This window comes from Scomber scombrus, chromosome 23 (genome assembly GCF_963691925.1).
Source record: "Scomber scombrus chromosome 23, fScoSco1.1, whole genome shotgun sequence".
In the NCBI taxonomy this organism is placed as follows: domain Eukaryota; kingdom Metazoa; phylum Chordata; class Actinopteri; order Scombriformes; family Scombridae; genus Scomber; species Scomber scombrus.
The window spans coordinates 2,187,004-2,258,288 of record NC_084992.1 but is presented as its reverse complement, the minus strand read 5'-3'; the positions used below and the strand labels follow the sequence as shown (position 1 = coordinate 2,258,288).

The window sequence follows — 71,285 nt, the reverse complement described above, 5'->3', positions numbered from 1 at the left end:
ATTACATAAAAATACATATTAATGTTTTACTAGATTTTGCTGGTCGCTTAAAGACTGTGTAAAGTGAATTCAGACATTTTCTTCTAAACACATTAAATATAAATGTATTTCTAAAAAAAGGTGTAAAAAGCATTTCAACCATTTAGATTTGAATTGTGGAGCTAGGCTTCACAAACTGTGTTTCAAGATTTCTGTGTCTGGATTTAAAATCACCAGCATAAACCAGCCCCTGCTGCTGTAGAGGTATAAATACATTCAGCGCACACTACTACTACTACAATCTACAGTTAGCCAGTTAGCTGAGTTAGCCGCCAAGTTAGCCACCGAGCAAGCAGTCGAGTTAGCCGCCGAGCTAGCAGCAGAAAGCTCTCAGACCTAGCGTCCATGTTTCTGGTAGAGGTGGTGACACTTGGTAGGGGGCGGGGCTTCAGCGGACTCAGCGGGCACTCCCAGAGCATTTGGGAGCTGAGAAAAAGGCTGATTTTTACACAACCGTGAAGCCTAATTTCATATTTTGACGATTTTTTTAATCATTCAAATTTGGCAGGGTGGTTAACAACACACTTTTCTGTGGTATGTCAAACTCAGAACACATATTTATTCTTACTTTACACGGACTTTAACTGGCTCTGCCCATAGACTCAACAAGTAATCATATTTTTCCCCAGCACTTTTCAGTCTGAAAAACTGCTACAAACTGCATCACTATGACATCATCACAGAAGACATTACACAGCAGTGTCTATAGACTGAATAATGATGATCAAAAAAATATATCTTTGTGTTTTACTAGATTTTGCTGGTTGCTAAAGTGGCTCTGCCCATAGATTCAACAAGTAAACATATTTTCCCCCGGCACTCTTCAGTGTGAACAACTGCTATAAACTGCTGTAGCCTCTACACTACGAACACACTGTACAGGAAGAGGAAAAACTAAACCTCAACCCACATTATATGTTGCTTCTATTTAGTCGGATGCTCAGACAGTCAGCAGCAAGACACCATGGAGGTCACAGTGCTCTGCATCAGTCTGTGTGAGTACTATACTTTTTATTAACACTTATGGAGTGCACTTTAAAATGAAAGAAATCAAATCAATGTCATCAATCAAGTCGGTATAGTGTGTATATTTATATATATATACACATTCAGGGCCAGCTCCTCAGCCTCTGTCAGAGGTGGTGGTGGTGGGCCTCCACCCGTTTTGCGGTCTTCTGCCTTCTTGTTAATCTTATTTTTAGGAAGTATTTTATTGAGTATTCATGTACACATCGTCACATTTTAGATAAAACATCAAAAATAAGTAAAATTGTGTTAAATAAAAGTGTTAAAATAGTGTAAAATGTTAATCTACTAAGCAGGATATTAGACGAGAGGACATATGTCCAGCTTTCTGTTGGAGGTTTAAATGTTGAAAAAGCCACTGAATGAATATTTACTTTGTTTAATAGCCTGCGTCAACTATGAATAAAATCAAAGTGAGGTACAATCATAGCCCATAGCAAAATGTGCCTTACCTTTCTGGATTATGTTTTTTTACTTCATTTTTAGCCGCTTCCAAATATGTTACACCACTTTTTCACCTGTATGTCACAATTTTAAGTGAGGAATGTTAAGTCAATGGAGTAGTGCATTCAAACTTAAGCATTGACCTGTGCAGCAATTTTCTCCCATGTCGCTTCTCTCTCTGCAGCATCTGCAGCGATGTTACTTTTTGCAAAATATATGGTCATGTTCGCCACAGGCCTGAGGACTTCCAGTTTCAGTGACGTAACTCGATCTTTTTTTCTCAGGAGTTGCCATGGTGAATCAAGGTATCGGGGCTCCATTGATGATGGCTTTTTATAGTGGTTGTGCATGTGCTAAACTCAAGGTGAACATATTCAGATTTGAATGAACTAATTCAGATCAGCTGCTCTGGAACTGGATACTCAGAGTTTTCCATCTCAGAGTAAATCAACTCAGAGTTCATGGTTAGACTTAGACTCGGAATACCCATATCCATACAAAGCACTGGCTCTGTAATGTAAACACAGTGGCTCAGACTGAGCTATGCAACACTATTCCAGCCAATCAGCAGCAGGGGGCACTCATGTTCATGCAGAGGACAGAGGGAAGTCATCAGAGCAGCTGTCTGTGTTAGAACATGACAGTATCCCTCCAACTATGGTAGTTGGACCTCAGTCCAACTCTCTAGGGGGGAATTATCCTCTAGAGCAGTGGTCTCTAACCCTGCTCCTGGAGAGCTACTGCCCTGCATGTTTTAGGTATCTCCTCACTCTAACTCGTTATCAAGCAGCTGAGGCTCGTCAAAGGGCTTGATAACGAGTTGATTATTAGAATCAGGTGTGTTAGAGTGAGGAGATACCTAAAACATGCAGGGCAGTAGCTCTCCAGGATCAGGGTTGGAGACCACTGCTCTAGAGGGTTATGGGCGAAGTGGAACCAATCTCAGCTGACATTGTGTGAGAGGTGGCGTACACCCTGGAAAGATCACCAGTCAAACACAGTGCTAACATGTATAGAGACAGACTATCACACTCACATTTACATCTACAGTAGGGTTGCCAACCGTCCCTTGAAAAATGGAATTGTCCCATATTTAGAAACAAAATTACGCGTCCTGTATTGAGCTGAAAAGTGACTCACTTTGTCCCATATTTCCGTGAGAATCAATATAGTCTGTAAAATGTCAATGGAATCAATGAATGACAGGGCGTTTTATATGAAAATTTACGGTAATCTTATTGCCCGCCCCCTCCTGCTCTGTGACCAATGAGCTGACAGCACACTCACACACGGGAATGACAATGTAGAATCCGGCTCTTCTCATTGGTCGAGGTACTGATGCTTGCAAGAAAATACCGGAAGACAAGATTTTGAGGCAGAAAGTGTTAATGTTTACAACTTATCCACAGACTTTCTGTTTGCACTTTTCTTATTGCACTAAATGTGCACTATTACAGGAATTTTCTGCGTTCTATTGTTTTTTGTTATTTTATACTGTTTTCAGTTAAGCAGGACAGCTCTGTTAGAAAAAGATTTATTTTATTCTGTTAAGTTAAGCAAGACAGATTTCTGTTAAAAAGATTTGTTATTTTGCACAAAAAAATAAATTGTTGAATAATAGTTTGTTTTCCATGTATTTGCATCGAATTAAATTGAGGTTTGAGTCAAATATTTTAAAAAACGTTTCACACACATAAAAAAAGGCAAAATATTTCACCAAGCCTGGAAGGGTGAACGCAATCGGGTCGGCCGGCCCTGCCAACTAGGTGTCCTAATCTACAGGCAACTTAGAGTCACCATGTTTTTGGTCTGTGGGAGGAAACTGGAGGAACTGGAGAGAACCTACATATGATTGGGATAACACACAGAAAGGTCCCAGCTAGGTGGTGGATTCAAACCTAGAAACATCTTGCTGTAAGGCAACAGTGCTAACCATTGCACCACTCTGTGGCGTTAAAAAAATACCTGTCAAAATCGAAGCAGCAGAGTCCCATATATTCAGATTCATGTCTTGATAACACTGGATCCTACATTTCCCATAAGGCAACTCAATAATATCCTTTGTGGAATCTACCCTGCTTATATGCTCACACCTGAAACTCTGTGTTTGTAACACAACGTTTTCTACTAAACATTTATAGCCTAAAAGCCGACACCAAGACAACGATGACCTGATGACATCATCAGGGTTATTTTCTGACAAGATGTTTTTATAGGCTGAATAATAATTGTTGTGTTTTGTAAATTTAACTATATACATAAAATCTGTGGAGATGCTTTAAAATATACAATTAAGTTAAATAAAATAGATAATGTTTTACTACATTTCCTGTACCTCAGGTTTGCTACTTGCTAAAACACACTTGCACTGCCCACAGACACAACATGTAAAAGTATTTTTATCCTCCAGTAGCTACGCCTCTATCTGAAAACCGGCTATAATGCTATAAACTGCTGCAGCCTCTACGCTAGAAACAAACTGCACCCGAAAGAGGAAGAACTGCGCATTGACCTACATTATATGTTGCTTCTATTCAGTCGGATGCTCAGACAGTCAGCAGCAAGACACCATGGAGGTCACAGCTCTCTGCATTAGTCTGTGTGAGTACTACACTTTTTATTGACACTTATAAAGTACACTTTTAAAAGAAAAGAAATCAAATAAATGCCATGGATCACATCAAAGGGTATTATTAGTTAGTGTTTGTCAAATGCACTCCACACTCAATTTATATCTGACACACAGCTCTTTGTCTCTCCAGTGGTGAATGTACCGTTGCTGCTCACTGCTCAAATTCAGAACAGTTCTCTGGAAGCTGGTAAGCTGAGTTTTGTTATTAACTTCATAGATATAAACAGATCATTTCCATATATATTTTTTCTTTGTACATTATGAATATTTCCACAAAGTGTCAGTGACAAAGGCACTGCTTATTCAGGCAAAGTGGATATTGGTATTGATTTAGTTAAATTTATCCCATTCAATCTTTATTTGTATTGCCATTTACTGTTTTATTACAATTTATTAACATATAACATTCTCTTTAAAGGGGCGTGGAAATTAATATGAATCAAAAATATAGCAGTAAAGTTTGTTGCAAAGATGTAAACTGTCAGTCATAAAGTACAAACAGGGATTTTAATTAGGGTTAGCACATGATTAGCAGATATATTAATTTAATGATAAACTTTAGTGGTATGGTATGGTACAATTTGTACATAAAGATATTTATGTCTGATAGATCCGATTGATACCTTTGCCTCTCCAATGGTGACTGTACCACTGATGCTAACTACGCTGGATCAGAACAGTTATCAGAAAGCCGGTAAGTTGAGTTTTGTAACTAAATGCGTAGATAATCATTTCTATATTGTAAATCCAAGTACATTGAGTTAATATTTCAAATGCAAGACATGCTGAATTTAATGGTTTGACTTGTACACAGAGACTGACGAGGAAAACCAGAGTTACAAAGGTACTGCTCCATGTTTGAGTATGCAAAACGTTTTCTCAAAGTGGATACTGAATTTTGGAAAAGATCTCTTATGTATTTATTTATTTTTGTCTGTCACAGATGCTGTTTTTCTTCGTGTTGATCCAAACCGACTGCAGTTCTTTGAATATGAATCCATCTCCTTAAGTTGTGCAGACTTTCATGGCCCAACTGAATGGAGAGTGATGAAAAACATTCCTTCAATTGCTTCTCAGTGGGAGACAGCAGCAGTGCTCTTAAACATTAAACCTGCCTTTAAATCACACAGTGGACAGTACTGGTGTGAAAATGAAGGAGGAGAGAGAAGCAGAGCTCTCAACATCACTGTAACTGGTAAGTTTATCTACTAGTTCAAGCAATATGTGTGATATTCTTCAAAATGACAAAATGAAAATTCCAGAAAAATCTGGCAAGTGGGCCTTGAATGAAGACATTTTTTGTTGAACTTTCTTGACCAGTGCAAATAAGATGGAGCTTCGTTATTCATCATGAACTATATGTGAAGTCATAAATGCCTCTCATCTTGTTTTGGTGCCTTTGTTTCTCAGTCTTTGGGAAACAGTTTGAAGGCATTAGTTCCTTTTTTGCCCAACAAAGATACAGAAGTTCCCCGTAAACAATCATGGTATTCGTGATTATTAACCTATTTTCAATCAAATATGACAACAGGATTTGAAATCATTATACATATGTTTTTTATCCTTTATTCAGGTGGTAAGGTGATCCTGGATAGTCCTGCTCTCCCTGTGATTGAACAACAAGCTGTCGCTCTGCATTGTAGAAAAAAGGATGGTTCCTCCCCAGCTGATTTCTATAAAGATGGCCGCTTCATTAAGACAGATTACAAAGGCAAGATGAACATTCTCAACATTTCCATATCTGACAAAGGTCTTTACAAATGTGAAATCTCTGGACCTTCAAAATCACCAGAGAGCTGGCTGGCTGTCAGAGGTGAGACCCAACAGTTTTTCCTATTTTTGAAGAGGAGATTTTAGACATGAATTACATACGTCCAACATTTTCATATTGTTACATTATCCTTTCTCGTAGCACATGATACCTCTGCACATCAAGATTCAACAACACAAGTATATCAAAAGACTCATCGTTCCCACCGTGGCTCCGTTCAGCTTTCCGTCCTTTTTTCAGTTGTCTTCTCCGTTTTGTGTGTGTCTGTACTGCTGCTGGTAGTGGGACTACTTCACTGTCGGAAACACAAAGGTCAGTGAGTCTTAATCTATAATAATATCAACATCATCTAACAGACATGTTTTACACCATTGGTGCTGGTTTGAAATCAGATATACATCTGATGTGCGGTGCAAACATTTGGAGCTCCACAAAACATCAAACAATTAAAAATCGGTTGATTATGACTTTTGTTCTGGAAGTTGAGACCCCAGGATGGTATGGGCATTTCACTTAGTCACTATAATAGTGCAAGCCCAGTATCACTTGAATTATGGTAATGTTTATTATGTTTATATCCAGTGGCATCATTCAGTGTCAATGCAGAAAGTATTGTTGTTTATATAGTTCCGGTCCTCTGAAATGAGGCCAACGCAGAAGTAACTTAAAACTGCATTCTATCAAAAGGCCACCAGGGGGCGACAGTTTTGCTGTCAAAAGGACTTCCGTCTCTATACAAGTCAATGGAGAATTCACCAACTTCTCACTTGATTTCTAACCTCAGTAAACGTTTTCAAAATGTGTTTATGGTCTCAATCGCTAGTTTAAAGCCTTCTTCAATGCAGTATGATTTTCATTTGTGAAATTTTGTCCTTCCTGATTTTAAATGTTTACGATAAAGCAGGGTATGCATTAGGGCGTGGCTACGTCGTGATTGACAGGTTGATTGGCTGACAGGTTCAGGAGGGCGCCTCATGCCCCTCCTGATGCCCATTTAAGTAGAAACCTGAAATTTTCAAGATGACGCTGCTCAGATCCGATACTAATGGCCTCCGAGCAGCAGTCCACAAACCAATGGGTGACGTCACGGATGTTACGTCCATTTCTTATATACAGTCTATGGTACTAACGCAAAAAATAATGTTGAGGAACATATCCAGCTTCCATGAACATTTGGCCATATGTGCATCATGTCTTAGTAGTTCTCCTATTCTGTATTGTTTTCATTTTTCCATTGACAGCATCATTTTCCTGTCTGTTGTACTTTAGTTGCATGTTTTTCCTCTGGCATGCCAACACCAGGATCAGACCCAGGTGAGTCTCATATAGTTAAGAAACAAAGCTAAGAACCTGCCATTATAGAAATCAACTTAACTTAAGACTCCCAACTAAGGCTGTTTTATAAACTAATATTAAGATAGTATAGTTGTATTTGAACTGGCTTTACATGGAAATATTACTATTTTGAAGTCAATCTATATATGTATGGCTCAGTACTTCTTAATAGTATTTTTTCTTGTTGTTTTTATTTGTTTCAGTCTTTGAACAAGTCACTGTAGCTGATCCACATATGGCTCCACTTGCTGTCACAAAACACAAGAAGAAGAGAGGTACCCCTTTGAAATTATCTTATTCAAATCTCATAATATTTGGTAAGTGCCTTCTTGGGTTTCAAGTTCTCACTGCATTGTCAAATGTGCAGTTGTGTTTGTACACACCAAAGTACAGATAACATATATGATACTGCTTTTCATACATACCTATTATGTGGTTAGGAGGTCTTACCCATGTTTAGGCAATTGATTCTCAAATTGTCAAGTCTTTATATGATGGCAAGGTATACTGTAACTGAAGAAAGATTTTAAATTAGCCAGACGAGGGAAACTATTGACAACTTATTTGCAGTAACAGACTGTATAAAATTGGAATTACCAGAAATATATAGATCGTTTTCATCAGCAAAGTAAGCATTGAAACAACAACTAATGTTTCATTATATATGATGTTATAACATTATATATGTGTTTTATAAATGTGCCTTTGTCTATACCCCACTATTGCATTATTACTACTGCATATTGTATTGTATTGCTTAGTTTTTCAGTTGAAATAAAGGCTGTATTTTCTATGTTTCAGGTTGTCAAGAGGCAAAGGCAGCTGAGCCAGATGATGTGACGTATGCCGTTGTTGTAACAAAGAAGAGGGAGAAAGGTACTTTTTTAATATTGTGCTATTTTTACTTAACATTGCCTACTGTATAGCTTACAGGCAGTGGGGTGTAAACCACATCAAATCTGTGATGTCACAAGTTATGTAAAACATGATATGTAAGAATGCATTCCTTCAATTTCACACTTCAGTGAAAGATCTATAAATTTATCTTAAAGAGCTTTTCAATCTATACACAGGATCCATGATAAGACAATATCAGTAAAGTTTTTTTTTAAAATGTACATAGATTTACAGTTCTCTATGAAGACCTAACAGCTTTTCTACTCACATGCTACTTACGTATTATAATTTGTTTATTCTATTGAAATACATATTTACAATAAATGTTTGTTTTGATTTTATATCTCAGGTTCTGGAGGGACACATATACCTGATCCAGACAGAACAGTTAATGGTGTTGTCGCAAATCAGAGGAAGTAAAGAGGTACTGCTCTTAAAATTTTGATGAAGTTGTTGTTGTTGTTGTTGTTGTTGTTTTTTAAATTATGTTTATCAACAGTGAATCTTAAACCTTAGATCATATAGAAGCGTCAGATACATAAAGCTACAAAATTACATTCAAGTAATGTTTTCCTCTCTTGTTGTTGTTATTATCATTATAGAAAAAAATATAATTTGATGTGTCTTCCAGGTCACTGAGAGCAGAAAACAACTGAGGATGGAGGAGAGTCTGTTAGTGTGACATAGTGTGACTGCAGAGTTATATGGGAAAAGAGAAAGCTACTGTACAAGTAGAAAGCTTAACTTCACAGTGGATATTTTGGTGCTCATTTTGTATTTTTGTCAGGGCTTACTGAGGAATATAGATTGTCTTTGATCTCATTGGTTAACTAACTAAAATGCATGTACATTTAAATGAAGAGCCAAATAAGTTAGTAGTTTTAAAATCTACTGCTTATAAGATCATTAAAATAAAGAATGGTGTAGTTTTGCATTTTGAAATAAAAATGTATGAAGTTGTTGTTGTTTTTTAAGTTAGTAGATTAACCGTCACAAGCCATACTTGAGCACCTCAGCTGTGTCTACTTTTAAAAGCAAGTCGTTTATTTGCGTGTAGCAGTTAAACCACATTGTTCTATCGGCTCTGTCTGCTCACACGTCAGAAGACGCTGCTTACAAGAACAGAGCAGCTACTCATTTAAAATCGTCTCATTGTGGTCAACCACGAACATGAGCGTACATCAGTTTGATATGACGCAGACACACTGTGTGCCAGATCTATAAATGTTTACTGACTGTGAGATATAATTACTAGGTGCAGTTTGTGTATTCGCTATTATATATGTATAAAGTGGGCCATCAGTGTGGTTAACGCAGAAAAACAACATGAGGGTCAACAGCAGAATTTAGCCCCATGAGGAGCTTTACCAAAACTAATGTGTAACATCAGTGACTAGGTTACTCACACATCCTTTACAAACTACATCTTTTTTGAATTAATAAATTCAAACTCAATAAAGTCAAGTCTTTCTTGACTTAACTCTTCTGGTTATAAGAGAGAGGGATGTGATATAGGCCTGAAACTCAAATATTGAGAATGGCATGTATGCAAACAATCTTGATAGTGCTAAAGTGTCTATGTGGCACCACAGAGTATTAACTTATTGCTATGTTGTCATTTTAACACTATATTGGAGTAATTAATGCCTGTTTGTGTAGTTTGCTTTTCTCAACACTAGAGCTCAGTGCTAAGGCCTTCACCCATATGTGATGTATTTGATATGTGATTCATTTGCACATTGATAATATTTTCAGATCTGTATTTAGTCATTGCAAGCTTTCACATCAACGCACCATGATCCAATTTTCCAAGGTTTCACTTCCAACATGTACACGTCTGACCAAACAAAATCCTCTGTTTTGTAAGAACTACAGAAACAATGATGTGGACAACATGTGGAGAAAAGTAACAAATGCTCCAGTACTCCATTATGGTGCGTGTATATTAAGAGCAATGTGTTTTTGGTTAGAGATAGAACAAATCAGTAAACAACCTAAAGGCAACCAGTAAAAGGAGAACCAGGTTATTATCATTTTAAATTGATTCCATTTTGCAATTTTATGCCATTTATGTGCGCTGCTGTTGGTGTGTAAAGGCCTTTAGACACTAACTCCCTGTTAACAGCTGTTGACTCCATATTAAAACTGTGAGATGGAACCAAGACTGAGACAACCTTTAAGGGGCGGACCCAAACACACTGTTTGACATGAACCTAGTGACACTAACAAATAGTCTATAGCTCTGTTGCTGTGTGACTAAACTCCACCCCAGGAAGAGGAAGTTCTTGTCTATATCTAAGTGGAACTGCACAGACAGTCAGCAGCAAGACATCATGGAGGTTGCGGCTCCCTGCATACGACTGTGTAAGTATTGAGTCTGTATTTACTTGACATTTTATCTCAATGGGGTAAAGAGCTTAGATATTCACTTTTCATTTAAGTTGTTTTGGCTGCTCAGAATTTTTTTTCAACTTAAAAAAAAGCCAATCCTACACAGGTCATATCCCAAAACTCCTTTAATCGGTTTTATATTGTGATAATACTAATAAAGCCTATTTATATAGGACTTATCAAACCAGAGATTATAAGGACATAATGAAAGAAATACATATGTACACATAATAACTCAAATTGAATAAGAGAATGAGGTAAAAACATTTTCAGAAGCAAAAAAAATATTTCAAAAGAGGATATTTAAAAGTTTTAGGACAAAAAGGTGAGATGAAGAAATATTATTTAATTCATTACTGCTGTTGTATACTGTATATTGGATATTTGTACCTAGTGGACACAAACTACAACTCAATTGATCAGCTCCTTCTTGTCTCCCCAGTGTTGAATGTCTTGATGCTGGTTGCATATTTCCACCATAGTCATGCTCTGGAAGATGGTAACTATGTTGTACAGTACCTTAATCTATTTCGAGATGAAAACTAAAATGTTTTAATTAATGAATTCCTTCAATGTCCATAATTATGTTTCATATTCTGTCTTAGTGATTTTATTTCTGTTTGGCTTCATTATCATTTTATTTTATGTGTCCTTGTGTCAGATGCAGTTTTTGCTCAGATCATTCCAACCAGACTGCAGGTCTTTGATTATGGCTCCATCTCTTTTAACTGTGAGGGTAACAGCACAACTGAATGGCGTGTGTTGAGAAAGGTAAAGGGAAAAGTCAATCGATGTGTCAGTAACTTGGTGACACCTGGATACATCTGTACCATCGAACCAGCTTATCCAACAGACAGCGGAGAGTACTGGTGTGAGGCTGGAGAAGAGAGAAGCAACACTGTCAACATCACTATCACTGGTATGTTTGCAGTCAATTAACAATTCTATATTAAATGAATGAATGAATGTATAAATTAAGCATTGTATTATTGTGTCTTGCATATGACTATGGAGGATGCACAAGATTATAAAACACCACACATTCATACAAGCCCAGACGAGATTTGCTGGTTATACGCTTCAAACAACAGAAAAAGTACAAAATTAGAGAAGCAACTCAAACAACTTTCACAATCAAACCTTCAAATCTTTATTGCTGACAACCAAATTGATACATTACAAACAAAAACATATACTAGTAGTGGAGAAATCAGAGTAAACATAATTTAATAATTTCTCTTGGCTTATTTTCAAGGCTTTTAAGACAAAAGCTGGAAGTTGTTTGTTTTTTTTAAAGTTTCTATATTACAAAATAGTATTAGAGTACCACAGCTTGGTTATGCTTTCCATTGTCCTGTGTTCTAGATGCTTGTATTGTATTGTATTTTTCTCAAGACAAATGTCACATAAAAAATAATGATAAAAATGACTTTTTGAGATGCATTTTAGACGAAGATACTGTAGACTCCTTCTCAATCTGTCCACTGTTTGGTAAGAAGAGAGAAATAGTCATAAGGAGCCTGGCCACAAATATCTCTGAAAGTAATCATTTAAAGCATATTCTGTCCTAAAACAAATGCATAACCAGTTGTCTTGACCAGTGATGATGATAAATATCTGTTAAACATCAAGTCAGACAGGATCAGAGAGGTTATTGGGTTCAACAGTGAGATATAAGTATTTTCTCCCTAATAATGAAATGCAACATCATGCCTACTTTTTGCTTTGTACTGCTTGTTATTCTGCTGTTATATATTTTAATATTGATCTACCGAAGGGACTGCAGATTAAAATTCTGGTTCGGTACATCAAATGGCTATATTTATGTTTAACATCGAATTATTACTAGAATATGGAAAGAAAATAAGATTAGTGGTCTTAAAATTAAAACCTGAGGCACTCCAAATGATATCTCAAACATACTCTACAGTTAGTTTAAAGCAATAAAATTAAAATAGTCATGAATCTACTGTTCATGAGCTAACAGTGTTTCATCTTGTTTTGCTGATGTCTACAGTATATTGATGCCCCCACCAACTTGATTTTCCCTCGAAAATGATTGATTAGTTTATAAAACCTTCAAATTTAACTAATATTTGACATAATTCTTTATATACAGATGGATCTGTCATCCTGGAGAGTCCTGTTCTTGCTGTGATGGAGGGAGACGGTGCCACACTCCGCTGCAGAAGTGAAAAGACCTCTGCCGCTCACATAGCTGATTTCTATAAAGATGGCGTCTTTTATGGCACCAGCTCCTTTGGGGAGATGACCATCAAAAGTGTTTCCAAATCTAAGGAAGGACTCTACAAGTGCAGCATCTCTGACTTTGGAGAATCACCAGAGAGCTGGCTGGCTGTCAGAGGTGAGAAATTAATCTTGCGTTTGGCAGGACATGTGTCTTTGTTAGTTTCCTCCGACGCAGTTGTCATTTTCTCGCCTTGCCCCCATTGTCTAAATAGCAAATGCACTTGCACCGCTTTTTGCACTAAAAGACGTGTTGGTCTCAAATCGCACATTGGTGGTGCGTTGCTATTTTGAGGCAGAGGAAAGCGATTGCGCTACTGACAAAAAAAAAAACACGTCCGAAGTCACTGGCGCATATTTCACTGTTATTTTAAGGGAGCATTATCAAGATTTTAAAAGGCATGTACACCTTGCCTGTTACACACACAAGGACAGGCAGCAGCACACAAACATACAAACAAATAAAATAAAAGTAGCCTATTACATTAACATATTAAGAAATAATAATTCACGCCGTGCACTATAGATCGTTAAAATGAGGCCTTAGGACTTTAATGCAGAGCAGAAAGTCAGTTCCTTCTGTGTTAGACCTCTTTAGTCAACTTCATTCCAACTTATTACCACAAGTTTTGGAAATTATGGAGAATAGACCTCATTTAAAGAAACTATACCAACTTTTTGAGTTAACGGCTGTTGTCCTCCCGGGTCAACCACCTGACAGTAGAGTTTATGCTGATGAATTTATTTCTTATTTCAAAATCTGATCATTTGTTTGAAAAAGGGGCATCATCATATTTGGTTGCTCTTTTTATTAATGACTTTTCTGCAGTATTTATTTAACCTTTATTTAACCAGGAAGTCACATTGACATTAAAACCTCTTTTGCAAGCGAGACCTGGCCAAGACAGGGTCAGTTAGCAGCAGCAACAACAACAAAATAACAAAATGTCACCCTGAGACATCATGTATGTTGTCTCCTGTAACATGTTTATTAATCACTTTGATGTATTAAAAATACATCTTGTCCATCAGGTTACCAGTGTTTCATAATGCACATAATTTCTGTCTTCACAGCACAAGAAACTCAGACCTCTTCCTCGGACAACTCGGATCACTCCTGTCATACGTACCTCATCCTAAGAACTGTGTTCACCATTGTGATGGTGGCTCTGTTGCTGCTGCTGGTGGGAATACTTCACTTTGGGAAACTCAAAATTACATAAAAATAACAGATACCCACTCACATGTAAAGGTGGCTTTCAAAGTCCATTAATGTTTTTTATCAGAGAAGATTTGATTGCAGATTTGATCACAAAGACAATGAAGCAGAAAACATGATATAGTGGTTTGTAGTTCTCCAGCAGAGTTAACATAATGGCTTTTAAAATGCATTGCCTCTTCTCTTCCTGATTAGCCATTACACTTTATGATGGTGTTCATTTTAGTTGTTCATTTCTTATATTTTTCCTTTACTTTCTTGTAACCCTAACCCATCCAGTTATTATCATGTTTATTTTCCTGCAGTATTGCCTAATTTTGGAGCAATACAACAGCTTGTGTACCAGAATGTTTTATGAGCACTGACGATAATGTCTTTGTAGCACCAACAAAACAGTTTTAAAAAATGAAATAAAAAAATGTAATAAGATTTGTGTTTGTATTATTGTATAAAAAGTGAAAAAATTGTATTGCATGTATATTGTCATATTGACATGTAAGGTTTTAGAGTGGAAAAATAAATATATGCACATATATATTTGTTCTATAAACTTTCATTCTTTTTCTCATTAACTGAGAATTGTGTTGGTATTACTGCCATGGTTCGCACACCGCAGCAGAGTCACTGGCACACTGGCAAAAGCACTACCCTCTCAGCAGCGTTTAAAATGACCTGTTAATCATGGCACCTGCTTTACGCATGGCCTGTCTTCTTTAGTTTGATTGACAGCGTGCCCTCCTGCCCACATTTCCCACAGCGCTGTGTGGGTGCTGTCCTGCACACATCTCCCACTGAGGGCCAAGGTTCAGATGGCTGATGGAAACGCCGCCAGCTAAGGGCCTCATGGACAGAAGAGTTTGGTTTTGTTATTCAAAAGGACCATGCTATGTGCATTTTGTTTTGAGAATGTTGTGCTGAATGTCAAGTGTTAGCTAAGGGCAGTCCACACTGAGAACAATAACTATAACAATGACCATAACGATGTGAGCATCTACACTTGAAATATAGCGTCCTGTAAATTGCAGTGTCAAACACGAGCTGCACGCTCCAGCTGTGTCTGCAAGTAATTATTGATGAGCTGTTTCTGCTGTAAGATATACGGAGAAATAAAAAGAAAAGCAGAAAGGTTCATAGGTGTGTGGTGATTCAGTGTGTTGATTTGTATTTCAGACACAAGTTGCTGTAATGTTTTAGTATTTGCAGATCAAACTGACCTGCAGCAGATGTTGAAGCGCGATGTGTAAATATATCTTTGTAATAATAAAGAACTATCTAAATATCTGATATAATATACATTTTGTATACTGTATATAAGAAATGGACGTAACTTCCATGACGTCACCCATTGGTTTGTGGACTGCTGCTCGGGGGGCCAATAGTATTGGATCTGAGCAGCGCCTACTTGAAAATTTCAGGTGCATACTGGGAAAAATAAAAACACAGATTCTACTTATATGGGCATCAGGAGGGGCATGAGGCGCCCTCCTGAACCTGTGAACCAATCAACCTGTCAATCACGACGTAGCCACGCCCTAATGCATACCCTGCTTTATCATCACATATAAAATCAGGGAGGCCAAAATGTCCCAAATGAACATCATACTGCATTGAACCTCTACAGCAGCAGGGGCGGGTTTATGCTGGTGATTTTCAGACCCGCCCATTAAATCCAGACACAGAAATCTTGAAACACAGTTTGTGAAGCCTAGCTCCACAATTAAAATCTAAATGATTGAAATACTTTTACACCTTTTTTAGAAATACATGTATGACCTATTTAATGTGTTTATAAGAAAATGTCTGAATTCACTTTACACGGTCTTTAAGTAAACATAAAAAAACCTCTAACTTGTTTGTCAATGGTTAACTCATCAGTGGAATAAGTGCTCAGAAGCCCAGGATGCTTTACATTGTCACTATTTTCTTTTCACCATCGTTACTTCTACTATGTAGAATAGACACAGGAAGAGGCGGACCTACATTATATCTTACTTTCAGTCTGGTGTTAACACAGTCAGCAGCAAGACATCATGGAGGGAACATTTCTCTGCATCAGACTGTGTGAGTACTGAGTGTGTTTGTTTCTCTAAAGTTTACAAAAATATACTAAGTGAATCATTTTGAAATAAGAAGTGTGTCTGTAAAGTTTGTCAAAGTTATATTATGCATTGATGAGCAGTTACACATGGTAATAATATGGGACCTGGGAGAATGATGGCAATGCACAGTTATTATAATGTGTAGTAATGTAACATTTATCATTGTTAAACTCACAATACAGCCCGACATTTACATTCCAATACAACTGATAATCAACTTTCCTTTGTCTTCAGTGATGAATGTGTTGTTGCTGCTGGTTGCACAGCTGCACCTCAGTTATTCTGGTGAGTAATGTCACAGTTAGATGTTCACTTGCTTAGAAATGAAGTTATTATTTTAGTATTATTTGTATAATATTGTTGATGTAGTTTTAGAAATCGAAAGGCTTATGAAGCCCAAGTTCATGTCTTTTTGAAGTCTCTGCAAAATAGTCCAAAAGATATTTGACACCTTTGCGTAAAGTAACAAGATTTATTTGTAAGACTTTTATTAATTTCAGAGGGGAATTAATCTGGTTACATATATATATATATTTCATTTTTTATTCCCTGCGTTAGATTTAGGTTTTCCTCAGGTTGTTCCAAACAGACAACAGCACTTTAAACACGAGCGTATCATTGTCAGCTGTGAAGGGTTGGCGGGATTTAATGGATGGCGAGTAATGAGAAAGATCAAAGAAAAGCCAATAATATGTGCTTCGACCTGGGAGAAATCAACAGGGCCCTGTGAAATTTCAACTGCATACCCAGCACTTGACAGCGGAGAATACTGGTGTGAAATAGGTGGAAAGAAAAGCAATACCGTCAACATCACTGTCACTGGTATGTATATAGTAAAAGCCCCAAAAATGTAACATGTTTTGGAACTTCTGAGCTTTACCTAATCTACCATATCAGCCAACTTTGTTCAAGATGTAGCATGACTGATAACGTGTTTTCTATTGTACATGAAAGAAAGATTTATATGTAAAAATCATTTAAATATAAAACAATTCAATTATTTTTCATTACACTCGTTGTTCAGCTGATTCTGTGATCCTGGAGAGTCCGGTTCTTCCTGTGGTGGAGGGAAAAAATGTGACTCTGCGCTGTAGAATCAAGGAAACCTTCAATCTCACTGCTAACTTCTATAAAGATGACGACTTCATGGGGAGCAGCTCTACGGGAGAGATGAGCTTCCCCAGTCTGTCCAAGTCTGATGAAGGACTCTACAAATGTAGCATCTCTGAATTTGGAGAATCATCAGCGAGCTGGCTGACTGTCACAGGTAAGACACTGCAGGGTTTGATGCAGAAACAAAAACTTATTTAATAGCTATGATTAAATAGATAAAATAATATTTCAATTATATATATATCATGTCTGTTATTGCTATCCAAGACTTGAGAATCAGAATGATTTCAAGTATCTATACGACCAAGTGCAGTTGCCTTTGATTCAACCATCTGATATATAATTATAACACAATAAGTTACCACAGTGTTTCATGATGTTACGGCACATACTTTTTTAAGTCATTTTGAAAACAAACTTTGCTGTATTTGTTATTTTAATAGATCTCTATCTTTTTTCCAACTTCTTGACTAGACTGATACATTTCCTCATGGCAATCAATAGTCTCATCTTCTTTCTTTTTGCATCAGATCACAAAGAAACTCAGAACTCTTTGTCAGACCTCACCTCAAATAACTCCTGCCATACTTACCTCATCTTAAGGACTGTAGTCATCATCGTGATGTTGGCTGTGCTGCTGTTGCTGCTGCTGCTGCTGCTGCTGGGACTATTTCGCAGTGGGAAACTTACCTCTGCACAAAAATAACTGATGTAAAGTTAACTGCCAAAGTAAGGACAATGCTGGAAATCATAATTTATCTTGTTAGATAGTTTGGTCACAATGATTATGATGCAGAAAACATGATATAGTGATTTGGGTTTGATGTTTAATTTCTTATAAGTACACTTTTTATCATGTTAACAGTTTTTTAGTATTGTCTACCTTTCGGTGAGGGACACACCATATAGCAACTTGAGTACCAGATGCTTTTATAAGCACTTACATTTTTTTTTTTCAAGCTGCAAACACTGTGGCAGCTTTCACCAGACAAATGGCTGTTAAATAGCGGTTAGAGTCACTTCCCATGCATGTACATTTGCACATTGACTGTTGAGGTTATGGTAAAAGGCAGAAAACCACAGAGGTATTGAGTAGACGTGTTGACTACTTTCAAAACGCACATTCAACCTTCATCTGTGTTTTATTTTTGATGCTGCAGATACAGGTGATAATTTGAGACACATCATAAAATAACATTAAAAAAAACAGAACATCTCTGCAGCAGCCGCTTTGAACCTTTAGAGAAACTTCTGAAGATTCATGTTGTCTTTAATTGCAGCCTGTCTGCATTGCCATTTATATGAAAAGGAGAAATAAAATAACTGCATCTGGAACAGCACAGGCTAAGAAGTTTAAATACATTTATAATAATAATTAAAGTATACTGACTGTACAGGTCTATACAGTATGTGCGTAAAAGAGTATACTGTGCAAGCATGCCATGTTAAAAGTCTTATGTTTATAGCAGCATAATAGAGAAATGTAACACGGAATACAGAATACAGTTACATAGACATATAAATACTTGGTATACATTAGGTTAAATACTAAAAAGTCGGATATATTACTTATTTATATTACTAAATATTACTTGTCTGATTGCCTGTAGGAAGTGCTGTTGGGTTGTACTGACTGCTCCAGATAATCTTTTCTTGTATAATGAGAGCAGTTTTTGTAATCTTGTACAAAAAGTGTTATGACATCAAGTGACAAACATTATCATTGTGAAGCATTAAACAGAGATGTCCTTTTCTCCCTTGCCTTTTTCTCATATTATGGATATTAAAAATACATGGTTAGAATAATAACTTTGTTATTAACTGTCACATCCTGTGTTAGTTCGTGTTTTATTTTGGAAAGTTGTTCTCCCCTTGTGTATTTTGTCAGTTTTACTTCCTGTGTGTCCCATTCCTTGGTTGATTGCCTCATGTGTTTCACCTGTCTTGTGTCTCTCACCTGTGTCCTGTTAGTGATTATTCCACGTCTATATAGGTTTTGGTTTTCTGTCTCTGTTTGTGCTCTGTTTTTTTACTGTGTAGTTTTTGCCAGTGTTCATTCGGCCTGTGTTTTTCTGTTGAGTGGTTTATTCTTGGTTTGGCCAATAAAGTGCCTGTTTCCTGAGACTGTCTGCCTTTTTGGGTCCATCTGTGCTACTCACCGTGACAATTTACAGTTGAGCTAAAACAATGTAATCTAACAGATTTTTAGTGTTTTGAATCATGAAATAGTAACAAAACAAAGAAAATTTAAGTACTTTAGAGAACATTTTTCTACAGGTCTGAAGAAGAGAAAACACATTTTTGAATACTGAAATATAAATGTATAGATGTTTAGATGCACATTAATTGTCTCAATGGAGAGGTGACATTAATTTATGTCATTAATTACACATTTTCAGATTTTAAAGGGGAAAAAATGATTTTTACATTTTTCTAAATATTGTTTTCAGAGTTTATTTTCTGTTTGCTCTTTTGATTTTATATGGAATTTATCAAGAAATGATGATTATTAGAAATTGATAAAGACTTGACTTTCAAACGATACAATCTGTAATGTGCATTTCTTTTTTATAAGATATGTTTATAATCCACTCTGATCATAGTGATCGAGTGTTTCTATGAACCTCTAGAGGGCGACCACAGCATCTTTACATGTCTGTCACACAACATTTTATATTAAATAACCTACAAAACAAAGATAAAAAGCAAAACAATATGCGAGTTTGAGAAGACAAATTAATAATCACAAAAAAACAATAATTCACTGTATTTTAAAGGAATTAAGTTATCATATAAAGACCATTGCAAAATCTAAAATGTTTTTGTGACACATTATCGCTTCTTTTTCATTATGAAATTGAGATCTTGCAGGTGATATCCTGCATACATTTTCTATCTATTTCAGCTCAGCCCATCTTCACCACTAGAGTATGTTGTTGTACAATGCTGCTCATTGCAGGGTCTTGTAGCGTTTTGAGTGGGGACAGAGAACCCAGGTCCAATAGTCATTCAACTTTGGAAACTCATGGAAAATATTGGCCTGAAATAAACTGTGAATTTTTTGTACTTTTACCTTGTCACATCAGGCGGGGAGTTCCGGTCCTCTGAAATGAGGCGGAAGTAACTTAAAACTGCATTCTATCAAAAGACCACCAGGGGGCGACCGTTTTGGTGTCAAAAGGACTTCCGTCTCTATACAAGTCAATGGAGAATTCACCAACTTCTCACTTGATTTCTAACCTCAGTAAACGTTTTCAAAATGTGTTTATGGTCTCAATCGCTAGTTTAAAGCCTTCTTCAATGCAGTATGATGTTCATTTGGGACATTTTGGCCTCCCTGATTTTATATGTGACGATAAAGCAGGGTATGCATTAGGGCGTGGCTACGTGGTGATTGACAGGTTGATTGGTTCACAGGTTCAGGAGGGCGCCTCATGCTCCTCCTGATGCCCATATAAGTAGAATCCCTGTTTTTATTTTTCCCAGCATGCACCGGAAATTGTCAAGATGGCGCTGCTCAGATCCGATACTATTGGCCTCCGAGCAGCAGTCCACAAACCATTGGGTGACGTCACGGATGTTACGTCCATTTCTCATATACAGTCTATGGTCCAGATACATCACAGCTACATGTAGACTACCTGATCCACATACATAACCAATCCCCATAAGAAAGTGAAAGAAGTGTTAATGCATGGCGGAATTCACAGATATTTTGAATTTCCACCACCAGAGGATGTTGTTTATTGTTAAGTAAACATAAAAAATGTTGTTTGTCAATGGTTAACTGATCAGTGGAATAAGTGCTCAGAAGCCCAGGATGCTTTACATTGTCACTATTTTCTGTTCACCATCGTTACTTCTACTATGTAGAATAGACACAGGAAGAGGCGGACCTACATTATATCTTACTTTCAGTCTGGTGTTAACACAGTCAGCAGCAAGACATCATGGAGGGAACATTTCTCTGCATCAGACTGCGTGAGTACTGAGTGTGAGTCGTTTTGAAATAAGAAGTGTGTTTGGAAAGTTTGTCAAAGTTATACACTTGGTAATAGTATGGGACCTGGGAGAATGATGGAAATGCACAGTTATTATAATGTGTAGTAATGTCATATTTATCATTGATAAACTCACAATACAGCCCGACATTTACATTTCAATACAACTGATAATCAACTTTCTTCTTTTGTCTGCAGTGATAAATGTGTTGTTGCTGCTGGTTGCACAGCTGCACCTCAGTTATTCTGGTGAGTAATGTCACAGTTAGATGTTCACTTGCTTAGAAATGAAATTATTATTTAGATTCCTGTTTCATTTACACATTATGTTGAATATTTTGATGTAGTTTTAGAAATCGAAAGTTTTATGAAGCCCAAGTTCATGTCTTTTTGAAGTCTCTGCAAAATAGTGCAAAAGATATTTGACACCTTTGCCTAAAGTAATAATATTTATTTTTAAGAATTTTATTAATTTCAGAGGGGAATTAATCTGGTTACATATATATATATATATATATTTCATTTTTTATTCTCTGCGTTAGATTTAGGTTTTCCTCAGGTTGTTCCAAACAGACAACAGCACTTTAAACACGAGCGTATCCTTGTCAGCTGTGAAGGGTTGGCTGGATTGAATGGATGGAGAGTAATGAGAAAGATCAAAGAAAAGCCAATAAGATGTGCTTCGACCTGGGAGAAATCAACAGGGCCCTGTGAAATTTCAACTGCCTACCCAGAAATTGACAGCGGAGAATACTGGTGTGAAATAGGTGGAAAGAAAAGCAATACCATCAACATCACTGTCACTGGTATGTATATAGTAAAAGCCCCAAAAATGTAACATGTTTTGGCACTTCTGAGCTTTACCTAATCTACCATATCAGCCAACTTTGTTCAACTTGTAGCATGACTGATAACGTGTTTTCTATTGTACATGAAAGAAAGATTTATATGTAAAAATACTTTAGATATAAAACAATTATTAACAAAAGTTTATTTTTCATTACACTCGTTGTTCAGCTGGTTCTGTGATCCTGGAGAGTCCGGTTCTTCCTGTGACGGAAGGAAAAAATGTGACTCTGCGCTGTAGAATCAAGGAAACCTTCAATCTCAATGCTGACTTCTATAAAGATGACAACTTCATGGGGAGCAGCTCTACGGGAGAGATGAGCTTCCACAATCTGTCCAAGTGTAATGCAGGGTACTACAAATGTAGCATCTCTGACTTTGGTGAATCATCAGCGAGCTGGGTGACTGTCACAGGTGAGACACTGTAGGGTTTGATGCAGAAATAAAGTCAATTTATTTGATAGTCTGTAAGTAAAAGATAACTTATACAGTAAACACCTTTCAGAGATTGTGAAGATGTAAGTATAACCAGAGATAACAGAAATATTATTATTACTATTACTGCTGGTAGTAGAAGTAGTAGTAGTAGTTTGGTTATATTTCAAAGCTTACATTTGCAAATGTCTGTGAAAATTCTCAGTCATCCAGATTTTTATCTAGGGAGGGTTAAGTCGAGGGCAACTGGACTGGTTGTAGATACTTGAGAGTCAGAATCTTTTCAAGTATCAATACAACCAAGTCCAGTTCCCCTCGATTCAACCGTCCTTGGATATAAATATAACACACAAAGTTACCACACTGTTTCATGATGTTACATCACATACTATTTTATGTAATTTACTTACTTTTAAAACAATGTTTTGCTGTATTTGTTACTTCAATAGCTCTGTTTCTTACATCTTGTCTAGTATTGGCTGGTTTCTTGTATTGCTGTAATATGTAAATGTACCCTATGGGGATCAATGAAGTCTCATCTTATCTTTTTCTATAGTCCATGAAGAAGAAACTTGTCGCTCCTGTCATAACTACCTCATTTTAAGGAATGTGATCGTCATTGTGCTGATGGCTCTGCTGCTGCTGGTGGTTGGACTACTTCATTGTGGGAAATTCAACGTTACATATCCACTCACATGTAAAGGTATTTGCCAAAGTAAGGACAATGCTTGAATGACCGTTTATCTTGAAAGATGTTTTGGTCACACAGATAATGAAGCAGAATGAATTCTCTTCAGTTGCTTCTTTTTCATTTCTCATATGTATACTTCTTATCATGTTAATTGGTTTGTAGTATTGTCTAACTTTCGGTGAGGTACACGCCATATTGCAAGTTGAGTACCAGACGCTTTTATAAGCACGTACAATTTTTATTTTTTTTCCCGAGCTGCAAACACTGTGGTATTATGGACAGGTTATGTTTTGAGATTGTAATGAAATAAAGAAAATTTAAGTGGTTTAGCGATAGTTTAGTATGTTTCTACAGGTCTGATGAAGAGATAAAAATTCATTTTATTCATAATAATCTTTGAATACTTAGATGTATAGCAGTGCACATTCATTATCTTGGTGGAGAGGTAACATTAAAGCTGCAGTCTGTAGTTTTGAGAAAAAAAGTGGACTTGGCCAGGAAATTTGAACGAGTGCAGCCTACAGGTCCCCCCTTCTTCCTTTCTGCTGCTCTGCAGTCCTGCCTTCTAAGCCCCTCCCACAGAGGAACCTGCCGTGCACACTGCACGCACGTGAAGGCTCGTTCCCACAGTAAGAGAGGAAACCCGTTTAAACAATGAGAGCAAAGCAGACGATGCACGGGGGAGGAGCACTGCCGAGGGAGAGCATGCGATGTGCGGGGGAGGGGGGCTGCCAGCAGCGTCTGTACAGCTTCATTGACACTTCTCTGGGATCTGATTGGTTGTTTGACTCGGGAGCAGTGGAATTCTTGCAAATCATTTTACGACCACTGGGTGGAGCCAGAGTCAGTGAATTATGTCAAAGCTTATCTATATCTCATTCTACTGTCAGATCATAATGACAATTTTATCAAATATAACACAAAAATAGTTACAGACTGCAGATTTAATCTATGTAATCAATTAATAATTTTCTGATTTTAAAGGGGAAATCCATTTTTACATTTTTATAAATTGTGTTTGCTGAGTGTATTTCTGTTTGCTTTGAATTTTATATTGAATTTATGAAAACATGTAGATTATGAGAAGTTAATAAAGACTTGACATGCTTTCAAACTACACAATCTGTAATGCTCATTTCTTTTTGATAAAATGTGTTTGTAATCCATGCTGATCATAGTGATCGAGTGTTGAACCTCTAGAGGATGACCAGAACATCTTTACATGTCTCTCACACTGAACATTTTATACTGAATGACCTAAAAAAACAAAGATAAAAAGCAAGAAAATATGTGAATTTGAGAAGACAAATTAATTATCACAAAAAGATTAATTCAAGATATGCTGTATTTTAAAAATTCAATTATCATATAAACACCATTGCAAATCAAACATTTGTTTTGCAGTCTTACCATTTTTGGTGCAACATCCTTTCTTTTTCATTATGAAATTGAGATCTTGCAGGTGATATCCTGCATACATTTTCTATCTATTTCAGCTCAGCCCATCTTCACCACAAGGTGAGGAGGTGCATCATCCTCTGTAGACTGGCCATTCATGTGTCTAGCTCTCACTGGGTAACTCTGAGCAGCTCTGCCTCACACAACATTTTTTACTCACTTTATATATTACATTTATTTTACATGTTGATTACTGTTTTCTGCATGACAATGTGGGAGTACTCAGTCTAACTGTGTCTAAACAAAGTCATAATAATACAATAATAATACATAATAATACATGTTTCAAAAATGTTTCAAAAATGTTTTTCAAGTTGCAATAAGAAAAGATGCAAAAATCTGCAAATCCTGAAAAAACATTCATTCATGTACAAAAAGGATAGTGAGATATAAGCATAACTTACACTTACATTGTACCGATTACATTCAGTGAAGGGAAGTATTCAAAGAGTAAAAAGCAATATCACAATTAGGGCCAGACTAACTTTTTTTTGTGTGGATATTACGAGCATAAAGTCATAAAATTAGGTCTACGAGAATAAAGTCATAATATTACGTCTACGAGAATAAAGTCATAATATTGCGAGAATAAAGTAGTAATTTTATGAGAACTCTTCCTCCTGCATTAAAATGAGGAATGTTGAGCATCTTGTAAAGTTATACTTTGGTATCGGTTTCACATATGAGGAAATACTTAATGTTTTGGCTTATCAGCATCAAATTATTATCAGTATCAGGACTTTTAAACGATTGTGCAAACGACTGAGTCTGTTTCGAAGAAAGAACCACACTGACTTAAAAGAAATTGCTTCTTTTGTAAAAGAGGAGCTGTCTGGTAGCGGTCGACTGCAAGGCTATCGCTGATTACGACTTTATTCTCGTAACATTATGGATCTTTTTCACATAATATTACAACTTTATTCTCATATTATTAAAAAGAGATTAAATATTTCCGTATATGTGAAACCGATACCAAAGTAAAACTTCACAAGATGCTCAACATTCCTCATTTTAATGCAGAGGGAAGAGTTCTCATAAAATCACTACTTTATTCTCCTAATATTATGACTTTATTTTCGCAATATTATGACTTTTTTTCTCGCAATATTATGACTTTATTCTCGCAGACCTAATATTATGACTTTATTCTCGAAATTTCCCCAAAAAAATGTCATTGTTTTTCCTCAGTACTTTATTTACTTGAGTATGAACTGTCCTGACCCATGTAATATGTTTCTTCATCATTTAATCTCTTTTTCTGACTGATTCCTCCCCTCTCTCTGTCTCTTTATCTATTCCAGCTTCAACTGTTCCTCTACATCCATTTTTCTTTCTGTCATTCTTGTAATCATATCCTCAATGTTCTTTAGTCTTTCCACTATGCTGTTCAAAGTATTCTGATAATCTTCCTTTTTCTTCTCCAATTCCTGCTTGGCCGATAACAGAGAGGCCTTTTTTTGATCACTGTCCCAACTATATCTCTTATCAATTTTTTCAAGTTTCTTCTCTTTTTTACCCCTCTCTTTCAACGTCTCCTCCAGCTGTGATTTCCATTTGTCTCTGGAGATCTCTAGCTCATTCTTCTCCGTGTTCAATACTGTAATCACACATGACATGTCTTCCTTTTCCTTTTCTTTCTTATGTAACTCTTTTGCTTTTTCCTCAGTCAAATTCTTCAACTTTATACTTCCTTTGATGAGTTGTTGTCTTTTCCCTGTTTCATTTTCAGGTTGCATTTTGCTATCTGTGGACAAACAGAGGACGAAAACTGTTGAATAGAAAGTTCAAACCTACTATGTCAATGTGCAACTTCAACAAGATCAAAAAGCACAATAGGAAAAAATATGGAAAAGTTCTCAAAGTTGGTAATAAATGAAATAAATACTAAATAATAACCAGTAGGAACAAATATAAGACAGTTAAAAGGAAGACTGGGGTAAAACTGTTTCTTACGCGGCCATTGAGTAAAAATCAACATACTTATTGTGTTTCAACATAACAATGTCAATGTAAGCGTTCTGTGGATTCTTACTTTCTTATTCATTAATTTCAATTGCCATTCATAAAAATGACAATGTGTGGCATTTACTATGGCACGCAATGCATTTCTCATGGGATGAGAAATACTTCCTGCTGGTAATGTAGTGACCACAACATCATCCCCGCGATGAACAGGAACTGTAAGTAAAGTTGAAAATAATTTGTAACTTACTGATGTTGTTTTGTCTTCGTTTCCACAAAACAAGGAATACCGCAGAAAAAACCATGAAGCCAACACATGAGATCAAGACCACAGTGATACGAACAGCAGAGCAAGATGGGGTCGTGAATACATTCTCTGAAAGGAAAAAAACACAGAAAAACATGACATTGATATCAAAGCAGGAGTCAGCTGTTAAACAATGAAAAAGTAAGCAAATTAGAAAACACAACATTTTCACCTAGAATATGGATTTCTGTGGTTCTGGACTGGTTGATATTGTTCTGTTCGACTCTGCAAGTGAAGATGTTGCTTTGTTTCTTCTCCACAGTCACTCTGCTGCTGACAGTATAGAGACCATCAGGACCTCTGACTGTCTTTGTAGGTTCAGCAGAGAGGAGGTTTCCCTCACCGTCCAGCCAAAACACCTCAGGCTGTGGATACCATCCTTTAGACTCACACTGTAGCACCACTTTGCCACTGCTTTTATCAATCTCTGCTATGATCACAACAGGCGGGGAGGTAGCACCTAATGACAAAAGGGAGGAAAATATTCACACAAATGAATGAAGGCACATAGAAATTCCTCTACTTTTATTAGATATTTGCTTTGAAGATGAAAAGGTGGTCTGTCAGTACTCTGCCAGTGGGCTGTCAGTAATACTAATAATGGCTTCAAAGATTTATAACAGCAAAAACATTTTCAGTCTCCAGAGAGTAGTTCTGTATAAGACAGACGCCACTAAGCATGTGTGGGAATGTGGTTCCATTTAAAGTGCTCTGCCTGTAGTATACTGTTTGCTTGAAGCTTGCAATGGTATCACAAACTCTTGACTTTGTGAAAATGTGATCACTGTTGTTAGTCTTTGGAGCTTTTCTAAACAAATCAGCATGGCTGTAATCTTCATAATGAAGGAACACGTCACCCAGTTCGGCAATGTGGCTCACTGGTGTGTTTTTTATAGTTTGTGTACAACAACGGTGCACAATACAGAGGAATAAGAGATATCAGGCTTTGGATTCATGTACAATACTTGTAAGTAGGGCAAGTCATTGTTGGCCACTAGCCTTATCATCTAAAAGACATACTGACATCCTGAGCTGACAGGATGAGATATTGTATCACAATGTAGCTCTATTCCACAAGGGTAAAGTCCTCTCTTATCATTACATTAGTAAAATTATATAAAAAGTGGTCACTTACCAACAACAAGCTTAACCACAGATGTGCTTTGCGGTGGAACAAAGCACCTGTATGTTCCATCATCAGAGAGTTTCACTTTGGAGAGTTTTAGTGAAATGTCTCCATGCTTCAGTTTGTCGGGGGACAGTGATGTTCTTCCTATATATGACGGATGCTGATCAACCAAAAGTTCCACACCATCACGCCTCAAATGGACAAATCTAGGGTTCAGGTCAAGTCTTGCCCATTCCAATGTCTTAGCAGCAACATCAGTGGCAGTTTCCAGGTGGCATGGTAAAATGATGTCATCACCAACCATTGCCACTATTGGCTTAGAACGGTCAATTGCCTGAGACTGACCTAAGGAGAGAACAGTTTTTATTTTTAACTGCTTCACACTTTTTTTCCTAGTTTCACAAGAAAAAAAAGTGTGTGCTGGTGGTACATTTACAAATCATCTACTGAAAAAAAACAAACATGTGTACTACTAACATCAGTTAGCAGCTCACCAGTTACAAGCTTAACTCCATGGTGGTACATCTCTAAAGCCTTACAAACATATTGGGAATGTCAACATCTGTTAGAGGCCCCTGTATTTCAGTCAAAGTAGTAAATCCTTTTCATGACTGATCACTTTCAAACAGTTTTGATGAGTTTGTGTGTTATTTACCTTCACAGCAATGTGTTAAGAGAAGAAAGACAGCAGTGTGATGAAAAACCAAAGTATTGATGCCACTGAGATGAGGTTTACATCTATTTCGCTGGAGAAACATCCTGGAAAAAAAATTGAATTAATAATAGTACAATGGAAAGAATTTTTGTGTTAGAATTTGTTGAAAATATATTTCAACCACTCAAAAAGTCAGTCAGTTACTGGTAATGTATTAGTTTCTGGCAATAACTGAAAAAAATCCCACATACTTTAAATACATACTTAAATACGTTTATATTACTGCAGTGCTGACCATTTCCTGAGTTGGTCATAGTGGATAATGATTTTCATTCATTTTACTATGGCATGAAAAGGTTGTCCCTGTGATATGTTCATGCACTAACCTAAACTCTAACATCATAATATGATATGGGTAGCTGCTAACGAGCATTAGATTCTTTGTCACAAATTCCAGTAAAATATACCTGCCCGGTTGTGTTGTGGTGTATTTTGTAGGTTTGGTTTTTGTCTTGTCTGCTTCCTCCCCTCCTGTTTGCCTCCCTTCCCCTAATGTGTTACACCTGTGCCTCGTTGTTATCCAGGGTATATATGTGGTGTGCTGTTTCCTTTCTGTGCCAGATCATTTTGTCAGTTACATGTAAGTTTCCTGTCAGAGTTCCAGCATTCTTGTCTTTACATTGTCTTAGTATTATCGACCAGTTTTGCCGTTTGGACCCCGAGTTCTGCCTAGCGATTTTGAAACCTCTGCCCTGTATTTTGGATTTCTCGGTGTTTGGCTTTTGGACCGATTAAACACCTACTGAGAACTCTTCATCCCTGTGTCTCTGCATTTGAGTCCACCTGGTCTGTGCTTGACAATACCACTGTATTGACAGAGTCCTTTTGTAGATTCAATACTGCTTACACTCACAGTGTCAATATTGAATATACATGATTATCAAATGTAAATACACTAATTTCATTAACATTTGTCACAGAAGACTGATAAGTGGGTTTTTTTTATGTTATATGATTTCTAAGTACTGACTGTGCTGATTCTAAGGACTGCTCAGACAAAAGACTGTTAAACCCAAAGCAATTAAAAAGTGTTCTAAGTTGCAGTTAAGATACTTTGGGAAACTTTAATTGATTGTTACTTTTTTCCCCTAAATTTCTCATGTGACATTGGGTTAACCTAAAGGAACACCACACCAGTGACTGTGAATCTGCTGTTATTCTAAAAATACATCATCAGTTCATGAAAGTCTGAGGAAACATCACGATAATCATTATAATAAGCAATAAAAACATGTATATTTCATTGAAAACCTACACAACTGTTGTATGTCTAAAAGACTCACCTCACTGCTGTTGCAAAGGGAAATGTGTACTTTACACCAACTCTCTCGCTCTCTCTCTCTCAGTGTGTGTGTCCTTTTATTACTCATTTTATGGTGACATGACTGTACATGCAGTCACATTGTTGGTAAATGATTAAATGTTACGGTGAAGGTGAGAACTATGTGTTAAGTATCTAACACATACCTAATTGTTATTCAAGGTGTTGGCAACAAATTTCATTATCGATTTGTTGTGTCGCACAATTAATGCGTCAGTTGCTATGTCACACAGCAGTCTACTTCACCTGCAGACAGAGTTGAGCAGCGCCGGTACGGCAGAGGTGGAGACAACAGTCCAATAGAAATCTTCTAAAGTGATGGAGCGCTTCACACTACACAAAAGTAGAAAGCATGTGCGACATCTTGCCAAGAGTGGCACATAGCATGCACACATGCATGCACACGCACAAACGTTTTCTATCACTTTTGCACATCACGTCAATGACATGCCATGCAGGGTAGAACTGCCACTGCCCTCTGCTTTTCCTCTTTCCCAATTACTGCTGCTGGGAGCTTCAGCAATTGCTTCCCTTTCTCCAGCTGCTGTTGCAGGAGCAGCTCACCTGCACAGCTCTGTTTTTACGTGTGACCTGCTCACCGTGGACACACATACAACTCTCCTGAATAAGCAGCGATGCAAGATCAGCAACAAAGGCAAGTTAGCATCAAGCTGATAACTCCCACAACAAAGGGACAATTACTGGCCTCTTCACCTGAAACCTCTGATCTGCACCACTGAACACTGAGTACCCAGCAAAGCTGGTATCATTCAACGATCTGATTGATATTAATGAAGGGATGCCCTTTGTCTATCACAGCAAGGCTGTAGTGCAGTGAAGCTGCTAGCTGAATTTCAGGCTAGTGACCTGAGTTTCCAAGCTAAACTTGTTAGCTACGTGTTGACCTTTCAACATTAGCAATACCATTACCATTGATGATGAAAGACACATTTTTCAGCTATAGGTAGTTCAGCCGCTAAACCAAAAGGCCTCAGAGCAGCTATGAGTCACATATAAACTCAAAGCTTCAAACGTCTCACTTACCAAGAATAAGCTGCACAGGAAGAGGAAGTTATTCAGTGTGACAGCCAGACAGTCAGTGAGGAGACGACATGGAGGTCACATCTTTCTGCATGAGCCTGAGTGAGTACTGAGTGTGTCTCTAAATCTCTTAAAGTTTATTTAAATGTCACATTTGTAAACAAAATATTCTGATACACAGCTCCTTTTCCTTGTATTTCCAGTAATTCATGTTTTAATGCTTCTGATCGCTGATAAGAGCTGTTACTGTGCTGAGATAGCTGGTGAGTAACATTTACTCAACTGTTTCCATAGGAGAGCATTATAATTTAGATTTTCTCAGGTTGATCTAACCACTCGTGTGCAGTCACTTGCAAGTGCATCCATAAATTAACCTTCACAGTCTCTAATTATTGGAGTTAGGAGATCTCAGATCTGAAAATAGACTTATGGACTAACAATGGTTAATGAGCCTTGATATAAACAGTTTTTGCAGGTATACTGTACCTGTATTAACTTGGCTGAATCTACACACCCCAATATTTTACCTTTAGATTCAGTTCTGCCTTTCTACATTGTTTTAACTTAATTTTGTTTTTGTAAAGTTTGTAAAAAGATATTCATGATAATACCATTGTAACCTTGCTAGCTTTTTAACATGTAAGTCGGCTTCTGTCTCTTACAGCAGGTTTATTTTATAGCTGCAAACCATTGTGTCACAACAGCATAAAAATAACTGAAAATAATATTATTAATATTATATTTTATACATTTAAAAAAATAATCACTTTCTCTGTGTCTTATTGTCAGATGCAGCTTTTCTTCGCATTGTTCCAGACAGGCTTCAGTTCTATGAATACGACTCTGTCATTTTTGACTGTGGGGGATTTGATGATTTGATCGAGTGGAGAGTGATGAGAATAATCAAGGGAATCACAACAATATGTGCTGCTCAGTGGGAGACATCAACAGGGCCCTGCAAAATTCAACCTACCCTTTCATTAGACAGTGGAGAATACTGGTGTGAAGCTAAAGGAGAACAGAGAAGCAACTCTGTTCACATCCATGTTACTGGTACAGTATATTAAGCACTGATACTAATGGGGTGATAATGATTCTCTGTGTCTGCAAGACATACACAACTGTTTGCCATACTAATGTTATATCAACTTCTTTTGATACGGTTGCCCCTAGTGGTCAAAATCAATCAATACAGCTACAACAATCAATAGTAATGACAATGTCTCAAGATTTGTGAGACAGTTACTTCAGATATAAACAGGCGGGGAGTTCCGGTCTTCTGAAATGATGCCAGCGCGGAAGTAACTTAAAACTGCATTCTATCAAAAGGCCACCAGGGGGCGACCGTTTTGGTGTCAAAAGGACTTCCGTCTCTATACAAGTCAATGGAGAATTCACCAACTTCTCACTTGATTTCTAACCTCAGTAAACGTTTTCAAAATGTGTTTATGGTCTCAATCGCTAGTTTAAAGCCTTCTTCAATGCAGTATGATGTTCATTTGGGACATTTTGGCCTCCCTCATTTTATTTTTTAGGGTATGCATTAGGGTGTGGCTACGTCGTGATTGACAGGTTGATTGATTTACAGGTTTAGGAGGGCGGACAGATAGACTGTATGAAAATAGCTGTGAACTTGTTCACACCGACAGTTTTTTCCAGTTTTGTGGTTATAGTTAATAGTAACAGCTAACTTGGTCAGCATCATCGGTTGCCGGTGTAGACTGTGGTAGATCCAGCCCTCACAACCTCCCCTGCTCCGTCCTCTTGCTCCTCCTGATGCCCATATAAGTAGAATCCCTGTTTTTATTTTTCCCAGCATGCACCGGAAATTTTCAAGATGGCGCTGCTCAGATCTGAAACTATTGGCTTCCGAGCAGCAGTCCACAAACCAATGGGTGACGTCACAGATGTTACGTCCATTTCTTGTATACATGTCTATGGATATAACATATACACACTGACTGCAATTTACGGTTTCTTCAATTGTAAATTCAACAATCTGCCATTGTACAATACATGTGGGCTGCTGTGATCATATTATTATTTTGGATATAGTACATCAATTATAATTATGTGGCTATATTTATAAAAATGAGTTCTGATGTAAAATAATTGTCCAAACCTTTGTTGTTCAGATGGTCCTGTGATCCTGGAGAGTCCTGCTCTTCCTGTGATGGAGGGAGAAACTGTCACTTTGCACTGCAGGACAAAGATGGCTTCCTCTAACATTCCAATTGATTTCTATAAAGATGGCATCCTAATATCGACTGGCTTTGAAAATAACATGATCATCCATAATGTGTCTAAGTCTGATGAAGGACTCTACAAGTGTAAAATTGTTGGAGTTGAAGAATCAGCTGAGAGTTGGCTGGATGTCAGAAGTGAGTTGTATGGTGAAGATGATTAAACCTTTGCATGGATGGTTAGGTTTTTATGATTATCATGTCAATTTCTATATATGCAAATCAACTTTTAATGGCAAATTATATTATTTTAGATATTTTTCTGTTTAATGAAACACATCCTCCCCATCATTCACCGACTCCCTTCATCCTGTGGATCATTGGGACCATGATTTTAGTGGCTGTGTTATTACTGGTGGTGGGACTACATCTGTGTCGAAAACACAAAGGTACTTTATGTAGAAATATAGGACAACCTTGACTAAATCGAAGATGTAAAGTATATTTTACGAAGAACTACTACTGTATGTTTGCTTTCCAGTGTTCTTACTGATGCCATTATTACAGAGGTTCTTTTCTGTATTTCAGTGTTGGTCTGCATTTCCTCGGAGATGTCAACAGCAAGAACACAATCAGGTGAAAATCAAACACAAACCATGTATATGTTGGTCTATTTTTGTTAATATGCAAGTTATACTAACATAACAGTATAAAAGAGAGAAGGCAACAACAAAAAAAACACCTTACTTTTTATGACTGAACTGATGACCTCAACCAAACCCATATAGTCAATACAGGGTTTTAAAAATGGGCCAGAAACTAATTTCCCACCTGTTAAAGTCATGTTGAGTCAATCCTAATGAATTTATATGTAATCTCAGACAGTAAAAACAAAGCATTTGACATGTTTTTGCATATTTTTTATAATAAGTAAATTATTCAGATTTGATTGTTTTGAGTGAAACAACCATTTTAAAAGGTTAAGATGTCAGTTAATTAAAGGGCCTTCTTGAAAAAAGTTGATTAGGAGTGTAAGCAAATACAAATCTCATTCTATTAGAATATTTGTCACTTTTATGTATTTCAATTTGTTTCAAGTTGTTCCCTGTAAGGTTATGCTTTCAACAGCAGTTATGTAGAAATGGTTCTTCGGTGTCACAAACAGAAGAGTTGAAAGGCACTAACTGACTGGACTGAAATTAGTCAACTGTTTCCGGTTCATTGTCACGTATTCAAACAGTGTCTAAGCGTGTTTGTTTTCAGGCATTTTCTCATATGCAAAACCACTCAAGTAAACCACAGGCAGAAAAAGGTATAGGGCCCCAGGTTGTGTAGCAACATCAGTGCTGACTCATGGGGGAGGATACTTCAGAGTCAAGTCAAATGGCGCTTTTCCACTACACAGTTCTAGCACGACTCTATTCGACTCGACTTCGGTACCTGGTACTTTTTTAGAACCTACTCTGCCGAGGTTCCAAGCGAGCCGAGTCGATACTAAATGTGACGTCAACAGACTGCCGGCCACTGATTGGTCAGAAGAGTTGTCGCTGGAAGAGTCATGAGCCGTCCCACACAAGAATCAAACCCGCCATTTTTAAATACCGGCAACAGCGTTACAACCATACGGCTCAATTTTCTTGCTTTGTGTGTGACAGAAAGCCTCATACAGCAGCAAGTACACCATCGCCTCCATGTCCTCCATTGTTTATGTGTTTTATGTCGCGTATAAAATGAAGTCACAGCAGTTTCACGGAGCCGTGCTATGACAACCCCGCCCACGTTGAGTAGGTACTATAGTAATGAAAAAAGTCGTTCCTGGAACCATACCGAGTCGAGTTGAGTCGAGTCGAGTAGTGCTACAACTGTATAGTTGAAAAGCGCCAAAAAAGTGCATCTTTGGAATCAATGTGTTTGGCATGTTTAGGTCTGAGGGGGCATTGACCACTGTGTAGGTGTATTGTTCAGTTTATAAATGTTATTTGGTACTCAGGCTATATGAGATGTACAGTTTGGTTTGAGATTGAACCAAAGACTAGTTGAGAGTGATGTCTTACCAAGTTTTTGCCAAGTGGCGTAAAGTTTTATCAACTCTTATTTGAATTTTTTTTAACTCAAACAGAGGTCTGTGTAGGTTTTCTGTATCCCTGCAAAGTCAATAAAGACTGATTTATTATTATTCATCTCATTGTTGAAATTAATGTGCCAACAATTGAAATTAGATGAAAGAATACATTTTAAAATATTGCTTGTCAACATGCTGAAGCATTTCCCTTGTTTCCAAAGCAGGATTAGAAGTAATCCGGATTACAGCGACACCAACCTGCAACATTGCCCCGGAGTTTACCAACCAAAGAACAGATGCAGATGCCTACTATTGTACAATTGATTAGGTAATTATAATACAGACCTCTCAGTGCTTCCTTTATCTAATTGTGTCTCATATACCATCTTTTTTACTGCTTGTAGCTCCTGATCAACTAGACGATCACAAAAACTCAGTTTAGAATGTTTATGTGTTTTATTTGTATTGTAAGTTTTACACCCGTGCCAGATTGCCGTTTATGTTAACTTTTACACGAGTGCTTCTGTTTTTGAATGTTATACTTCTGATAACATTACTTTGAGTGCTGTGTATGTGCAAAATGATGAGACAGTTTATGGAATGAAATGAACTCACTGTACACTTGTGTGGCAATTCAAAGCATTTTAAAATAGTCTGATCATGGTTCACAGCAGCAGTCTGAAGTCTTTGTCATATCATCAGTGTCTTTTTTTAACAGTGAAACCACATTGTTCCATCTGCTTTGTCTGTTCACATGTCTGGTGACGCTGTGAGAGCTGCTGCTGATGCTAAATACACTCACTGTGGTCAATTACCTACGTGATGCTGTTGCTTCTATTTGAGCTGAAGCAACAGTGTGAGCAGCCTGCTTTAATAACCAGCTGCACATTAATTAATTAGAATTCTGTGAATTAATTCTTGTTTATGTATTTGGAGTTTGCTGTTTCCAGGCTTATTATTTTTGCCTTCTAAACAGTTAAACATGGCGATTTCTGCAATCACAGTAACAGTTTAAAGTCTGTGTAAAGTAAGAATAAATGTGTTCTGAGTTTGACATACCACAGAAAAGTGTGTTGTTAACCACCCTGCCAAATTTGAATGATTAAAAAAATCTCCAAATATATGAAATTAGGCTTCAAAGTTGTGTAAAAGTCTGCCTATTTCTCTTCTCCCAAACGCTGTGGGAGTGGCCGCCGAGTTTGCTGAAGCCCCGCCCCCTACCAAGTGTCACCTGTCAATCAAAGTCACCACCTCTACCAGAAACATGGACGCTAGGTCTGAGAGCTTTCTGCCGCTAGCTCAGCTGCTAGCTCAGCTGCTAGCTCAGCTGCTAGCTCAGCGGCTAACTGGTTAACTGTAGACTGTAGTAGTAGTGTGCGCTGAATGTATTTATACCTCTACAGCAGCAGGGGCGGGTTTATGCCGATCACCGCCGTGTTACGTAATGCAGCGGTGATCCGCCCATTAAATCCTGAACACAGAAATGTTGAAACACAGTTTGTGAAGCCTAGCTCCACAATTCAAATCTAAATGGTTGAAATGCTTTTTACACCTTTTTTAAAAATACATTTATGACCTATTTAATGTGTTTAGAAGAAAATGTCTGAATTCACTTTACACAGTCTTTAAGGTTTAGATTGGTCATTTGCACTTCACTGCACTTCCATAAAGTCAAATGGTCTGTGATAGTCTGACTTTTGATCCCTATTACAGTATGTGTCAAGCTTCAAAAATGATCCTGCACTTCCCATGTTTCAACTCTTTCATTATCTTATTATGTCTTTCAAAGTCCATTCTCCCTTTATGTAACACTGGCTTTATGTTATAAAATATGAAGTGAAGTTAACACAAGACCAAGTTTACAGCTAGGTGCATCACACTGTTTGAGACTGTCTCTCTTGATGGGACTTTTACAAACACTTTTGCTAATATTGCGAGGGTCACATGGTGGCTTTGTTAACAGAGAAACTTAAATGTTTTCAAGGTTATTTTTTTTTTTTATCACGAGTGATATTAAGATGAAGATGAATGATGACTGTTTGCTTCTTTCTGTACTTTACTGTGTTTGTATTCTTGCATATCAAATCAGGCATTTTTCTTCCATCACTGCTTTTTGATAGGACATTTTATATTGAGCCACAACTGGAGAAACTGGAGAGTCCAGTTAAATGCATCTTTGGTTGCAATTTTGTTGATGTCTTGGTTTCACAAAAGCATATTTTCTTTGATGAATTGGTTAATTTAAAGGTCTATAATTCACTACATTCCACTGTAATTTACTGTATCAAGAAATAAAGACTACCATGAAGTAAACTATTTTTGTCATGTGTCCTCAGCAAATCTAGATCCCTACAAAAAGATTCTGTTTTATAGTTAGCAGAACATACGTTTTATTGGCAAACTTTCACACTCAGTCTTTACAATCAATATTAATTCAATGCCTCGATAAAAACATGACTGTTACTGTGTTTTAATCTTCCTTTTGTAAATCAGAGGAGGCAAAAGTTATTTATGAAAAAAGAAATTTACCAATATTCAATTACTAAAAAAATGATACAAACATATGCATTTCTCAAATAAGTGTATTTAAAAATCAGTTGTGACACCTCTCTGTTATATACTTTTTAAAGAGTGTTGACTTTTGTCATTGTTTTGACCCCATAATTCCTCCTTCCTATAAGTTACTTGTTGACAAATACTGTACATTTATAAACACTTTAAAATGTCTTTATAGCTGCAATAGTGAGGAAATCTAACTCCATTTAAAAATGCAGTTAAATATGTACACGGATCAGTGGCAAATAGCTAAGGGTTGGCAAGATGAGAAATTCGAAAATGTCTTAAAAATAGTTTTAAAAGCATGTATCAGGTTAATTAATATGTATATTTTGTGTTTTTGTTGGCTTTATGTCATTTGCACCTCTTTTTTTAACCAAAAGTAAGACCTGAGTGCTCCTGAAAATGTCCTATGGTGTAACCACAAAGAATAATAAATATTAAATATTTGAATCACCTATGGTGTATTTAAGTGCATTATTTTTTAAAAATTGGAGAGTTCCTTCATTTAAATTTGAATGCGTAACCATGTAACCACTATTTTTCATAAAAATCTGATACACTGCCGTGCCATGTTTCTTCTATAGTCAAACACCATTGTTTGTTGAAGAAATGGACACTGAAAATCAAATATGACAGTCAACAAGGTTCAGTGAACTTGGTTTTTCATGTTATTTCATGTTTAGAAAAAGGATTATCTGACAACAAGAAATGATTAGTATATTACAGGGTGTCCATAAAGTCTCTTTACAATTTAACACATTCATTACAAAAGCAAATTAATAGACAAATTTGTGGAAATTATTACAAAATGAGGAGTAGATATTGGAAGTTCTCTGTAGCATAGCCTCATCAATGGTGGCAATGGCATCACTGATCTTTTGCTTCAGGTCTTAATGTCCTGTATCTTTGTTCAATACACAATATCTTTAACATAACCCCATAGTCTGCGTATCCGGGTCGAATTCACTTTAATTTACCGTATCAAGAAATGAAGATACTCAGAGCTCAAATGTTCATCATCATCAAGGTTTAGTCATCCATCTACTGTTTACGATTTTAGTGATTTTAACTGAAGATCAAGTTATAAAATCATTCTCCGCCTTTAGATAATTCACCATCTGATTTCTCTGCTTTCTCTGACTGAAGTTTCCCCTGAATCTCCTCTCTCTGTGTCTCTATCTCATTCAGTTGTTTTTCAATTTGTTCCCTGTCGTTCTCTAGTTTTCCTTTCCTTTCTGTCATTCTAATAATCAAATCCTCTGTAGTCTCCAGAAGTTTCTCTGTGTTCTTTAAAAGTTCCTCAAGTTCTGTCTTTCTCTGTTCCAGTTCCTCATTGATCTTTATATGCTTCATTTCTTTTTTTCCTTTTTGCACTTTTGCTCCATCCCCCAGCTTTTTCTTGATCTCCTTTAGCTTTGTCTTCACTTCCTGCAGTTGTGAGATGAGTTTCTCTCTCTGTTCCTTCAGATCCTTCTTCTGTTCCTTCAGTGTTGTAATCACACCTTCCACATGCTTTAAGTCTTCCGTATTGCTCTTTAACGCTTCATCATGTTTTCCTTTTTTCATGTTAACAAGCTTTTCTGCCTGGATCAGATCTCCTTCTTGTTGTTCCTCCATCAGAAGCTGAAGTTCTACGTCGGGGATTGATGGGATCCCATGTTGTGATCCTTTTTGATCTTTAGTGTTATCATTTTTAAAAAACACAACATATTAAAAATTACAATTGGAAATAACAATAGTGACTTAATGATAGTATCTTATTGCTATGTAATTAAATCATTCATGTCAAACTAACCATCAGAAAAATGTGACAGTAACTTCAGGAATGGAAAGAAGTATAAATACAGTTGTGACTTACTGTTTAGTCCCCATTTCCACATAACAACGACAGCGGCAGCTATAGACATGAAGCAGACAACCAAGCAGATGATGACGCGAACAGCAGAATCAGCCGGGACCAGAAAGAAATCATCTGAAATGATAAAACACATAACAGAGGTGACTTCAACTGTATAAAACCAACAATGTGATCACATTATTAACTCATCAAATCATTATTCTACCTGGGATATTAATGTGTGTTGCTCTGGTCTGGTTGATGTTGTTCTGTTGGACTCTACAGGTGATTCTGTTGCTGCGTCTTTTCTCCAAAGTCACTTCCCTGCTGACAGTATAGAGACCATCAGGACCTCTGACTGTCTCTGTAGGTCCAGCAGAGAGGAGGTTTCCCTCACCGTCCAACCAAAGCACCTCAGGCTCTGGATACCAGCCTTTAGACTCACACTGTAACAGTGGTCTTCCTATTTCTTGCCACGATAAAGTGATGACAGGCCAGGATATATCACCTGATAATGAGGGAAAGTCAATATTTTAATAGTTTGTTGTCACATATGTTGACAGTTTATATTCTTCCTGCATCCAGGAAGATGTTTTTTTGGATTGCTGTGGGGAAAAAAATCACTCAACTACACTTTTACATGAATGCAAAAATGAACATTTTCTACTTACGAATAGCAAGGTGAACAGTAGATTCTCTATTAACTTTGGGAATGAAGCATCTGTATGTTCCCTTATCAGAGAGCTTCACTTTGGAGAGTTTCAGCAAAATGTCTCCATGCTTTGGTTTGTTGATGGACACTGATGTTCTTCCATTATAGGAAGGGTTTTGCTTGTCCAGCAGGTCCTGACCAGCACGCCACACATGTACATATTTGGGTGTCAGGTCAGGTCTCATCCACTCCACAGCTGTAGAAATAGCATCCACTGGAGGGTCCAGGACACATGGCAAAATTACGTCATCACCAACCCCTGCTACTATTGGCTGGAGTGGACCAGTCACCTGACCTGTGAAGAAACAGTTTTACATTGTCAGTGAGTACTAAGTATGACAGCCAACATGAAAATGCAGGTGTTGTTTTCAGAGGTGGAATAAAACCAAATAATAATATAGATGAAGGAGGCGGTTTGTCGGTTCAAACCCTTCCATGCTCAATGGAAGGAAGCAGCTCAATTAGCCAAAATTAAAACCACAACCACCAACAAGAGGATTTCAAGCTTTGAATCATTTCAAATCATGGGTGTGTCATACATCTGTGTTTATGTTACCTTTGGGACAGTGTGTCAGGAGCAGCAGGACCATGAAGCCACTGAATCCACCTTCAAGGGACCATCCATCAAACATCCTGAAGTTCTGAAAGTTAAAATAAACCATTTATAAATCATTATGTTCCAGGATGACAGTTTGCAAATAACATGTTTGAACTCCAGAATATATCTTTAACCACCATGAAGTGAAGCCATCAGCCCAGCTGACACAGGACGTTGTATTAACGTTGGTCCTTGGTTGGATATCGGTTGCAACGTCAGACAACTAAAAGCCAACGTTGAGACAACGTCTAAAGCTGACGTCAGTTTCACATAAAAATATCAACGTCAAGCTGACGTCGTTATTTAGTTGGTTTTAAGTTGTGTTGGCAAGCAACCTTATCCAACGTCTAGTCAACCTCACCTGTTTAACTAAAATTAGTTAGGTTTTAACGTAAACCCAATTTTCAAATCCATATCATAATCCAATAGTAATCCAACGTTGGAGTATAACGTTGTTCTAATGCCGCATTAACGTCAGGTGTCAGCTGGGAGTAGGCTTAAAAGCTGTGTCTCCTCTGGCTTCCTAATTGAAGCCACTCTGTGTTTTGCAACTTGAAAACTTTGAATATGAAGCTGCTGCAATAGGAAATATTCTGTTTGCATTAGCAGTAATATAACAGAACTCTGACACGCTATAAAGAAAGTGAGCATTAAACTGTGAGGCTTATTGATCTATAAATGACAGGAACGTCTGTCTGTCTGTCTGTCTGTCTGTCTGTCTGTCTGTCTGTCTGTCTGTCTGTCTGTCTGTTATTCGCATATCTCTCAAACCGTTCATCCGATTGATTTCAAATGTGAAAGATGTCTTGCTACGGGCACGAGTAAGTGCAGTGCCAAGTTTGACGTTGTCTGGATAAGAAATGTAAAAGATATAGATAAATATATCGGTAAAAGAAGCACACATTTTCTGTTGGCTCTAGCCGCTGGCCACTCCCCCTCTCACACACTGAGCACAGCGCAGGACCAGAGTTAGAGAGGCTATAAGGCAGCAGAGCTTTGGCAGCTACAATGTGAAATACAGAAATACACTTCAGACCCTCAAAAAAATGGATGGAACTGAAACCACTTCGAATAGCCCAGGCTACTTTGTAGTAAAAATGCACGCAGACATCCCAACTCTCCCGGAAGTTCCGGGAGTCTCCCAAATATTGATAGTGGCTCCGTGACGCCCGCAAATGAGACACAATCTCCCGGAATCTGGATTGAGCAAGCAAGAGTGTGCTGTAGAGATTGGCTGCACGTGCGTATGCGATTGTGTGACTATCAATGCAGCGCGTGTGAGAGCAAAGCGTCCTCTGTGTTGCTGCTTATTAGATCAATGAGTTTCGGCGGTTTGTTCAAACTAAATTAAACAAAGAATGTTACCAATCAGGAGGTTGTGTGACTTTATTAAATGCCACTGTTTTACTTTTGATTGGTTTATCTTAATTAAAATGTAGGTAAATCAGTAATAGGAGAAATACAGACAGTTGTTATGAAAGATCACTTACCTGTTGCAGGTGTAAGAAGGAGTTCTTACTGTAGAAGAAAGTTGTGAGGTCCAAAGTCTTTTTACAACGTAACATGACTCCACCCACACATTGCGATACTGATAACATCTCTGATTCCGTTGCTTTTTTTTCAAACTGCTGTCTTTTTTAATTTATGTGTTCAAATGAGAAAATGAAATATTATATCAAGGTTTTTGCTGCATAAATATTAATCTAGTTTCTCATACATTCTCTGCAAACTGTAGTATGAAGTATTCATGAGGTTGTGGTAGGTCTGCTGGTTTCCTGCTGTTGTTCATGCTCAAAGCAAAATATTATTTTGTAGTTTTTGTGTTATTTTTATCATAAGAGCAAAATCTTGTGTACTGCAGGTACCATCATTGCACTTTTTGTGGGTTCTCCAATCTAAAATCCCACCTAGTAAAGTTTTGTATATAGAGTCGTTTTTGTCTTTCTGCATGTTTAATGTTGGAGTGCAATGGAAATGTTTTGTTCTGACATAGCAGTATATTTGCAATTACAATATTGAGCAGAATAATTGTGATTATATATTTGGGCTATTATCATGCAGCCCTACAAAGACTGGAAGTACTGTTGTTGTTCAATACATTGAAAGGGTGCATCATACCAGGAATGTCTTTTGCTCCCTCATTGTTTTGTGATTTTGATTGAGATGTTTTATATGAAGGTACAGCTGGAGAGTCTATAATTCACTTTAATTTACTGTATCAAAGAATGAAGATAGTTAAATAAAAGATTTGTAAAATTATTAAACTGAAAACTTCTTTATTTCGTCATGTGCAGATATTAGTGGAGGATGTTTCTAAAGGCCATTGTTCATCATAATCATCATCATCATCATCATCATCATCAAGGTTTATTTATCCATCTCTTTTATTGGCCATCTCACCGAAATACAAACTTACAGTCAATATTCAGTTCATATACAATTATGACATTGTAGAAAAATCACATCCTCTTGTTCTTCATCTTCTTTTTGTTAATCAACAATCAATTGATTCATAAATGTTTTTTTTTTAAAATCAGTTATAAAAATGACAGAAATTATTCATCGCAAATAAATGTATAAATTACAGTAGAAAAGAAAAGGCTTATGTACAATTGTCGGTTATATTTAGATGTTCCTCCATAATTGTCTATTTTTCAAGAGTAGTGACTCTTATTAATCTACTGGAGATGCTGCAGATCAACCGTTTTTTCCCAATTTCAATAAACACTGGGTGTAAGTTGGGTTTTAATCGCCTTAACTCTTTTTAAAATTAGAGTAATTAGTATTTAGATTAAATACTTATCTTTAATCATTTTAAAGAAAAAAACTAAACAAAGCACTATCATTTATCATCGGAATCACTTCTACAAAGTATTACTTGTGTTAGTGGAGGACTGACCCATGCAAACTGAAAATGAATACAGCAAAATGATGTAAAATCACAACACATGCAAAACAGTCAATGCTATACACTATAAAACATTTTTTTTAAAGAATAAAACATCAGCATCAAACAGAATTAAAACTGAAATTGAAGAACCGGGTTATTGATGATATTACTCAGCTTATTCCTCCTTTTAATGCTTTTTCAATTACACATGAGCTGAGCATATAAGTGAGTGAACAAAATGTTTACTATTTACAATTTTAGTGATTTCAATTGAAGATCAAGTTATAAAATCATTCATCGCCTTTAGGTAATTCAATACCTTTTTCCTCTGCTTTCTCTTCTTTCTCTGACTGAAGTTTCCTCTGAATCTCCTCTCTCTGTGTCTCTATCTCTTTTTGTTGTTTTTCAATTTGTTCCCTCTCGTTCTCTAGTTTTCCTTTCCTTTCTGTCATTCTAATAATCAAATCCTCTGTAGTCTCCAGAAGTTTCTCAATGTTCTTTAACAGTTCCTCAAGTTCTTTCTTTCTCTGTTCAAGTTCCTCATTGATCTTTATACGCTTCTTTTCTTTTTTCTTTGGGTCCACTATTGCTTTTTCCACCACCTTTTTCTTGATCTCCTTTAGCTTTGTCTTCACTTCCTGCAGTTGTGAGATGAGTTTCTCTCTCTGTTCCTTCAGATCCTTCTTCTGTTCCGTCAGTGTTGTAATCACACCTTCCACATGCTTTAAGTCTTCCGTATTGCTCTGTAACACTTCATCATGTTTTCCTTTTTTCTTGTTAACAACCTTTTCTGCCCGGGTCAGATCTCCTTCTTGTTGTCCCTCCATCAGAAGCTGAAGTTCTAACTCTGGGATTGGTGGGATCCCATGTTTTGATCCTTTTTGATCTTTAGTGTTATCATTTTTTAAAAACACAACATATTAAAAATTACAATTGGAAATAACAATAGTGACTTAATAATAGTATCTTATTGCTATGTAATTAAATCATTCATGTCAAACTAACCATCAGAAAAATGTGACAGTAACTTCAGGAATGGAAAGAAGTATAAATACAGTTGTGACTTACTGTTTAGTCCCCATTTCCACATAACAACGACAGCAGCAGCTATAGACATGAAGCAGACAACCAAGCAGATGATGACGCGAACAGCAGAATCAGCCGGGACCAGAAAGAAATCATCTGAAATGATAAAACACATAACAGAGGTGACTTCAACTGTATAAAACCAACAATGTGATCACATCATTAACTCATCAAATAATGATTCTACCTGGGACATTAACGTGTGTCTCTGTGGTCTGGTTGATGTTGTTCTGTTGGACTCTACAGGTGAATCTGTTGCTGTGACTCTTCTCCACAGTCACTCTGCTGCTGACAGTATAGAGACCATCAGGACCTTTGACTGTCTCTGTAGGTCCAGCAGAGAGGAGGTTTCCCTCACCGTCCAACCAAAGCACCTCAGGCTCTGGATACCAGCTACCAGATTTACACTCTAACGTCACGCCATTGCTGACTATGGACGTTGTTATGTCAGGTGTGGAGACAGAACCTAACAGACAGTAAAAAAAAAGAAAATCACCGCATTTAATGATTTGTACAGTTCATACAGTATAGTCTTTGTCAAACACATTTTCAGCTAGAATATACCTTTTGTAGCTATCTGTTGGTTGAATAAAGTTATAGTAAAGGTAATCCCTTGGTTGAACCATGATATACACAACCTAATGGGATATTCTGATCCTTCCATTTACTCCTATAGTAACAGCAAAAGTGTGTCTCAGATAACCCTGGACAACAGGGTTCGGGGTTATCTGAGACGCACTTTGGACTCTGGTAAACCCAATGCCCTTTCTCTTTCCCTTATGGTCAAGCCAAATGCTAATGTGGTGGTCATCCTGTTAGTTTGTCTGTCATTTAGTTTTGAGCTTAGGGAAAATTTGATCTAAATTTGAACATACAATTCAACATAACCTTGTGATCAGTAGAGTGTAAGCCTCTGCCGGCATCAGATTTAGTGCACTGTCTACCTTCCTGATGTCTAAGTTCTTAAAAACACCAAAATAACCTTTTTCTTGCTTTCACTCCTTATTCCTCTGTAGGTACCAAAGTCTTATTGAAATATCTTCATAACAAAAATGTTTCAGTCATATTTCAGGTAGTCCTGTAAAATCTCTGATTCTCATAATATATGACTATATATATACTATATAAAGCTGTAACGGATTCATGCCTTTCCTTGCATAGTTACAGTCTGTTTTTTATTAAGTACACAATGTATTAATGCCAACTTACCCACAATGACCTCGGCCACAGATGTATCCAAGTTGGGAATGACGCATTTGTACGTCCCTGCATCAGAGAGTTTCACTTTGGAGAGTTTCAGTGAAATGTCTCCACACTTCAGTTTGTTGGTGGACAGTGACGTTCTGCTTTCGTACAATGAATTCTGCTCAATTGGAATTTCCACGTTGTCTCTCATCAAATAGATGATCTGCTTCAGGTCAGATCTTTCCCACTCCACTGTCATGGCAGAAGCATCCACACAAGGTTCCAGGTAACATGGCAAGACCATGTCATCACCAACCATTGCCACTATTGGCTGAGTTGGGCCAATCAGGTGCTGCTGACCTGAGGAAAAAACAAGTTGTTTTTTAATCTGTACTTATTTTTCTTTTCATACTACTTCATCATTCATGTTTTCTTAATATCAGTCAGTGTCGACTCATTGAAATCTTTCTACATTGACGTGAATATATTTGTTCCATTTATTAGGAAGATTTTTTTTGTTTTTTCATGATGTTATTTCCCCAATTAACCCTTATAAGAGATCAAATTCAAGTTTGGGAGATTCTGTCTGTCAGTAAAAAAAAACTTTTTAAAACACATCTGTACATAATTACATAATTTGACACAATTTGGTTGAAGAGTCCTGAGTGTGAGGTTTAATATGAGTTGAATAATTTCAATTTCCAAAAAACATTTAGCCTAATAAATCCTTCCCAGTGTTCAAAAGATCTTAACCATAATTTAGCTGTTATTTGCAGATATTATAGAATGTTAAAATAGGCATTAAACATAAATTAATATTGACATTTTGCAGAAAAAATGAAATGGACTCAACTACACTCTTGTTTAGTTCGTTGATGTAACTGTCTGCAATGTTAGGAACGTTATGATAGGAAAAGTCTGATTATGACCTTTTTTAATTTACATACACACAAAGGCTTTTATCATTTATCTTATGTGCAACATACCTCTGCAAGAGTATGTTAGGAGTAGCAGGACAACAGTGTGATGCAAGACCAAGGCCCCCAAGTCACAAAGTTTAGGTTTCAGGAAGAGTCTGTCCTTCATGTCAAGCATTGTGACGTCCTGAAAATAAAAATGGTCAAAGTCAATGGTAAAATATGTGAGACCAGTTAAATCTAAAATACTGTGTCTCTCTATTCACTCTAAGGGAAAGCTTATTGAGCATTCTTAAGACCTTGTAATTGCTCAAATCCCTTCAAGCCTTTTAATGACCGCACGTTTGATACTGCAACTTAACATAACTTATGATAAATAAGAAACTGCAATTAAAAGAAAAGGAAAGTTTGGACCAAGTTGATCTCCAAAATGACAAACGTGAAAATACAAAGCGGTAAAAAGCTTAGGTAAAATCCAAACAACTTTAATTTCTTGTGCTTTTGATGCATTTCCTTTCTTTTATTCTAATTTTATTCAATCATTTAATTCAAAATACAGTCATTCATCAATTATAATTCCTTTTTTTGGTACATCACTCTTGATTTTCTGTAATACCCATAATTCTCATAAAATGAAATTTAACAAAAGACGTTGACCTAATTGTGTGTGCTACAACCAACCGATTGGTGCTATAAAGAGCCATAAATATATGAAACAAGATGGCAGAAGGTTGCAGTGATTGCAGTTTGGTTTTTAATCTAGAAACAGGCTGTAAAAGCACATACCAACATTTTCAATATGCTATGTAAAACACATATCACTAAAATAATCTGTTAAAACGTAAATGTTTCATGTAAAACGCTACATACCTGTTGTGTGTGTCAGTGTGTCACCTCACCTCAACGGAAAGTTTGCTGCACGGTCAAAGTCTGAACAATTACAGCCTCTGAAAACTCCAAGTTTATTTTAAACCACGCCCTCTGTAATCACGTGATCACAATTTGTCAATTATTTACAATGAATGTGTGTGTGTGTGTGTGTGTGTGTGTGTGTGGGTTAGGGTAGGTACTTTCGTTTTCATTGAAATGTTTTTGACCTGCCTGCATTTTATCACTTGAAGTTGCACTTTGGACCTGCTGCCTTTTGTACTACTTCAAAATACAAAAGCAATCATTATTCTACAAGTTGGTGTAGGAAAGAAGTTGTCTCAGCAGAAAACATGAATAATAAGAACAGGTGTCTTATATGAACTGGCTATTTGATTAAATTATATTTGTTGAAAATAAATATGTGAACATTGTATGATTAGTTTCTCTACAGGTCATCATAATCATTATAATCATCAGCATCATCATCATCATCATCATCATCATCATCATCATCATCATTATCATCAAGGTTTATTTATCCATCTCTTTTATTTGCCATCTCACCGAAATACAAACTTACAGTCAATATTCAGTTCATATACAATTATGACATTGTAGAAAAATCACATCCTCTTGTTCTTCATCTTCTTTTTGTAAATCAACAATCAATTGATTCATAAATGTTTTTTTTAAATCAGTTATAAAAATGACAGAAATTATTCATCGCAAATAAATGTATAAATTACAGTAGAAAAGAAAAGGCTTATGTACAATTGTATGTTATATTTAGATGTTCCTCCATAATTCTCTATTTTTCAAGAGTAGTGACTCTTATTAATCTACTGGAGATGCTGCAGATCAACCGTTTTTTCCCAATTTCAATAAACACTGGGTGTAAGTTGGGTTTTAATCGCCTTAACTCTTTTTAAAATTAGAGTAATTAGTATTTAGATTAAATACTTATCTTTAATCATTTTAAAGAAAAAAACTAAACAAAGCACTATCATTTATCATCGGAATCACTTCTACAAAGTATTACTTGTGTTAGTGGAGGACTGACCCATGCAAACTGAAAATGAATACAGCAAAATGATGTAAAATCACAACACATGCAAAACAGTCAATGCTATACACTATAAAACATTTTTTTTAAAGAATAAAACATCAGCATCAAACAGAATTAAAACTGAAATTGAAGAATCGGATTATTGATGCATCTTACTCAGCTTATTCCTCCTTTTAATGCTTTTTCAATCACACATGAGCTGAGCATATAAGTAAGTGAACAAAATGTTTACTATTTACAATTTTAGTGATTTCAATTGAAGATCAAGTTATAAAATCATTCTCCGCCTTTAGGTAATTCACTACCTTTTTCCTCTGCTTTCTCTTCTTTCTCTGACTGAAGTTTCCTCTGAATCTCCTCTCTCTGTGTCTCTGTCTCTTTTTGTTGTTTTTCAATTTGTTCCCTGTCGTTCTTTAGTTTTGCTTTCCTTTCTGTCATTCTAATAATCAAATCCTCTGTAGTCTCCAGAAGTTTCTCAGTGTTCTTTAACAGTTCCTCAAGTTCTTTCCTTCTCTGGTCCAGTTCCTCATTGATCTTTTTACGCTTCATTTCTTTTTTTTCTTTTTGCAATTTTGATCCGTCCATCAGCTTTTTCTCGTTCTCCTTTAGCTTTGTGTTCACTTCCTGCAGTTGTGAGATGAGTTTCTCTCTCTGGTTCTTCAGATCCATCTTCTGTTCCGTCAGTGTTGTAATCACACCTTCCACATGCTTTAAGTCTTCCGTATTGCTCTGTAACACTTCATCATGTTTTCCTTTTTTCTTGTTAACAACCTTTTCTGCCCGGGTCAGATCTCCTTCTTGTTGTCCCTCCATCAGAAGCTGAAGTTCTAACTCTGGGATTGGTGGGATCCCATGTTTTGATCCTTTTTGATCTTTAGTGTTATCATTTTTTAAAAACACAACATATTAAAAATTACAATTGGAAATAACAATAGTGACTTAATAATAGTATCTTATTGCTATGTAATTAAATCATTCATGTCAAACTAACCATCAGAAAAATTTGACAGTAACTTCAGGAATGGAAGAAGTATAATTACAGTTGTGACTTACTGTTTAGTCCCCATTTCCACATAATAACAACAACAGTAGCTATAGACATGAAGCAGACAACCAAGCAGATGATGACGCGAACAGCAGAATCAGCCGGGACCAGAAAGAAATCATCTGAAATGATAAAACACATAACAGAGGTGACTTCAACTGTATAAAGCCAACAATGTGATCACATCATTAACTCATCAAATAATGATTCTACCTGGGACATTAACGTGTGTCTCTCTGGTCTTGTTGATGTTGTTCTGTTGGACTTTACAGGTGAATCTGTTGCTGTGACTCTTCTCCACAGTCACTCTGTTGCTGACGGTATAGAGACCATCAGGACCTCTGACTGTCTCTGTAGGTCCAGCAGAGAGGAGGTTTCCCTCATCGTCCAACCATAGCACCTCAGGCTCTGGATACCAGCTACCAGATTTACACTCTAACGTCACGCCATTGCTGACTATGGACATTGTTATGTCAGGTGTGGAGACAGAACCTAACAGACAGTAAAAAAAAAAATCACCGCATTTAATGATTTGTACAGTTCATACAGTATAGTCTTTGTCAAACACATTTTCAGCTGGAATATACCTTTTGTAGCTATCTGTTGGTTGAATAAAGTTATGGTAAAAGTAATCCCTTGGTTGAACCATGATATACACAACCTAATGGGATATTCTGATCTTTCCATTTACTCCTATAGTAACAGCCAAAGTGTGTCTCAGATAACCCCAGACAACAGGGTTCGCATTTGGGACACTCTTTGGCCTCTGGTGAACCCAAGGCCCTTTCTGTATGGCAAAAATGCCAGTCAGTAATTCAGGTGCCCTAATAGTTGTCAAAGGGCACCTTTGCTAAACAATGCCATTGCCCCTGTGGTTGGCCCAAATGCCCTTCATGCCAGCTCATGTATGCCTCTGGCCTGCCAAAGAAACCTTATGGTAAACCTAACTGCTGTAGTTCCTTTCTGGTTAGGCCAAATGCTCATGTGGTGTTCATCCTGTTATCTGTCATTTAGTTTTGAGCTTAGGGAAAATTAGTTCTAAACTTGAACATACAATTCAACATAACCTTGTGATCAGTAGAGTGTAAGCCTCTGCTGGCATCAGATTTAGTGCACTGTCTGCCATCCTGATGTCTAAGTTCTTAAAAACACCAAAATAACCTTTTTCTTGCTTTCACTCCTTATTCCTCTGTAGGTACCAAAGTCTTATTGAAATATCTTCATAACAAAAATGTTTCAGTCATATTTCAGTCCTGTAAAATCTCTGATTCTCATAATATATGACTATATATATACTATATAAAACTGTAACGGATTTATGCCTTTCCTTGCATAGTTACAGTCTGTTTTTTATTAAGTACACAATGTATTAATGCCAACTTACCCACAATGACCTCGGCCACAGATGTATCCAAGTTGGGAATGACGCATTTGTACGTCCCTGCATCAGAGAGTTTCACTTTGGAGAGTTTCAGTGAAATGTCTCCACACTTCAGTTTGTTGGTAGACAGTGACGTTCTGCTTTCGTACAATGAATTCTGCTCAATTGGAATTTCCACATTGTCTCGCATCAAATAGATGATCTGCTTCAGGTCAGATCTTTCCCACTCCACTGTCATGGCAGAAGCATCCACACAAGGTTCCAGGTAACATGGCAAGACTATATCATCACCAACCATTGCCACTATTGGCTGAGTTGGGCCAATCAGGTGCTGCTGACCTGAGGAAAAAACAAGTTGTTTTTTAATCTGTACTTATTTTTCTTTTCATACTACTTCATCATTCATGTTTTCTTAGTATCAGTCAGTGTCGACTCATTGAAATCTTTCTACATTGACGTGGATATATTTGTTCCATTTATTAGGAAGATTTTTTTTGTTTTTTCATGATGTTATTTCCCCAATTAACCCTTATCAGAGATCAAATTCAAGTTTGGGAGAGTCTGTCTGTCAGTAAAGAAAAACTTTTTAAAACACATCTGTACATAATTACATAATTTGACACAATTTGGTTGAAGAGTCCTGAGTGTGAGGTTTAATATGAGTTGAATAATTTCAATTTCCAAAAAAACATTTAGCCTAATAAATCCTTCCCAGTGTTCAAAAGATCTTAACCATAATTTAGCTGTTATTTGCAGATATTATAGAATGTTAAAATAGGCATTAAACATAAATTAATATTGACATTTTGCAGAAAAAATGAAATGGACTCAGCTAGACTCTTGTTTAGTTCATTTATGTAACTGTCTGCAATGTTAGGAACGTTATGATAGGAAAAGTCTGATTATGACCTTTTTTAATTTACATACACACAAAGGCTTTTATCATTTATCTTATGTGCAACATACCTCTGCAAGAGTATGTTAGGAGTAGCAGGACAACAGTGTGATGCAAGACCAAGGCCCCCAAGTCACAAAGTTTAGGTTTCAGGAAGAGTCTGTCCTTCATGTCAAGCATTGTGACGTCCTGAAAATAAAAATGGTCAAAGTCAATGGTAAAATATGTGAGACCAGTTAAATCTAAAATACAGTGTCTCTCTATTCACTCTAAGGGAAAGCTTGTTGAGCATTCTTAAGACCTTGTAATTGCTCAAATCCCTTCAAGCCTTTTAATGACCGCACGTTTGATACTGCAACTTAACATAACTTATGATAAATAAGAAACTGCAATTAAAAGAAAAGGAAAGTTTGGACCAAGTTGATCTCCAAAATGACAAACGTGAAAATACAAAGCAGTAAAAAGCTTAGGTAAAATCCAAACAACTTTAATTTCTTGTGCTTTTGATGCATTTCCTTTCTTTTATTCTCATTTTATTCAATCATTTAATTCAAAATACAATCATTCATCAATTATAATTCATATTTTCGTAAATCGCTCTTGATTTTCTGTAATACCCATAATTCTCATAAAATGAAATTTAACAAAAGACGTTGACCTCATTGTGTGTGCTACAACCAACCGATTGGTGCTATAAAGAGCCATAAATATATGAAACAAGATGGCAGAAGGTTGCAGTGATTGCAGTTTGGTTTTTAATCTAGAAACAAGCTGTAAAAGCACATACCAACATTTTCAATATGCTATGTAAAACACATATCACTAAAATAATCTGTTAAAACGTAAATGTTTCATGTAAAACGCTACATACCTGTTGTGTGTGTCAGTGTGTCACCTCACCTCAACGGAAAGTTTGCTGCACAGTCAAAGTCTGAACAATTACAGCCTCTGAAAACTCCAAGTTTATTTTAAACCACGCCCTCTGTAATCACGTGATCACAATTTGTCAATTATTTACAATGAATGTGTGTGTGTGTGTGTGTGTGTGTGTGTGTGTGGGTTAGGGTAGGTACTTTCGTTTTCATTGAAATGTTTTTGACCTGCCTGCATTTTATCACTTGAAGTTGCACTTTGGACCTGCTGCCTTTTGTACTACTTCAAAATACAAAAGCAATCATTATTCTACAAGTTGGTGTAGGAAAGAAGTTGTCTCAGCAGAAAACATGAATAATAAGAACAGGTGTCTTATTTGAACTGGCTATTTGAACATTGTAATACTACACTGATTTACTGCAGAGGGCAGAATGGAAAGGACTTTTATTACTTGGTTGTGAGTGAGTGAGTGAGTGAGTGAGTGAGTGAGTGAGTGAGTGAGTGAGTGAGTGAGTGAGTGAGTGAGTGAGTGAGTGAGTGTGACAGCGACACAAAGAAAAGATATGGGTGACACTGAAAGAAAATAACCCCCATACAATAAACTGCATGGATTTCTAACAATGATAATTGCAATGGTAATTGTTAAGAGTTATTATTAATAATACATATTTGTATTATTAGTTTCTCTACAGGTCTATGTATATTATTGGGACACCAGCTCCAGTGTCCTGAAAGTTTTAATAGATGATAAAACTATAAAAGTCAGCATTCTGAATATTTGAATGGTGCTTAAAGGTACATTGTTTTATAAAGCTCTCTGCTGCCACCTGCTGAGATTGAATTGTTACTACGGTCTGAACTGACACAGGAAGAGGCAGCACTGACCTATATTATATCTTACATTCAGTCTGGTGCTCAGATGATCCGCAGCAAGACATCATGGAGGTCACAGCTCTCTGCATCAGACTGGGTGAGTACTGAACCTGTTTGTCGATACATTTCTCAAATGTTTGCAAAAAGTTACTGAGTGAATCATTCTGATGAACACATGTATCTGAAAAGTTTTTCATTTGTAACGCGTTATTAATTATCAAAAAAGTATTGATGCAATATTATAGTTCTCTATGGCACCTGGCACAATGATGTAAAAGCACAGTTATTATAATGTATAATAATGGAATATTCATCACTGATAAGCTCACAATATGTTCAACTTTCTTCTTTTGTCTGTGCAGTGATGAATGTGTTGTTGCTGCTGGTTTCACATCTCCAACTCAGTTATTCTAGTGAGTACTGTCACAGTTCAAAAACTTTTTAAAACTTTGTATTAATTAAGTAATAAGATTTTTAAGATTTATATTAATTTCAAAAAATAACTGATCTGGTTTAATATATTTCATTCTCTTATTCTCTGCCTTAGATTTAGGGTTTCCTCAGGTTGTTCCAAATAGACAACAGCACTTTAAACACGAGCCCATCATTGTCAGCTGTGAAGGGTTGGCTGGATTGAATGGATGGAGAGTAATGAGAAAGATCAAAGAAAGTCCAATAATATGTGCTTCGAACTGGCAGAAATCAACAGGGCCCTGTGAAATTTCAACTGCCTACCCACATGCTGACAGTGGAGAATACTGGTGTGAAATAGGTGGAAAGAAAAGCAATACCATCAACATCACTGTCACTGGTATGTATATAGTAAAAGCCCCAAAAATGTAACATGTTTTGGCACTTCTGAGCTTTACCTAATCTACCATATCAGCCAACTTTGTTCAAGATGTAGCATGACTGATAACGTGTTTTCTATTGTACATGAAAGAAAGATTTATATGTAAAAATACTTTAAATATAAAACAATTCTTAACACATATTATTTCCAATTGCCCTCGTTGTTCAGCTGGTTCTGTGATCCTGGAGAGTCCGGTTCTTCCTGTGGTGGAGGGAAAAAATATGACTCTGCGCTGTAGAAACAAGAAAACCTTCAATCTCACTGCTAAGTTCTATAAAGATGACAACTTCATGGGGAGCAGCTCTACGGGAGAGATGAGCTTTCACAATCTGTCCAAGTCTAATGCAGGGTACTACAAATGTAGCATCTCTGACTTTGGTGAATCATCAGCGAGCTGGGTGACTGTCACAGGTGAGACACAACAGTTAATCAAAAGGATTTGGTGTTTTTACAGATGACCTTACTTACCAAGTTCCATATTTTAAAGCTTGATACAGCAATGGAAACAATAACTGTGTAGAATATGTTTCATTTTAAGTATTACATAAATATTACATTGAATATTTTATCCTTTCTGCAGCTCATGAGGAGCTGCAGAAATCCCCTCTTGTCTCTCTGCTGCTCTTCATTGGTGTCACTGTTGGGTTGGTGGCCGTGCTGCTGTTAGTGGGACTACTTCGATGTAAGAAACATCAAACAATCATCACAGGTACAGAAAATTAAAAAGAACAGATTCTCAAATCAGTGAAACAAAGTTGTATGTAGAACAACACAAATGGCAGGAACCCAATTCCTGCACATTAGAAACTATTTCACAGTGTTTTTTTGTTTTGTTGTTGTTGTTGTTTTTTAGCAACAGGTAGCCCAACCTCTCCTTCCTCTGTCGAGTCATCTTCTTTTCCACAAACAGGTGAGAACAGTAGCCTCATTTCAGCATAACTGTGGATTAGTATTTTGCCACTAAGGAAATTATAGGTATTAGGTGAGAACATTGACTAATTCCATATTCATTCTGATACCTGTTTTAAAACCCAGGCATTCCAAGATGTAGACATATTTTCCATCAGACAAACTATGTACATATTTGAAATAACACAGACAGGCTTCCAGATGTAGACAAAATGGTTCCTGGCCTCACAGGATATTTAGGTCGGAGGGGTTAGGTCCCATGAAGTACTGCCAATAGATTTATGTATTCATTTCAAGCATATAAGACCTATAACACCACTTATCTAGACTGTCCTCCCAAGAAAAAGGACAGTATCTGTTATTTCAGCATATATGTTAACTCTCAAGTGACAGTGCCCTCAAGCAGCTGTAGGAATTTGGCTGCTGTGTTGGCGGTGGTGTATGTGTGTCTAAGTTACCAATGAAACAGTAAAATACAATTCAGGAAATCCAGTTTGAATTACAGATTCATGTATTTTTAAAGGCTTATCAGATGGAAAAACACGGTAACACTTTACTTGAAGGTGTTGTCATAAGAGTGACATGACACAGCCATAAACATTATGTCAATGTCATTAAGTGTCATTCAGTTTCTGTAATGACAAGTTGACATTGTTTGGGTTGTCTTGATTAATGTCAAGATGAAGAGAGAGAGAGAAGGACATCACAAACAAATTTAATGTCAAGTTGTCATAATAAGGACATCCCAAACAATGTCAACGTATGATTACAAAAACCGAATGACACTTACTGACAGTCAAAAAACACGTTCATACTCTTATGACCATACCTTCAAGTAAAGTGTTACCAAAAACACTGTTGTAGTTTTTTCCCTCACGATGATCATGAGGTAAGAAGGAAATACAGCATTCTTGTGTCAAAGTAATCCACTAGGAATATGCACTTGCATGTATGTAATTGGCCAACAACGTTTGCTGGTAAATCGGAATGCTGCCTTATAATTCCTATCAGTCTGGAGCAAAGAAGGGATATTATATTTTTGTGTATTTGTATTTTGGAGGTGTACAATAGGTCATGCCATAATAAAGGACCAAGCTGAATAATAGTCTATGTACTGGACTTAGCAGCAACACAGGCTAAACCAACAGCAACGCAGGCAACATATGCTGTTATCACAATACCCATGAGAGATACAGGTAAATTACTTGAATCTGACAAACACAGGTTGCAACAAAACATGCAACACATTTAATCAAGTTACAATTGTACTAAATGAAGAAGTGCTACCACTTCTTTTGTTAGTGCCTCAGACAAAACCCACACGAGAAACCCACAAACAGAAACACATAGATGGGCCCCTCGCTTCACCATTTAGCAGCGCTTGTGTCATATGAACTTACACCTTGAGGGGAGGCTTCATGGATTAATAAATGATCTATCTATCTATCTGTCTATCTATCTATCTATCTATCTATCTATCTATGTTTCAGTGTATCAACAGGCTGAACCAGCAGCAACACAGGCTCAACCAGCAGCAACACAGGCTCAACCAGCAGCAACACAGGCTCAACCAGCAGCAACACAGGCAATTTATGCTTTTATCACAAGACCCATGAGGGATACAGGTAAATTAATTAAATCTTACTAACACAGATCGCAACAAAACATGCAACACCTTTAATCAAGTAAAATTCCTACTAAATGAAAAGTGCTACCACTATTACAGATGACCTCGCTTCAGTTTAAAGCTTTCAGCAGTGCTTGTGAACAGTTGTTGCTTGGATGTCATAACTAGAAAATCGAAAAAACAAACCGAATGGCCATACAGACATTTATAGGATTATACTGCATATGTTGCTGGAGGTTGTAGGCCTAGAGATAGTTAGGGATTCTTTTGTTAGTGCCTCAGACAAAACCCACACGAGAAACCCACAAACAGAAACACATAGATGGGCCCCTCGCTTCTCAATTTAGCAGCGCTTGTGTCATATGAACTTACACTTTGAGGGGAGGCTGTCTGAGTTACATATACCACCACCACTGTAAAAATACTGCTCTAAACAACCTTGCAGCCTCAGAGTGAATAGGTTTGTAGGTCAGTGCTTAATAAATAAACTATGGGCCAGACTAGTTATCGGAAGACCCATGAAGTACATTTAGAACCTAATTTACTTACAGATACAACTTGTTCTAGATGCACATGACATTACAACAAATGCTAAATGTATGGAAAAGGGCAACAGCTAATATAAAATTCAAGTAAAAGATTTTACTAATATGCACTAATATTCACGCATTCATGTTTGTCAAGATCAAATTGCCAAAGCTATTGTTCATTCTGACATTTTTTATTAAAAAAATAATCAGTTTAGCGATAAGACACAATCAGATATTATTCATTCTCATGAGTACTGGATAAGAATGCATCCTTGCTTATAACTATACAACATCTGGGGCCAGATACATACATTTTTTACATCTTTTTTTTAAGACTGGCCACGGGTTATATGATGAGGTGGAGGTGGAAATTGAAAACATTGTTTAAATGCCAGTCAAAGGTGTATTTATAAACACAATATTTACGTGTGATCAATTTTATAATTTTATATTTTACATAGTCAACATCATTTTGCTATCCTTAAAGCTGCAGTATGTAGTTGTGAGAAAAAAACTGGACTTAGCAAGTACAACCACCAGGTCCCTCCTTCTTCCTCTCTGCTGCGCTGCTCTGCCTTCAAAGTCCCTCCCCGAGGAGCAACCTGCCGTGCACGCTGCACGTGCATGAAGGCTCGTCCTCACAGTAAGAGAGGAAGCCTGTATGCCTGAGTAAGACCAAAGCAGACACTGCACAGGGGAGGGGCGCTGTTGAGTGAGAGTATGCGCTGTGCAGGGAAGTGTGGGGGGCAGCAGGCAGCGTGTGTACCAGCGTCATTGACACTGCTCCGGGATCTGATTGGTTGTTTTCATTCGGGAGCAGTGGATTCTTGCAAATCACATTACGACCACTGGGTGGTCGTAACCACTGGGTGGTCGTAATGAGACAGTTTTTTGTCACAGTTTATCTGTATGTTATTCTTCTGTCAGATCATAATGACAATTCTGGCAAATACAAAAAAAAATTGTTACAGACTGCAGCTTTAATCAGGACACAAACAACCTAGATGGTCAAAAAAGTCTGTTTTGTTATTAGTGCTACAAATTAACCCTTGATAACATCTGATATTTCAAAAATGATGAGGTATCACTTCCTGGTTTATAGGTAGTATATGTATTATTGATATGAATCCTAAAAATAACTACCCACACCTGTAGGTTATGACAGCTATTCTTCTGTTGGAGAATCTCACCACACTTCTTCCTTACTGTTTGTTTAATTGACAGGTCTGAGGACTGGAGCTGGTTAAGGGCATCTTCAACCATTTATAAATATAAAAACAGAACCATGAGTAGGCACTGCTTTATAATTCTCCAAAAAATAATGCATATGCTTATTTCTGTCTCTGTGCGAACACAGTTTTATGCATCTGGCCTCAGAGTGAGACTTGACAAACAATCAAGTCGATCATAAAAAAAATAATACTGCTTAACAGGAGTCCGATCTGTTTTGACTCTTGCTACAGTGGCAAAATCTGTAAACTGCTTGGATGGCAGGTCACTAAAATATGTTTTTATCAGAGTGTAGAAAACTAAACAAACAAAACACAAAAAGCAGCAATGCTTAACTTAAAGTGGCCATGGCTGGGTTTTTTTTCTTGGAATCTGACTGCTTGGTGTTTTAGGAACCTGGGACTAGTGCACATTTTACAGATATTCAATAGAGTACTTATATACACAACATATGTAAATTTAACAGCCAGAAGTTTATTCATGGTAGTTTGATGATGGCTCCGAAACAGCACAGAGATTGTAATGTTGGGAAATGCAATTTTCTAAAAAAATGTGACTGAACAGTTGCTGTCTGGTCCAGAGTCCCACTGTGGTTCAGAATCTGACTCATTCATTGTCACCCTTCAACAGCTAAAAAAGTTGCAATCAAGAAGCTTTAAATATATTTAAGTTAATTTAATTTAATTTGTCTGTAAAGCAGGCCCAGGATTACCCAGCTGCTCAGCAACACAAGTTCCCACGGCAGCTACCAACCCAAAAGAGGATTGCTACTATCAGACAGTCAATTACGTTAATGTGTGACAAATAATATTTTCACCTACCTGCTCATGGTAGACATTTTTTGTGTAATAGTAAAGGAGATATGCTTATTATGTTTTTTCCTATGTTTTCATTGTTAGGATATTGTATTCATGATGATAATAAAACCATAAAAGGCCACAAATGGAAAGAGCACAGTGACAGGAAGTAGTTACAGTTACAGTTGCCCCACCCAGATTTCCCATATGTATCTCCAGTAAACCATCACAGACTGACTGAAGTATCACAATTCAATGGATGGAGAATTGACTAATGAAAAATTATTATCATTTTTTGCTGGTTACCCGGATGAGGGTTTATTTGACACTTAACAGCTGTTTAATGTCATGTTGCATCTTCTACATACTCCTTTACTTGTTATACCTTGATGATGCAAAGAAAATTCAAACCACTCACAATGGCCTTGAAGTCTTAATTACAATAGCTGAATCGAAATGTTTATGTTTGTATTTTTATACATTGTTAATATCAGTACCATCAAGAAAAAACTTAAAAATGTGTAACTGGGTCTAGACGCCCATCCATCTTTTACCCCCTCCTGGGCCCAGCACCTTCCCAGATTTTATGCAGGAGTAATATGTCATGTCATGTATGATAAAAGTCTGCAAGTGAATTTTTCTGCTAATACTTTTGTACTTTTACTTAATAAAAACATTAATAAAAATGTCTCCCTTTCTGTGCTTCTTTCTGTTGCTTATGTCCATCAGACAGTAAAGTAAATTAATTAAGTAATTTAATTTGAATTTCAAGCATGATGTTTTGTTTTTTCCCCACAATTTTGTATTATTATATCAAGTTAAATAAAATAATACACTGAAACACAGCAAAGCAGTTTTTGGCATTTAAAAAAAATCATATTCATATTCACATGAAATAGTTTCCATTCCACATGAAATAGACAAAATATGTTTCCTGGAACAATAATGTGGAGCTCTATGGTCTGGTTGATGTTCTGTGGGACTATACAGGTGAAGCTGTTGCTCTTCTCCACAGTCAAACAAAAAGTTATGGGGACATTTTTTTTCCTCACAGTGTTAGTAATACAAGTACACACACACAAATGTCTCAATGAATATTTGAAATTAGGTGCATTTCAAGCACATATACAGAGAAAGTAAAGACAAAAGTGTAAATACAAAAGTTCATTATCAAAACATTACATATTAATTACAGGCAGCATTTAAGAGTTATCAGAGCTATCAGTTGTAAGAGTCAGTCAGAAATCAGTGTACATCTTAAGTAATTTACAGTGCAAACATTCTGCTTTTATTCTTTTATTGCCTAAATTGAGATGCTGGATAATCTCAGCTCAGAACTGCAGAACATTTGCACTTTTCTAACTATTTCAACCCTGTAAGTAAATAATACATCAGGGTCTTGCAGTAAATTAGTAGTAATAGTTTGTAGTAGTAATAGTTTGGTCTTTTGGTCGAGGGAAAGCAGGTTATTAAATGGCTGAGCAAGAGAGTGTGATGATAAAGAAGTTTGGTCAGGTAGGAAGGTTCCAATTTGTAGAAAAACTTTGTATTTTACGAGGAGGATTTTGAATTGGATGCGTTGTGGGATGGGGATTCAGTCATATTTTTGAGATGAAAGAAAGATGTTTTGACCATGTGGTTTATGTTGTGTTGGATCCTTGGATATTACAGATCTGGGCTTCATTGCTTTCATTGTCCAATCATATCCTTTGTAGTCTCCAGTAGTCTCTCAGTGATCTTTAACAGGTCCTCATATTCTGTCTTTCTATTCTCTAGAGCCTCTTTGGCCCTTTCACGCTTCTTCTGTTTTCTCTCTCTGTCAAATGCGGAGGGGTTGTCCAGCTTCTTCTTGTTCTCATCTATCTGGTTCTTCATCTCCTGAAGCAGGGAGTCTATAGTCTGTTTCTGGTTTTTAAGATCTTTCTTCAGGTCCTTCAATTTGTCCGTTACTTGTCCTTGTTTTCTGTCTGTGTTTATGTTTTCTTTACACAAAGACTGTTGCTCTGTATGAATGACAAAACACAGAAGCTCAACAGAAATGCAGTGATACAAATTGAGTTAGGCTTTAACTGTAATATTACTACTATTAATAAGCTGTGACAATAAATTACCATTAAAAGGATATTTTAAATTAATTTGTGACTTACGGTTGCATCGGTATTTCCAGACAAGGAAGACAACCACCAGACAACCCATTAAGTAAACACCTAGGGTAATGCTGACACGAACAGGATCCCAAGATGGAACCATGAAGACATTATCTGAAATGATTTTTTTAAAAAGAACAAAACATTACATTTACTGTTCGACACTATGACAAAAAGAAAATCTTGATTTTATTATTTATCTCTACCTGCAACATGGATGTGGGTGTGTCGTGTGTGGTTGATGTTGTTCTGTTGGACTCTACAGGTGAAGCTATTGCTATGACTCTCCTCCACAGTCACGATGCTGTTGACAGTATAGAGACCATCAGGGCCTTTGACTGTCTCTGTAGGTCCAGCAGAGAGGATGTTTCCCTCACCATCCAGCCAGAACACCTCAGGCTCTGGATACCAGCCTTTAGACTCACACTCAAACACTGCTGCTCCACTCATATCTTTGGTAATGCTGATGCTCGGGGAGGACACAACTCCTATAAATAGGTGATGATAAACATCACAACTCTGCTTTACTTATCTTATTGAATTAGATCATTGAAACAAGTGCTGCAGTGAAAAATGATAATCCAAATTGATCAACATCCACTTACCAACAAGAAGCTGAACAGTTGAGTCTCTTTGCAGTTCTGGGATGAAGCATCTGTAAGTTCCCTCATCAGAGAGTTTCACTTTGGAAAGTTTTAATGACATGTCTCCACATTTCAGTTTGTTGATGGACATTAACGTTCTCCCAAAGTAGGATGGATTCTGATCCATCAGAAGTTCCACACCGTCTCGTCTGACATGGACAAATCTGGGCTTCAGTTCAGGTCTCGCCCACTCCACAGCTATAGATACAACATCCTTGGCAGGTTCGACGTGGCATGGTAAAATGACGTCATCACCAGCCATTGCCACTATTGGCTGACGTGCACCAATCACGCGATGCTGACCTTTTGGAAGAAAGATGTTTTTTTATGTCCTGTAAAACTGCTTTGTGTAATGTCATCCAAAAAATGTTGATTGTGAAATACATGTTTTTTTTGTGTGTGTCTGTTTATGGATTAGATCTTTATGTTTAATTCCTCTGTGTTTTCCACTCTGGCTAAAAAGAGTGAAGTTATTGTAGGTTTTTTTTACAGTTTCAAAAAGTTGTGTGTAGCTTACCTCCACAAGAGTGTGTGAGGAGGAGGAGAACAGCAGTGTGAAGAACAGCCAAAGCACTTAGATCACTGAGCTGAGTTTTAAAGGGCAGGTCACCCTTTAGGTGAATCATCTTTGAGTGCTGAATTTAAACATGTAACAAAACAAAATCACAAACACAAAGTTAGATCAAATATATTGTGCAAATGACCCAAACATTCCAACAGAGCCCAGTCTTTTTTTTTTGTTTATCTTGCTAGAAACTGTTTCCCACAGAGGCCAGAGAAAAAACATTGATGAATGTTGTGAGAGTGATTCAAAACAATCATATTTCAAGCCAGAAAACCAAAACAATAAGCTGATATATGCTGTAAAGCTCTGTAAAGCTGATGGAACCTGCACAGTTTAACAAGACGAGGAGTCCACAGATAAGATAGCAGCTGTATGAGGCTGTATTGATCATTGTAAAGAGGCTCAAAAAGTTTCAATCCAAAGTTTATCATGATAGAGTAAAAATAAAAATGCACACATATACATTAATTAAAACATAATTAAAATAATTATATTCCCTTTCTGCCAAACCCATTCAGTTAGATGCCACTAAATCTCACATACTGGTCCATTAAATAAGGATACTCAAATGCAAAAGGAAGGTAACATGCAGCAGATTTTCAAAATGGCAGGTGCTTGTAAACAAAGCAGAGGTATTGTTATAACCTAACCAACAGGACAGTGTTTCAAAACAAAAAACAAGACAGAAATGCAATGATTGGTGTCTGATTAACCTAACTTGTTTTAGCTGGTTCTCCATTGTAAATATTCATCGCTATACAAGCAACAACAACCTCCCCCCTTCCACTATTTCCATTCTCTGCCATTTTTCGTTTCCATGTTCATACACAAACATGAGGGCACTTTTAAGAGCAGTTGCCATGGAAAATTGTGGATGCCTTGCCTTTCAGTATAACATATACAAAGGTAATGAATACAAAACATACAAAACTAATAAGATACAGCTTTTCTTCAGTGTATTTAAGTATGTTCTCGTCTGTAAAGTAACCACTTGTTGACTGTAACAACTGAAAGCTCAGAGGCAACATACTTCGCAATGAAATGTTTTTTCTACAGAACATTAGATCGTTTTGCAGACTGTGCAATTCTATCAGTCAACAGGTAATTAAAACCTAAAGATTTTTATGAAAAACGTACCTGTTCAAAGAGTTGCCTCAGTGGAAATTAGCTGCAAGGTCCAATCATAAAACTGTAAAATGTACTTTAACCCGGAGACGGAGAGGCTAAACAAGTGAAATATTAATCCAACACCTACACTGGCTGATTATATTGGGGTATCATATATTCATCCTGCTTTTGTATTAATGAGCTACTTAAATTTAAATTTAGAATATTTGGCTGGTTATTTACAATAACCAGCCAAATACTACAGCAGCACATACATCACAACAAGGAAGTTATGACACTTAAACCAATGTGTCATTACCAGGCGGGGAGTTCCGGTCCTCTGAAATGAGGCCAACACGGAAGTAACTTAAAACTGCATTCTATCAAAAGGCCACCAGGGGGTGACCGTTTTGGTGTCAAAAGGACTTCCGTCTCTATACAAGTCAATGGAGAATTCACCAACTTCTCACTTGATTTCTAACCTCAGTAAACGTTTTCAAAATGTGTTTATGGTCTCAATCGCTAGTTTAAAGCCTTTTTCAATGCAGTATGATGTTCATTTGGGACATTTTGGCCTCCCTGATTTTATATGTGACGATAAAGCAGGGTATGCATTAGGGCGTGGCTACGTCGTGATTGACAGGTTGATTGGTTCACAGGTTCAGGAGGGCGCCTCATGCCCCTCCTGATGCCCATATAAGTAGAATCCGTGTTTTTATTTTTCCCGGCATGCACTGGAAGTTTTCAAGATGGCGCTGCTCAGATCCGATACTATTGGCCTCCAACCAGCAGTCCACAAACCAATGAGTGATGTCACGGATTTTACGTCCATTTCTTATATACAGTCTATGGTCATTACAGACATCCCAACTCTCCCGGAAGTTCCAGGAGTCTCCCGCATATTGATAGAATGAGCTGTTTTACTGCTGAAGGCAAGTGAGTGAATGTATGTTTTATACTGTACAAAAAGTATTTATGGACAACTGTCATCAATTGCATACATGGTATCTAATAGAACAGACTTGCCCAGTTTATTCCTGCAACAAGAGGAAACCCATTAGCATACTAATGGTATGTCCATAAATATTATAAGTAAACCTAAATGAATATAATATCATTAACAATGAAGAGTTAACAAAAAAGTGTTTAAATCAAAGTGGGATGAAGATGTAAATGATTTATTTGACAAGTGGGCAAAAACCTAATGAAAACATCACTCGATACTATGCATTCATCAAAGAATTATGCTACTTTTTCTTATTGTCTATTTGGAAGGTAGACATTATAGTCATGTAGATCCATGCTGACTATTAACTGTAAGTTTTTTGTTGCTTGAAGTCTTTCTGAGAAAGAGATAAATAATATACTTTTAAAAAATACTGTAATGTAAAGTATTATTTCATTAACAATGAAGTGTGCCTCAAGCTGTTTAACTTTTTTTTTTTCACTAAAGCCACTCTCTCCCTCCCTCACAGAAACCTCAAACCAGCTGCTGCCTCAGTTACAAGAAATAACCTGCATACAAACAGAAAGTTCTCGTCTACAGTACAACCCAGCTCGTATTCAGTCTTACATTCAGGCAGTCAGCAGCAAGACATCATGGAGGTTACAGCTCTCTGCATCAGACTGTGTGAGTACTGAGTCTCTCTATTTGTAGCTACCAAAACTATTAATTTATATATTCTGCCGCAGATAACTTGTTAAATGTGATAATGTTTCACAGCATCAAAATAATTAATTAAGTAAATATTTCCCTATGAAAGTTCCTGGTGAAGTGGATTAAAATAGTGTCTTTGGGAATTATGTACATTAAACAGTCAAACATTTTAATTAACATCATTATGCAAAGCTGTAAAATGATTGTACAAAATGATATTTGCTTTTTATGGTTACATTTAGACAACTCAAAGCACAGACATTTACTTTTTGGATGATGATACCAACTGATATGAATCTATTTTATTTTATTTAAACATGAATGCAACCTAATGCATGTGCGCTCTCTTCCTTCTATGTCTTTAGTAATGAAGGCATTGATGCTGACTTTTGCGCCGATTCACCTCACTTGTTCCCAAAAAGCTGGTACGTAGCAACTAGATAATGGATTGCTATGATATACACAAACAAATCATATCTTTGTGTAATTCTACTGTATATATGAAGAACTTCTCGCTATTTCCAAACCCAAAGAACTTTATCTGAGCCAGAAAATGTCAGCACTTGGTTCAGACCTCATTTGGGGTGGACTAACTTGTCGATGGGAAGATAGAAGTCTCTAGGAGGTTAACAAACACAAGTAGAACAACAGTACAGGTTTTAAATTTCAGGCCATGCTCTAGAGGACTCTGAAAACATTCATATGTTGTTTTGGTGAATCACTGGAAATTCTGTCATCTTGGTATGGAGGTGTGTTGAACAAACAACACATTTTTGTGTCATAAAACAAGCATCAGACACATTTATATTTATAGTTTTGTACTTTGCATATTTTCAGATATTTAATGTACATAGATTTCTCAATTAAGTCTAGCTCATTCTCTGTACCTCTGTTACAGATGTGGTCTTCCCTCATGTTGTTCCAAACAGACAACAGCACTTTGAATACGACTCTGTTGTTTTTAGCTGTGAGGGACTAAATGGACTGACTGGATGGAGAGTGATGAAGAAGATCATGGCAGTTGATACGATATGTGCCTCTAGCTTGGAGACATCAACGGGACCCTGCACCATTAAACCTGCCTTTTCCGCAGACAGTGGAGAATACTGGTGTGAAGCTGGAGGAATGAACAGAAGTAACACTGTCAACATCACTGTCACAGGTATGTCTAGAAACTTATAGTTTGTATGGTTAGTTTCTGAAAACACTAACAAAATATTTTGACATGGTAATGACGTGAAAATAATCATTATGATATGTGGATCAGCTGGAAATGTGATCCTGGAGATACCGATCCATCCTGTGATAGAGGGAGAGGCTGTGACTCTATGCTGCAGAGCAAGGAAGACCTCCAACATTACAGCTGATTTTTATAAAGATGGCTTCCTTATCAAGAGCAACACTCCAGGAAGTATGACCGTCCGCAACGTCTCCGAGTCTGATGAAGGCCTCTACAAGTGCAACGTGGCTAAAGCTGAAGAATCAGCAGAGAGCTGGCTGACTGTCAGACGTGAGACACAGCAGTGTAAACCAATTTTCTTTTTTACATTTAGATGTTGTTATATACCTTGTCTATGTCAAGGATTCTTTTTTTACTACTTAGCCGAAGTGTTACTTTACAGTAAGAAGGCAATCAAATGCAAACTAGTATGGTAATTGATTTTTAATTTTCTTAGCAGGTATGAGTGACGTGACATGTAAAAATATTTGGCAGTGTTTTGCATGAAAAGGACTAAACTGGCTGCCACACTTGGACTTGCTTCACATCCAAAACATTAAAAAAAAACACATTTTAAAGTTTTCTTACACAGAGGTTGATTTGTCACATTGTAACAGCACATACTTCTCTCATCTTTCCAGCATTTGAAAAGGTCACACATCCTGATGAATGCTGCTCTTATGGTTACAACATGCTGCGGATTGTTGGTACCATTTTATTGGTGGTTCTGGTGCTGGTTGTGGTGGGACTGTTTCACTTTAGGGAGCAGTGCAGAAGGTATAAAGAAACCTCTTGATTAGATGAATGAATGTCATTCCCCCTGTAGATTTCAGAAATGTGAAGTATTCATACAATATACTATATGTTTCTGTTTTCTTTATTCTGACATGTTTTTATCCATTGTACCCTGTACAGACAGGTAAGTACCACCAACTACAGTATGTGTTGCTAAATTTAGTATGTTGTCATTATGGAAATTAACCCACATCTTTTAATAATCAATTTAATCAACTTTACTCAAAATGCTGTGACATTCTTTTGGACATAATGTCTATCAATTATAAGACAATTTCTCATACAAGAGTTTAATCAGATTTTCTACACCGCTTTATTTGGAGGTAAAATTCAAAGTGATCACACCTGAAATGTTGTTAATTCTACCATTGTGTTGTAGTTCCACTCTCCGACAGCAAGAAGGGAATTTAAAGTACAACCAGTGATGTTTGTGCATTCATGATTGCACGTATGAATGGCTAGTCACACAGTTGCCCTTTAAAGTAGCATGCGATAATATCGATTTTACAATCAATTTAAATGAATTAATCACAAAAAGAATGTCTTGAAATATGTTTATTTTTTCACCATTCTAACCGCAGTTTTTAACCTGTGTGTCTTCCAGGTATGCGTACTGAGACATCTGACTAAGATACGCAGCAGGAACTGTTTGTGTTTTCAACAGGAAAAAGTTATTACAGCTTTGTATTGATTTTCTTAAGATTTGCCTCTGTTTTCAAATATTGTACTTTAGAAGTTGGAGCGTTGTGTGCAAAATATAAATCTTGTAGAAATGTACTGACAAACAAATAAACAAACTGTGTAAATGCAATAAACATTGTGTGGATTTGTATAGAAATGTACAATGGTAATGTGATGCTCAGAGCACTTGTTATTTCCTATGTTCATCTGTGGTCTTCAGCATCAGGGTCTATTTTTAAGAGGTACAGTGCTGTTACAGTCAAACACTCAAACCACCAGTGTGAAGATGCTTTACAAAAACAGATCCACTTCTGCAGATTCTAAATACTGTACTGCGCTGTGGTCGACTGCAAGATACATCCGTTTGACATGACAGTTGACAACTAACCATTTCACCTCACATTTCATCAAAACTTCTTTGAATTGTACAAATCATTACATTTTGAAATGTTGAAGCTCCTCACTGTTGTCAGCTCAGCCATGATACACAGAACTTTACTTTTGTGTTCAAAGATTATTAAAAGACTGTGAAAGCCAAGAAACAATATGTGCTATCTCTCTCTTAGTTGCTTGCTGACCTATTAACAGTGTTTGTATGAACTGAAGACAATTAGGGCTGAATATCATTTATGTATGAACAATGATGTGCTTTCACTAGCTGATGTGCATTTGTCATATCATGATTCATTTCAAAATAGAAAAAGAACAACCCAGGCAGTGACTACGAATCTTTAACTGAACTGAACAAAACAATTTCGATCAGCGAAGGGATTTTGTAATTTACACCTCTTGATTTCACTATAAATTCTCCTGAATTTTGGTTGAAGGTAGAAAAATGGAGCGTTGAGCTGAATGCTAAGATCAACATGCTAACAGTGTTACTGATTTTTTTTACAGGTAGACTTATACTTAACATCGTCGTGTGTAAGATGTAAGATAATAATTGTTTTTCTCAGAGCAGCTCTCTCTCAGAGAAAGTAGGTCACCACAAATAAACAGCACAGAAAGAGGAAGTGATTGTCCTTAGATTCAACCTTATTCATTTCGGAAAGAAGCCGACAACAGCACCCTGGGAGTTTCACCCCGGGAATTTTGAATGTATATTAACAATTATGAGAAGGCACACAGGTACTTTATACAAAGGAAGGGCAGGAGACGTGGTTCAAAGTTAAACAATTACCAATTTTATTGGATTGATGTTCATAAAAATAGTTAAAACCGTGAGATTTAAAAGACTTAATGGGTAACCCTTCTATAGTGACTGAGGCTTTCCAGTAGTGAGGGGCAATCGGGGGGAAGGAAATCCAAAAAAACGAGGAACACCCCACTTCCTGTTACTGTACGTAACACACACACACAGGAAATGGTGACGTGCAAAAAAACCTAAACCCAGGGTCACACAGCACACGAAGGGAAACCACCATTCGGGACACCACCACCACCACCACCACCACCACCGTTGGCTCTCAGCAAATAGAGAGGAAGGGAGGACACAATTAGTTGGGCAACTATACAAAAAAAGACACACTGCACAATCATTATAAATGTAATCGATACAAAAATATAGTCACAGGCACCCAAACACAACAACAAAAGTATTAATAAACAACCCAAGACTGGAAATCAATAGAAACTATGAAACAGAAGAAGGATTAAACTTATTCAATTAGTGGCAAATTAACCCCTGTAGCAGGGGGCAAGACCATGAAGAGCTTTAAAAGTAATCAATAAAGTCTTAAAACCTATCCTAAAACATACTGGGAGCCAGTGTAACAATGCTAAAATAGGTATAATATGATCCCGCCTCTTGGTTCTGCTTAAAAGCCTGGCAGCTGAATTCTGTACAGTCTGGAGTCTATTTATAGACTTTTGGCTCAGGCAGGTAAAAAGACTGTTGAGAGATAAAAGCATGTAAAATGGTCTCAGTGTCATTAAAAGTTAAAATTAGTCTTATTTTGGCAATGTTTCTATGATGAAATCAAAATTTAAATTGGTATCAAACCACACACCGAGATTTTTTGTAACAGTCTTGATGTTATTCGAAATGGCACCAGCAGATGGCAGGATTTGTTCTCTCAAATGCTGGGACCCAATGACAATGATCTCTTATCAGAGTTTAGCTGTAGGAAACTGTTCACCATCCAATTATTCAGGTCCTTAAGGCAGACAATGAGAGAACTAAGAGATCGGGGCTCAGCGGGTTTCACAGGCAGATATAACTGTGTATCATCGGCATAACAATGAAAAGAAACACCATGCTTTTCGATGATCTGTCCAAGAGGGAGCATATATAATGAATATAGAATTGGTCCTAAAACTGATCCCTGAGCACACCATACTTGACACATGAACATTTTAGAGACAGACATAATT

General features: G+C 36.9%; 6 protein-coding genes across 6 annotated transcripts; 1 reads left to right on the top strand and 5 right to left on the bottom strand.

The window, feature by feature from the left end:
* Window positions 1-25,936: 25,936 nt before the first annotated feature.
* Window positions 25,937-28,800, bottom strand: LOC134006220 (butyrophilin subfamily 1 member A1-like). Its single transcript, XM_062445309.1, has 5 exons — window positions 28,698-28,800; window positions 28,049-28,387; window positions 27,086-27,373; window positions 26,857-26,982; window positions 25,937-26,388 (listed from the first exon to the last, which is right to left on the bottom strand). Exons 1-5 carry the CDS (start codon window positions 28,798-28,800, stop codon window positions 25,937-25,939), a joined length of 1,308 nt encoding a protein of 435 aa, XP_062301293.1.
* A 9,751-nt stretch (window positions 28,801-38,551) lies between these two features.
* On the bottom strand, window positions 38,552-41,109 carry LOC134005757 (butyrophilin subfamily 2 member A1-like). Its single transcript, XM_062444745.1, has 5 exons — window positions 41,029-41,109; window positions 40,432-40,767; window positions 39,987-40,268; window positions 39,782-39,895; window positions 38,552-39,599 (listed from the first exon to the last, which is right to left on the bottom strand). Exons 1-5 carry the CDS (start codon window positions 41,102-41,104, stop codon window positions 39,013-39,015), a joined length of 1,395 nt encoding a protein of 464 aa, XP_062300729.1. The 5' UTR covers window positions 41,105-41,109; the 3' UTR covers window positions 38,552-39,012.
* A 2,785-nt stretch (window positions 41,110-43,894) lies between these two features.
* Window positions 43,895-48,079, bottom strand: LOC134005756 (butyrophilin subfamily 3 member A2-like). Its single transcript, XM_062444744.1, has 6 exons — window positions 48,019-48,079; window positions 47,218-47,335; window positions 46,256-46,591; window positions 45,234-45,512; window positions 45,029-45,142; window positions 43,895-44,846 (listed from the first exon to the last, which is right to left on the bottom strand). The coding sequence occupies exons 2-6, from the start codon at window positions 47,324-47,326 to the stop codon at window positions 44,251-44,253; spliced, it is 1,434 nt and encodes a 477-aa protein (XP_062300728.1). The 5' UTR covers window positions 47,327-47,335; window positions 48,019-48,079; the 3' UTR covers window positions 43,895-44,250.
* Window positions 48,080-49,003: 924 nt separating this feature from the next.
* LOC134006296 (butyrophilin subfamily 3 member A2-like) lies at window positions 49,004-53,371 on the bottom strand. The gene is made up of 6 exons (XM_062445382.1): window positions 53,277-53,371; window positions 52,477-52,594; window positions 51,514-51,849; window positions 50,343-50,621; window positions 50,138-50,251; window positions 49,004-49,956 (listed from the first exon to the last, which is right to left on the bottom strand). The coding sequence occupies exons 2-6, from the start codon at window positions 52,583-52,585 to the stop codon at window positions 49,361-49,363; spliced, it is 1,434 nt and encodes a 477-aa protein (XP_062301366.1). The 5' UTR covers window positions 52,586-52,594; window positions 53,277-53,371; the 3' UTR covers window positions 49,004-49,360.
* Window positions 53,372-54,217: 846 nt separating this feature from the next.
* On the top strand, window positions 54,218-60,568 carry LOC134006295 (low affinity immunoglobulin gamma Fc region receptor II-like). Its single transcript, XM_062445381.1, has 7 exons — window positions 54,218-54,248; window positions 54,699-54,962; window positions 55,173-55,415; window positions 55,585-55,713; window positions 55,858-55,914; window positions 57,404-57,538; window positions 60,001-60,568. Exons 1-7 carry the CDS (start codon window positions 54,218-54,220, stop codon window positions 60,099-60,101), a joined length of 960 nt encoding a protein of 319 aa, XP_062301365.1. The 3' UTR covers window positions 60,102-60,568.
* Window positions 60,569-61,786: 1,218 nt separating this feature from the next.
* LOC134006294 (butyrophilin-like protein 10) lies at window positions 61,787-63,514 on the bottom strand. The gene is made up of 5 exons (XM_062445380.1): window positions 63,406-63,514; window positions 62,850-63,191; window positions 62,451-62,732; window positions 62,245-62,358; window positions 61,787-62,100 (listed from the first exon to the last, which is right to left on the bottom strand). Exons 1-5 carry the CDS (start codon window positions 63,512-63,514, stop codon window positions 61,787-61,789), a joined length of 1,161 nt encoding a protein of 386 aa, XP_062301364.1.
* Window positions 63,515-71,285: the final 7,771 nt, after the last annotated feature.

Excerpts from the sequence above, each read along its gene's own strand:
- LOC134006295 (XM_062445381.1), top strand. The coding sequence starts at position 54,218 with ATGGAGGTCACAGCTCTCTGCATCAGACTGG. Across the intron at positions 55,714-55,857 it reads ACATCAAACAATCATCACAG|CAACAGGTAGCCCAACCTCT; the intron begins GTACAGAAAATT and ends GTTGTTTTTTAG. Across the intron at positions 57,539-60,000 it reads AAGACCCATGAGGGATACAG|GCCCAGGATTACCCAGCTGC; the intron begins GTAAATTAATTA and ends TCTGTAAAGCAG.
- LOC134006296 (XM_062445382.1), bottom strand. The coding sequence starts at position 52,585 with ATGCTTGACATGAAGGACAGACTCTTCCTGAAACCTAAACTTTGTGAC. Across the intron at positions 50,622-51,513 it reads TGTGGCCGAGGTCATTGTGG|GTTCTGTCTCCACACCTGAC; the intron begins GTAAGTTGGCAT and ends ACTGTCTGTTAG. Across the intron at positions 49,957-50,137 it reads GTGGAAATGGGGACTAAACA|ATCAAAAAGGATCAAAACAT; the intron begins GTAAGTCACAAC and ends ATAACACTAAAG.
- LOC134006294 (XM_062445380.1), bottom strand. The coding sequence starts at position 63,514 with ATGATTCACCTAAAGGGTGACCTGCCCTTTAAAACTCAGCTCAGTGAT. Across the intron at positions 62,733-62,849 it reads AACTGTTCAGCTTCTTGTTG|GAGTTGTGTCCTCCCCGAGC; the intron begins GTAAGTGGATGT and ends ACCTATTTATAG. Across the intron at positions 62,359-62,450 it reads CACCCACATCCATGTTGCAG|ATAATGTCTTCATGGTTCCA; the intron begins GTAGAGATAAAT and ends AAATCATTTCAG.
- LOC134006220 (XM_062445309.1), bottom strand. The coding sequence starts at position 28,800 with ATGTTTCTCCAGCGAAATAGATGTAAACCTCATCTCAGTGGCATCAAT. Across the intron at positions 28,388-28,697 it reads CTTAACACATTGCTGTGAAG|GTCAGTCTCAGGCAATTGAC; the intron begins GTAAATAACACA and ends TTCTCTCCTTAG. Across the intron at positions 27,374-28,048 it reads TGTGGTTAAGCTTGTTGTTG|GTGCTACCTCCCCGCCTGTT; the intron begins GTAAGTGACCAC and ends TTTTGTCATTAG.
- LOC134005756 (XM_062444744.1), bottom strand. The coding sequence starts at position 47,326 with ATGCTTGACATGAAGGACAGACTCTTCCTGAAACCTAAACTTTGTGAC. Across the intron at positions 45,513-46,255 it reads TGTGGCCGAGGTCATTGTGG|GTTCTGTCTCCACACCTGAC; the intron begins GTAAGTTGGCAT and ends ACTGTCTGTTAG. Across the intron at positions 44,847-45,028 it reads GTGGAAATGGGGACTAAACA|ATCAAAAAGGATCAAAACAT; the intron begins GTAAGTCACAAC and ends ATAACACTAAAG.
- LOC134005757 (XM_062444745.1), bottom strand. The coding sequence starts at position 41,104 with ATGTTTGATGGATGGTCCCTTGAAGGTGGATTCAGTGGCTTCATGGTC. Across the intron at positions 40,768-41,028 it reads CCTGACACACTGTCCCAAAG|GTCAGGTGACTGGTCCACTC; the intron begins GTAACATAAACA and ends GTTTCTTCACAG. Across the intron at positions 39,896-39,986 it reads AACACACATTAATATCCCAG|ATGATTTCTTTCTGGTCCCG; the intron begins GTAGAATAATGA and ends TTATCATTTCAG.